This window comes from Acomys minous (assembly GCF_964271855.1).
Source record: "Acomys minous genome assembly, chromosome: 5".
Lineage (NCBI taxonomy): Eukaryota > Metazoa > Chordata > Mammalia > Rodentia > Muridae > Acomys > Acomys minous.
Window position 1 is genome coordinate 36,782,733 of NC_140494.1, and position 71,904 is coordinate 36,854,636.

The following is a 71,904-nucleotide window of genomic DNA, read 5'->3' on the forward strand; positions in this document are numbered from 1 at the left end:
ATCCTAGCAGAATTTGTCCCAACTAAGGGCAGTGGGGGAAGACTTTCTCTAGAGTAGGTAAGAGGAGAGAGCAATAAAGAGAACGGCGTTGTGTGTGGTCAGAAGCCTTTGCCTTCATTTTTTCCTATCTGGAACTGAGCTGCAGAAAGGGGAGAGCACACCAGCTAGTTATCTAACGCTAAACGGTCAGCCCTGAAGACATGCACACACGTAACGGCATACAGTCTGAGCTGGCGATACTTAACGTATTCAAGAATATGCATTCATATACATACATGTATGTAACAACAATTAATGAAAAAGAGTCCATGGACCTGAGAGAGAGTGAGGGGAGTACGTGGAAGGGTTTGGAGGCAGGAATGGGATGGGGGAGGGGAATTATGGAAGTGTAATCTCAAGAAAAGTTAAAGTCCTCTTAGGACAGCCACAAGGCAAAGACTCTTACTGGCATCCTGCGTCCCTTGGCCCCTGTTTGCTTGTAACGAGAAATCATTTGGACTCACACTTCCCTCCCCCAAGATACTTTGTAACTAGGTGGAAATGAAGTCCACACCAGATGCTGTGAAAACCAGGGTATTTAATTGCAGGGTTTTCTGGAAAAGGCAGTGGCTGGAGTCGCTATGGGAAATGTGCTAACTACCCTCTCCTGTTTCTTGGGAGGGAAACAAACGTTTTTTGATTGACCCTTTTGTTAAAGCAAGCTAGCTGATGCTCTAATGAGTAGGAGACAAATGACTGTAAAGCATAAATTCTGCTAGGTAGCTTTGTGTTGCTTCAAATCCCTGTTACTTTAACCATATTTTCTTCTAGATTCCTTATAGTTAATTAGGTCCAAGTCAGCCTGGTGTAGATATGGATCCTCCCAACCCCAAGGGTAGAATGGATTGCTAATGGTGTCCCGGGGCACAACAGACACAAAAATCTTCGCTGATAGTTCAGGTTGCAGCCTTTGCCTCTTCTGACCCCTCTTTCCCCCCTCCTTCCTTTGTGCCCACTACCTTGATAGAGGCTCAGAAGCCTGTGGAGTGTGATGCCACGTGACAGATTAAGATGAGCTGTCAGGTCTGGGGACCTAGCTCCCTCTCACATGGCCTGTGTTCACTGCAGGCACAACACAGACCTCTCCGACCTCACATGTCTGTGCTGAGGAGCGAAGGACTGGGATTTTAGCTCAACAACGCCAACAAGAGTGAGTATGTCTGCCCTGTTCTGAGCCAATGCAGAGTCATTATGTCACACTCCCTCGTATCTCCAGGGTCTTTGATCTAGCCAGAAGATGATAGAGTTTTCCCCTGTGGAAAACTAGCTCCAGGAAAGCAGCCTTCCCTCCCACCATCTCCACAGTGATGGCTTGCAGGAGGCTCGCAGATCTGTGGGTTCAAGAACCTCTCAGAACCAAAGCGAAGACCTTAAATCCTGGCTCCACTGGGACCACTTGGCTTCTCTGCATTTCAGTTCACCTGACAACAGCAAAGCATGGGTTGGTACAGTGCCTCTCCAGGAGCGCTGCTGTGGAACTAAGCGGGATCCGTATACAACATGCTTGGGGTGGCGCTAGGATACGGTGCATGCCAACTGAATGGAGATTTTACTGACGAAGTTGTGATGGAGGAATTGGCCCTGTAATATCACAGAACCATATATAGGAGCCTTTACGTCGATGTTCACGGTGACCTTAGTGTACACCCATGAGAGTAAATGTTATGGGGAAATTTAGGGCAGGTGTTTACTGGCATGACTACTGTTGCTGTCTCACTGGCCTTGAGATTGGAGTCCGTGAGGAAATAACCAACAGCATTGGGAGGCCGTCCTTGTATTATTTATTCATCTGCTCACTCCATGAGACAGTTTTACTGTGCAGCTCGGGCTGAGCAGGGACTCACGGTCCACCCACCTCAGCCTCTCAAGGTCTAGAATAAGTTGCAGGCACAGAATAAGTGCCCAAACCCTCATTCTGTCTCAGCTAGGGAGATGACTCCTCGGGCCACTGATTAAATGCCTGTTGACAGGTGCATATGGGAGGTCCAGCTCAGTTCTCAGATGCTCTGCCTATGTGGGTCCCCCTCACCCATGTTTTGGCTCTTGATTGTTCTGTGCTCTGGCTGTAGATTTCCTAGACAGCACTTTCTTAGCTGTCACTAGATAAGACCCATAGTTGTCCTTTAATATTTTTATGTTCAATTAGATGCGTTCCATTTAGCTAATCCAAAGTTATGAACTTTGTTTTTTTGTTTTTTGTTTTTTGTTTTATGTTTTTGTTTTGTTTTGTTTTGGTTTTTGGTTTTTTGAGACAGGGTTTCTCTGTGCAACAGCCCTGGCTCTCCTGTAACTCGCTCTGCAGTCCAGGCTGGCCTCAAACTCACGGGGATCCACCTGCCTCTGCCTCCCAAGTGCTGGGATTAAAGGCGTGCGCCACCACTGCCCGGCCTCAAAGTTATGAACTTTTAATTAATAGGATAGTGTGGTGGTTTGAATAAAAACGCGCCCCCATAGGCTCATAGGAAGTAGCACTATTAGGAGGTGTGACCTTGTTGGAGGAAGTGTGTCACTGAGGGAAGGCTTTGTCACCTCAGAAGCTCAAGCCAGGCCCAGTGGCTCACTCTCTTCCTGCTACCTACAGACTGTGATGTAGAACTCTCAGCTCCCTTCTCCAGCGCCATGTCTGCCTGAATGCTGCCATGCTTCCCCTCATGATGACAAGGCGCTAACCCTCTGAACTGTAAGCCAGGCCCGGTTAAACGCTTTCCTTCAGAAGAGTTGCTGTGGCCATGTGTCTCTTCACAGCAATAGAACCCTAACTAAGACAGATTGGTGGTTTTTGTTTTTTTTAAGTTTATGGGAGTTTTATTTTCTATTTTTAAATTCTTCTCCAATGTATTACATCCCCATTACATTTTCTCTTCCTTTCCCTCCCCGCAGTATCTCCTCTCCACCTCCTTTCTCCCCCAGGCCTACCCATCTCCTTCCCCCCTCATAAAAAAAAAAAAAAGCAGGCCTCCCAGGGACATCAACCTAACCCAGTGTAGCAAGCTACAGTAAGTCCAGGCACATACCGTCACAGCAAGGCTGGGTAAGGAACCCAGTAGGAAGAAAAGGGTCCCGTAAGCAGGTAAAAGAGTCAGGAACAGCCCCACCTCCTACTGTTCGACGTCCAAAACTATTCAAACACGGGCTGATTTTCTTTTTATTCACTTTATATCCTGGTCATAGCTCAATCCCTCCTCCTTATCTCCCAGCCCCGCCTTCCCTCCCCTCTCCCACATCCCCTCTTCTCTACTACTAAAAAAAAAAAAAAAAGAAAGAAAGAAAAGAAAAAAAAAGAAAGAAAGAAAAAAGAAAAAAATCTTCCTATCCATCTCAGGTTTAAACTTCTACGATGATTCATTTTCATTGGGAGTATGGATCATCCTTTCTGAATGTTTGACAATCAAGTCAACTGGCACCAACTGTAACAAAGTGTGTCTCCTCACACATTTGGGTGGAGCTCCGTGTCTTCATTCCCCCTGTGTGTTGGAGGTTGGTCTGATGTATTTTTATGCCAGTTACTGCTTGCCATCTCTGTGCCTCAAGACTGCTAGGCAACCTTGCCTAAAAAACCTTGTTCCTGTTTGACCAATAAAAAGCCAACACACCTGGGCAGGGCAAATGGGAAGGGCGTGGCTAAGGTTCCTGGGCTTTTGGGAGAGAGACTGGAGAGAGGAGGAAGACCAGAGGAGGAAGAGGAGAAGGAAGGAGGCCAGAGCCATGGATGAGGGGGAGTAACAAGCACATGGCTGACATGAATGATGATTTGGCCCAGATGACAATAATTAGCAAATATTTGGGATTATATTTGAGAGGTGGTTCGATAGAAATTATTAGAAGCAGATGTCGTGGGATTGGGGCAAGAAGGTAGTTTAGGGGATTAATAACTGCCCTGCCCCAGGTGAAACAAGACTATTTTAAAAATATATCTGGTGTCTGCGTAAAATTAGTTGCTAGCAGGTTAGAAAATACTGCCACAATGATAATTATAGGGATAATAACAAACATTGTTAGGCCATACTCATAAATTGACAGCAACACCAGTGAGATGGAACATGCTGGAATATACCAGGCTAGCAGTGAGGCAGTGATGAGCCCCACAGACCCCCTTTTGTCCACCTTAACCAGCATCCTGCAGCTTGCACTCGTGGGCTGGAAAGAACCAAGACATCGGACAACATCCACTGCTCTAACACCGTAACTATGGCTCAGAACACCCTTTCTGGTCCTTTCCTCTCAGTACATCATAGTGTGTCATCATAGCTACTGTGTTACCATAGGGACACAGCTCTTCCCTCTGCTGGCTCACTTTAAACTTCCATGTGGACTGTCAACTCTCCCACACTCTACATAACCTGCCTAACCACTGTGCCTCTGCTGCATGGTGGGTCCCCAAACAGACTGAGGGCGACTTTCTTAAGCTTCCCCACTTACAAATTGTTCCAGTCAAGGTAACTATTGCTGCGATGGAAACACCATGACTAAAAAGCAAGTTGGGGAGGAAAAGGGTTTAATTCAATTTAAACTTCCATCATCGAAGAAAGTCAGGACAGGAACTCAAGCAGGGCAGGAACCTGGAGGCAGGTGCTGATGCAGAGGCCATGGAGGGGTGCTGCTTACCAGCTTGCTCCTCATGGCTTGTTTATCCTGCTTTCTTATAGAACCCAGGACCACCAACCCAAAGATGGCACCACCCACGATGGGCTGGGCTCTCCTGCATTGATCACTAATTGAGAAAATGCCCTACAGCTGACTTGCATGGAGGCATTTCCTCAACTGACACTCCTTCCTCTCTGATGACTCTAACTTGTGTCAAGTTGACACACAAAACTAACCAATTCACAAACTTTGGCTGTTCTGTTTTAACTAACATTTTAAATAACATTTAGCTTTAGCCATTTTTAAAATACTTTATTTTATTTTTAATTATATGTGTCAGCTCGGGTATACACATGTCACTGACGTCAGTACAAAGGCCTGTGGATGCCAGAAGAGGCATCCACAGCTCTCAGATACTCTGGAGCTGGAGTTATAGGTGATTGTGAGCCACCTGACCTGAATTAAACTCAGGTCCTCTGGAAGAGCAGTACACACTCTTAACTGGTGAGCCATCTCTCCAGCCCCTGGCTTTGGAGTTTTAAAGAGTTGGTCATAGATTCCATAGGTGAGGTGGATGACATATGTGGGTCAGCCAGTCCTGATTGGGCCTCTTGTGCCAGCATCAGCATGAGTGGAGGGCATTTCACTTTCTAACACTGTATACAAACAGACAACTTACATAAATGCTGTATCCCTCTATCTCCTGTTGCTACAACAAAACTCCTGGCTCATCTGTAAAGAAAAGAGGTTGGTCTGGTACATCATTGTGCAAGCTGAAAACGCAAACAGCATGGCACCAGCTCTTTTAGATGTCCACCATGATGTGACACAGTCGATGGCCTTCCAGTGGGAGTGTTGACAGAGGGAGCCAAAGACAACAGATGACAATAGTAGTGTCCCACTAAGCCCATCTCTTAAAAGACCCATGGCTCCTAACTTAACAAGGGTTCTAACATGCAAACCCTTGGGGGAGGGGGGGACACACACCATATCCACATGAAGCAATCACCCAGCGATAAGCACACCCAAACAGATGCAAATCAACAGCTCTCTGGGATTTACAAAGGCAATTTTGTTGCCGGGGCAATAGGCCATCACTGCCCACTCTGGGCAGTTCTCTGGTTTAGAGATCATGGCAAACACATTCAACCATACTTTCTCATCTCCTCTGCTGGGGCTAAAACACAGCAAATCAGTCTCAGGCTAGCTGGTCAACAGGAGTCCCAGGTCCCTGGAGGCCTCGGAGTCTGGGAGTGGAAGATCCCTATGGTATGGGTCCCAGCTAGATAGCTAGATTGTCCCTCTTAGCATATGGCAGTATGGAGCCGGAAGCTGGGTCTCTTTGGGACTCATTTTCTTTGCCAGTAAATGTGTCTAATAAAACTTGGGAGGGCTTCCACAGAAGTAAATCATAAGGCATAGACTGTGTGATAATTAATATTGATTATCAGCTTGGTGTGAATTAAAATCACCATGGAAACCCACTTCTGGGCATGTTGATGAGGGCATTACCAGAAAGGTTTAGCTAAGCACGGAAAACTCACCCTGAATGTGGGTGGCACATGCCATCAACCTGGGCTCCTGACTGAATAGAGATGGGGGGGCAGCAGAAAGCAAGCCCAACACCAACATCCATCTCTGCTTCCTGGCTGTGGATGCTATGTGAACACCTGCCTCAGGCTCCCCCACCATGATTGACTGTGCCCTCAAAACTACTGCTTAAACAAACTTTTCCTTCTCTCTTAGTTAGGGTTACTATTGCTTCAGTGAAAACACCATAACCAAAAGCAAGTTGTAAATGGTGTTTGTTTTCTTTTTTCTTTTTTCTTTTCACAGTTCCATATAACAGTTCATCATTTAAAAAACAGTGAGGGCAGGAACTCATGCGGGGCAGGAACCTGGAGGCAGGAACTGATGCAGAGGCCATGGAAGGGTGCTGCTTACTGGCTTGCTCCTCATTGCTTGTTCAGCCTGCTTTCTTGCAGAAACTAGGACCACTAGCCCAGGGACAGCTCCACCCCATCAATCACTAAAAGCACGCCCTAAGGCTTGCCTACAGCCTTATCTTACTAGGACATTTTTTTTTCTTCCTCAGTTAAGGCTCCCTCCTCTCTGCTGACTGACTCTGCCTTGTGTCAACTTGACATAAGACTAGCCAGCACACAAAGTTGCCTTTACCAAGCATTTGGTCAGAGCAGTGAGAAAAGGCCGGCCACCTCTTCCAGCGCCACCTCTCCACCTTTTTAATGCAGCCGGCATGCTTAAAGGAACTCTCAGGAAACTGCAGGCAGATGTACCCTCTCATCCTTCCTTAGTGATGATGGTAATGATGATGATGATGGTGGTGGTGGTGGTGATGAAAACTAGAGACTGGTGTAGAATAAAGTCATTTTTAAAAAAAAATCAGGAGACCGGGACAAAGAGACCTCGTGTTAGCTTCCCTCAGATTTCAGTGTGGGGAGTTCTTAGTCCGAAGTACTGTGTGGTCCTACTGGAAGCCAAAGGACTACCAGGCCCTCTGGAGACCCACCCTGTCCCAGGTGCAATGCCAGATGGGCATGAACCTTCTGCTCCCCCACACCAGCTAGGCTGACGCCCCCATTACATTCTACGCCCAAATCTGAACACCGCCCCCCACAACCCAGTCAGGTCTATATCTTTACGATGACCTCACCAGTTATTTTCCACAGTGAAAACTCAAATTTTTGGCTTTAAAAAAAAAAAATGGTAGGAGCAGAAAGGCAAACGGCTGGCACGCACAAGACACGCCTGTCCAGAAGAACTCAGCGGTTCCCTCTCCTTGGCATCCACGCGCTAGCAGAGGCAGTAGATTCTGACGCCAGTCACGGTAGCTGTGGGATATTCGCTGTTCTTGAAGGATTGGTTTCGCCTACGCAATTGGGCCACAGGCAGCACACCGGAACCTTTACAGTTCGAACTAATCTGAAATAGCGTTTAGTTGGAATTTTCATCAGATTTTAAATGTGAATTTCCACACGCTAAAGGAAGAAAAGGCAGGGCGGGCTGGGACTGTGCAGGTGGTAAGCGAACCCTTCCCTTATTCGAACACTGTGAAGGTCCCTCACTGAGGGGAGCAGCCCTGGGGAACGAGAGGCGGGGTGTGCTGCCTCTAAGGTCCTTTCCCGCCCTCAGCTCCCGTCAGCGCTGGGGAAAGCGTCTGATGTGCTTCTCCGCAGCATTTTGGAAAACAGCCACCGCGCACAGTCTGGCCACGGAAAGCGGAGAATCTGCTACCAGTAGGCAGAAGGGGAGCGGGCCAGTGAGGGCTGAGTGGGTTGGCTAAAGGTTTGCTTTTATTTAAGTCGTGACTTTGAAAGGGCTGTTCTTTAGGTGTGCGGCAGACCTGCCCTCTCGTCCTGCTCTCCCGCCTGACTCTTCGATCTGTCCTTAAGAAAGTGTCCCTCTTGTCACCCTCCCACCCGCCTAGAAGAACTGTTGCGTAGAAACATTGAGCTCATCCCTCTGATTGTAAGGATTAATAAAGAGGCTTCTGCCCTTCCCCTCTACGTTGTTCTAAAGAGGTTAAACAAGATACGGGGCCAGGACCCTAGCTATAGCATTTAGGATTGGGGACCAAAGAATACAGTGATTCTGAGGCCCCTTTAGAGCGCTCAGGTCAACCTTTCCCCGGCTCCCCAGTTCACGCAGCTTGCTCGCAACCCGAGCCAACGTTGTGGGCGCGCACCGATGTCTCCCCCCAGCGGCCGTGAGCGTGTCGCCGCAGGAACCTGGCGGCGGGGGTGGCACGGTGCAGTCAAGCCCGCGGCTCCGCCCCGCGCTCCCCCCTCCTGGCCGGCAGTGCCGCCCCCTCCGCGCCGCGCTCGGCTCAGACGGAGCAGCCGCCTCTGCAATGTCAGCAGCCGCAGCGGCGGCGACGACGAGAGCGGCAGTGGCCCGGGCCCCGCGGTAGCCGCCAGCGCGGCACGGCCCGGCAGGCGCACAGCGCGACTCCGCGGCCACCTCGCTGCCTCCTGGGCACCGTGGGCGGCTGTGCGCGCCGCGGTGCGGTTTTCAGACTTGGGGCCAGCCGGTCTGCGGCCGCGCACAAAGGACCACGGACACCGGGCGTCCGGGGACTGCGCCCAGGGACCGGCCAGGGACAGCAGCTGCGCCTCGTCCCTACGCCTCCCCTCCGAGCCCTGCCGGAGCGGACCCGTCATATGACAGCGGCGACACAGCGACCAGCGAGCGCCAGTGCTGCCCGCTCCGCTGCGCCACGGCCACGGGCTCCTAAGGTGGCCCTCGCCGCGCCCCGCTGAGCGGTCGCCTGCCGCCGCCCCAAGCCCCACGCGTCCCAGCTACCCGGCTCCCGGATCAGGAGCCCCGGGGAGTCTCCCGCCAGAGCCGAGCCTAAGATGGCCACGCTGCTCCGTAAAATCGGGCTCATTCGCCTGCACAACCGGGACACGGAGGACCCCAAGCACCACCACAACCACCGCGGCGGAGGCGGCGGCCAGCAGAGTGCGTCGCTTCGAGGCAAAGGCGGCGGCAAGAGCGGCGGCCACAAGCAGCAGCAACAGCAGCAGCAGCACCCCGGGGGCGCGGGCGACGCCAGCCCCGGGCCCGGCAAGGGCAAGAGCAAGCGCGCGGCGGAGCTGGCCGCGCGCGACAAGCAGCCGCAGCCGGCCGCGGGGGCGGCGGGGGCGGCGGGCGCCGGGGGCCCCCGGGAGCGGGCGGCGGGCGCCAGGGCGGGGCCGGGCCCCGCGGTGGCCGCAGCGGCGGCGGGCGGCAGTCTGGTGCCCGCGGCTCGCCAGCAGCACTGCACACAGGTGCGCAGCCGGCGGCTGATGAAGGAGCTACAGGACATCGCGCGCCTCAGCGACCGCTTCATCTCGGTGGAGCTGGTGAACGAGAGCCTCTTCGACTGGAACGTGAAGCTGCACCAGGTGGACAAGGACTCGGTGCTGTGGCAGGACATGAAGGAGACCAACACGGAGTTCATCCTGCTCAACCTCACCTTCCCCGATAACTTCCCCTTCTCGCCCCCCTTCATGCGGGTGCTCAGCCCGCGACTGGAGAACGGCTACGTGCTGGACGGAGGCGCCATCTGCATGGAGCTGCTCACGCCGCGCGGCTGGTCCAGCGCATACACGGTGGAGGCCGTCATGCGCCAGTTCGCTGCCAGCCTGGTCAAGGGCCAGGTAAGGTGGCAGGGCCAGGACCCGGTGGTTTGGGTGGGTGGGTATTTGAGGCTAGGCCTGAGATGGGGGGCGATGTCTAATCTCTCTCAAGAGAGAGCTGGCCCAGCCCATTCCGAATAAGCCTACTGGGGATGCTTCATCCCACCCCCTCTGCTTCTTCTCCCTAAAGGATTTCTTCCTGTTTCTGCATCCCAGCCTTGTGTCCCCTGCCGGAACCGCTGGACTCTCCGCCTTGTCTATCCACTTTCTTTCTGCTTTCTGCTCCCAGTTCCTCCTCTCTTTCTCTACCTCCCTGTAAGTTAACCTTAACTCCCTCTTCCTCTTTCCCCTCTGTTGGTCCTTCGTCCCTCCCTCCCCATCTCCCCTTTCCTCTTTTCCACTCTTCTGTGTATCCCATGCCCTACCCGTCTTCTTTTCCTCTCCACTGTCTGTTCAGATTATCTCTGGTCAGTGCGAACTTTTTCTGAAGCCCAGGATCCACGTGCCCAGCCCAGACACACACACACACACACACACACACACACACACACACACACACACACACACACACACACACACGTCTTCTTCTTCTTCAAACATCTCAGGTGTGCTCTGTCCAGACCAGGCCAGCTTCCTGCTGCTAAGCCTTTCTCCCCAGTTCCCTCCTTCCTGTGGCAGCCACCATTGTAAAGGTGAAAGTTCTCCGGAAAAGGCTCTATCCAGGCAGAAGTGTGGGCTGAGTCCTTAGATCAGGCCAGACTCCATCCAGAGAAAGCTGTTCTGGGCTAGCCCCTCTCAGCCTGATACTTGCCACTTCCGGGAACATCTTTGGGATAAATGCTTTGTTTCCTTGTGTTCCCCCCACCATGGGGGGCGGGTGTGAGTTTCAAAGCTAAAGACTCCACCAAGCGCCTAAAGGAATGCTAAGCAATCACCTGAGCCTTCTCACCTATTGCACCACAAGGCCGCTTTACCAAGAAACAGCCCCAAAACTTACCGAAGATAAATGGATTTCCTGAGCTATGCCTCCCACCCAGCTGCAGGGAAGGGCAAGATGGTTTTGTTGTATGTTCTTGGCCACATTCAAATCCAAGATGGGCAGTTCCTAAATTGATTCTAACTTCCTTTTATCAAACCCCATTTATATCTGCCATGGGCATCTTCAGTATTTACAGAGAATTCTCGTTTTATTTAAAAGACCCCAATGACCTCCACCTGCTCTTTCTACAGCCAGCTCATCAGAAGCAATCTTTTCCTCCCGGGAGCCTGCCTTTCCCCCTCTCACTGCAGGGCACACCACACTAACGAAACACAGACTGTTGTGCCCATCTCTTTTGAGGCTGAACCCTGGGGTTATTTTTTTTTTTAAAGAGCCCTCAACTCCAGCACAAAGGTCACTGCATCCTGACCCATGAGGAGCAAGCAGGTTTTCCTGGTAGAGTAGCAGCGTGTCAGGGCTCTAGAGCAGGGGCTACCACACTGTAGGCTGACTGCTTTGACAGCCAGTTTCCTTCCTCCTACAGTGAAACCCTGGCTGGAATAAAATGTATGTGACTGGGTGCACGCCTCTGAGACAAGGGGCCTCGGTTTATTTTCCAGTGGGGTTTTTATGAATGCAACTGGGGGGGGATTGTCCTCCAAAATGCCCTGGTCATTTGCTTCTCAATCGGTTCTTCCCGGGGAAGATGATTTGGAGGGTTGGAGAAGAGGAACGTGATTTGCCCTGTAGACTCAAGTCTGTGGCACTGTGGACTTGGGAGATGTTTTAGCCTCTACCTTGCATTCTGAGATTCAGAGAAATCATGATTTTTGAATGAAGAAGTGAGATTTGAAAAGAGAAATGTCTTCATAAAATAGTTTTTCTTTTTCTTTTTCTTTTTCTTTTTTCTTTTTCTTTCTTTCTCTCTCTCTCTCTCTCTCTCTCTCTCTCTCTCTCTCTCTCTCTCTCTCTCTCAGTGCTCTGAATACCAGCAGCTCCCTTGGTGCCCTTCTACTTGCAGGTCTTGGTGTATGTTTTCTTTCTCTGTAACAAACTGAGAGTCACTGCAGACAAGAGGATTTCTCACTGAAAACAAAGTTAGCAGCACTTTCATCATTAATTTGATAAGCAAGTAGACCCTGTTCCTTCCCCCTAGCAGGTGGCTGTGTACTATCTGATGAGATGGGACATGTTTTGAATGATCGTCAAGATGTAGTACTTTTTAACATAGCAATTTGCTTTCTCTGTATTTCCTGTCCCCTGGTTTCAACATACAGGTCTCTACATGAAATATTCAAGTGCAATGAAAGAACTGATGAATAGTCATTAAAGTTTTAGGGACCTGGGTATGACAGAACGGCAGCATCTCTCGTAACCTGAGGACTGTGATGCCTTCATTCCCTTTGTAGATCCATGACCCAAGGGCTGGTCACTGCACATGTGGTGGTTACCAACTTATTTTCATACTTAGAGCTAGTGCGCTTTGGCCCCTCCAGATACCTAATTAGCTATTCAAAGCAAGCAAGCAGGGCTGCTACACACCCTGTAATTACCTTAAAGGGCCGTTATACTCTGGTGACAGGTCCTCTGTTTGTTTGCATTTTGTTTTAGGGTCCTTAAGCTGCAGTTAGAAAAGGCTTGTTTGTCCCTCTCATAGAGGAAAGCATTCACTTAGCCTCCTGAATTGAGAATCCCAGCATCTTCAGGAAAATCCCAACAGCTTTAAGAGTTTTGGCATGTAACCTCATGAAAATATCTGCTTAATAACGAGGCCTACTAAGTCAAAAGCTCAGGTTTGGCCTCTATGTAAAGGAGTCGGGCGGCTGGTGAAGTTTCTGTTGGACTGGATGTGTGCCCTCAGGTTTCCAAAGTGGTATATTCATGCTGCACTGTGGATTATTCTAAGTTAGATGAATACACTTGCCACGGATATGTTATACTCTGTATAAAGAAACATAAGCCTCTTATGTATTTATGACTAAATCAGAGGATTCCAAAGAGACATTTTTTTTTCAGCACCATGCTGACATGGAACTCAGGGCCATGCTCTTGCATCAGCCTCTTGAGTGTGGGGGTTACAGGTGTGATCCTTCACACTCAGCAAGAGAGGTTTTAGGTAACATTCACTTCACTACAGTTTGATGCACAATTTCTGGGCCTTTGAAATAAGCCAGTTGCAAATGTTAAGCGCTTGGAGAGTAGCGTTTGCCTTGTCTGTCATGCGCAGAGCCTCAAGAACACAATTTGGAGCTCCAGAGTGATGGTGTTCACATTAAAAAGCTTTCAGAGTTTTGTCTTGAAACTCAAGGCATCATAAACAGAGAAAGGTCACGTTCTGAGGTGCCTTAGAACAGAGCCTGCAAACCTAGGCCTACTGGCTCCAATAACGAAGAGGACAGCCTGGCCACAGATGCCTCCAGGCTCATCAGCGTCTCCAAGTGGGGTGTATTCGATGGTTGCCTGAGTGGCAAGCAGCCCTCCCACTGCTGCAGATAAAAAGACACTTGATCATGCCCTAACTCAGGGTTCTCTTCAGACACTTGCACACCTCCTGAGTGTCCCCATTTAATTAATTAGCTATGATCATCATCAGAGGCCCAGATGGCCCCTGAATGACAGTTCCTCTCCCTCCCCCTCTTCCCTCACAACTGAGTTTCCGCGATACAGACAGGAGTGACAGCAACAACTAACACTTTCCGTTTTCAGTGCCATAGTCTGGTCCAGCTGAGCACAGAGGACACCAAACCTTCCTGGGGCGTATGCTTTCCGCAGCTTCCATACAGGCGTGGGAACCTCTGCTCTGGAGTCAGGCTGACTTAACTCTCCACTTCGAGTTGTCATAACGTCTCATGAGAGGCCAGACTCCTGGGTCAAGGCTGTTGAGGAAAGGCAGAGTCTCATGCGGCTACCTGAGTACCTTGCAGCTCCTAGGTACCCATCCATCCATTGTCACCTGTCACTCAATGGAGAAGCAGCAGTAGCTAGCTTCCTGAAGAAGGTTCGCAGGCCCTCAGGACCAAACCATCCTTGAGTCTTGGTGTTTGGATAACAGTTGGTCAGCAACTGTGAGAGTGCCACATTTATAATATCTTATTGATGGGGGGTGGGACGGGGAGACCCGGCAAGGATCACTGCTTGTCTGAGTGTCATGCCAAATCAAGGGTGGTGCAGCCCAGCCAGGTCCAGTAAGGTGGCATAACCCAGGAGATGCATTAGAGCTTGCAGCCCGCAGCCAGGCCTGTGCAACCTTCTTAAAAATATAGTATGATACTTTATTAATTCTTTGAGAATTTTATACACGCACACCCTGTATTTTGACCATATTCACCCCTCACTGCTCTACCTAACTCCTCCCAGAGCCACTGTGCCCTCTCCCATCCCCAACCTCACGTCTAGTAACCTACTGTCCAGTTTGTGCCGCCATACACTCAGGGGTGTGGGCCCATCCGCTGGTGCCTGAGTAAACCTTGAAGAAAAACTGACTCTCCCTCCTGCAGAAGCTATAAGCTGCAATCACTTCTCAGCTAGGTGTGGGAGCTCATGAACCTCCCACCCCCACCCCCACCCCCACCCCACCCTCATCCGCTCCAAGCCTCGTTGCTGGACTCACTTGATCTGGTACAGGTATGGCAAAGGCAGCCTTAGCTGCTGTGAATATGGCAGTTCAAGAATCCTGTTGTGTCCAAAAGACATGGATTTGATCCTGTCCTCCATGATCACTGGTTCTTAGACACACACACCACACAACATACACATACACATATGCACACACACAATCACATAGACACAACACACACACACAGACACACATAACACATATTCATACACATACTCTCCGTCTGTGATTGTGATGGTCCTTGAGCCCTATGAGCATACAGATGTCCCGTTTATAGCTCGGTGGTCACTTATTCTCTGCACTTTGACTAGTTTGGAGTTTCCGTTCTATATGCCCTTTGCCCAGCCTTTTGATATTGTTATTATAATCTGCAATACTCACACTCAAGAATGGCACAAGTTGTGTGTGTGTGTGTGTGTGTGTGTGTGTGTGTGTGTGTGTGTGTGTTTAAAAGGTAAGTGTGCAATTCAGTTTTGGGTCATACTCATAACTTTCCCGGAGCGTGTGTAGCCTGTAGACTTGAGCGTGGACACATCACACTGGCATTACTGTAGTGTGTAAGTCCAGGTGCACACGCAGTTGGAAGTGTTACCTTCCTTAGACAACCTTTGCTTGGCCCTCCTTTCAGAGCAGTGTGGCAAGCATCAGCATTTGTTTATGGCTGCACAAACACACGCCAGGCTATCAGCCATCACGCTCCTCAAACCTATGGCTTCTAACCTGCTGTAGCACACATGGGATGTCCAAAGCTCTGTTAATTAGCTATCGCCTGGAGGTAGTGTGGCCTGGTGGGTCCCGTGACAGAGCCTCATTCTCTCACAGGTCTGAAAGCTACACATCAAAGATCACGAATGAGATACAGCCTGCTTCCCCCAAGGCCTCTGTGCTTGGCTTGTAGACAGCATCTTTTTTTTTTCTCCTTTATTAATTTATTCTTGTTACATCTCAATGGTTATCCCATCCCTTGTATCCTCCCATTCTTCCCTCCCTCCCATTTTCCCCTTATTCCCCTCCCCTATGACTGTTCCTGAGGGGGATTACCTCCCTCTGTATATGTTCATAGGGTATCAAGTCTCTTCTCGGTAACCTGCTGTGTAGACAGCATCTTCTCTCTTGGTTCTCACACCATTGTTCCCTCATGGGTACCTCTGTTCTGATCTCTTATAATGATATTAGTACTACCAGATTAGGGCCTATCCTGAGGACCCCACTTTAACCTGACAACCTCTTAAAGATCCTGTCTGCAGATAAGGTCCTGTTCCCGGGTTCTGAGGGTTGTGGGTTCCACGTTTAAGCTGGGATGAGGGAGACATACCCATAGCCGACCCACATGGGGATTTATTAGCTAGTTCAACATTAGTTCTGAAGAGATCGCTGCGTTAGCGGAGCTGGGCTGTGGAGGCACAGGATGGTGAATCTTGCCTGCAATGCCAAGCAGAGACATGCCGCTCAGTCCGAGGGAAGCCAGGGGAGCCTGCATCCTGAATGGTGTCAGCTAGGGTTAGGGTAGCAAGTATGTCTGACTCACCCCCAAGAGACAAGGGTTCTCAAGCCTCTGAGTCACTGTGTCACTTTGTCCTGTGCTGCATGGAAGGAACAGAGATAATCACCAACAACGATGACTCTGCAGCTCAAAGTATCGATATGCTTGACTATTTGGAGAAAAAAAAAATATCTACTTGTTCTCCTATGAAGTAGGGCAGGCCGGACGATGCAGACAGGACTTGGCATCCTAAAAATAGCCCAATACCAACACCAGTACTCTGTCGAGCGCTCCGCCTCCAGCACCTAGCACAGTTAATAATAGGAGCTACCGCCTCTCTTGCCTTTACGAGTCCGGAGAACTGGAGTGTGCTAGGTGGAGATGCTAGTAAGTGTTGGCTTTACCTTTCTGACTTAACTGAGGGGAGGGATTTTCTTTTTCACGTTGAAGAGACAGCTTGTAGTTACTGTTGTGTGATGGGGTACCAAGTTGAAATTCTGACAGGAACATGGCCCGAAGACTCCAGCATCTTCTTCCTTCTCCTCTTTTATCCCCAGGAGTGATTCTCCTGATCCCAAGTTTAGACGTAGAACAGGCACCCTGGTGCCCTACCTCGCTGGGGACAAATATGGAACCAACCAGCCATAGTGGCTTTCTTGTCTGGTGTTTGCACTTTTTTTTTTTTTTGCAATTGTTTAAGGATGTGCATATATATAGAACACCCACAGACCTGGCAATGGACAGTTGCCTGGATGTGCACCAGGAACCTGAATGTGAAGAGTCTCCCACTGCTCTAAATGGCGTTTTCAAAGACAGTGTCCAACTTAAGGTAGCCAAGCCTCAATGGGGGAGCTTACTTGTCCCTATGGTGTGTTTTATTGTTAAGAAGCTGAAAGGTGGATATTTCCAACAACCCATGAAGAACTCGCCATAATAGCAGCTGTACTTCCAGCATGGGGCCACGCTTTCCCACCTGGTGAACGGGCTTAGATGACCAGCTACTCCTACTGTTTAATTGATTAGCTATTTACTCCTTGTCCCCCACATCAGTAAGTCAGCGCCCACTTGCTGAGAGTCTACAATGCTTTGTAGCAACACCACTCTTGACTTTCCTGTGTATCTTGTCTCTACTCTGAGAGCTGCCCCTAGTTCTTTCCCTGGTTTGTTCATCCAGTGAGTCTCAGAAGAAATCCTATGAGCAGAGAGTACCAGTCGAGGGCACCAGTCTCGGGAAGCCAAGGAGGAAGCAAAATTGGGAAAATCCAAGAGGAAAGGCTGGAGGTGAGAGCGGATGTGGCTGTGACAGCGAGGAAGGAGCTTGTGAGGGGTGCCCTTCCCCAAGCAACAAAGACAGCTGTATTTAGGGCACTCACATATAGCAGAGATCGTCATGGCTCTTCCCCCAGGGTCCGATCTCCCTCCCCCACCGCTTGCATGGTGTGTTTAAAATACAGACCTCTTTTGTTTAGATTGAGCATTATGAACCTTCTAGAACACAGAGCCCCCCAGTACTGTCATCACAGTGGCAATCCTCACTTTTCCACTGTGCTCCCACCAGCCCTTCCGCCTGGAGTGCCTTGTGACTTTGTTGGCTAGACCAACCCTGCTCCATCCTTCATGGACATGCTAACATGCCCATGCTAACATGCCCATGCTAACATGCTGCAGGTCTTCCAGCCACAGCAATGGCCTCCTCCTGTGAACCCATCCATAGCCACTGCAAGACACGCCTTTTCTGTGTGTCCTGCTAGGTGCTATGTGTTGACAATTGTGTTTCCTTCTCTTCACAGTGTCCATCTGCCTGAGCAGATGCCCCACACCTTTCACTTCCTCTTTTCTGCAGTAGAACCTAAGGAGAATGTTCGTCCTGTGCTTCTGTTGTCAGTGGAGGGGGTATATGGGTAGGCAAAAGAAACTTTCAACATTGGCAATCCTGGACATTTGTTGCTTGGAGGGTCTGATCCCTGAGAGCCGATGGCCTATTGCTCCAAGCTTTAGAAGCCAGAGTCAAATTAGAGGCTCTCTCTGGACTTTACCTCCCAGTTCCCTGGTATTGACAGCTCCGTGAAGCTGAGCCTCTAGCAGCAGTGAGCAGTGGCAGCAGACATTGGCAAACAGCAGCAGGGGATGCTTTCTGGTGCTTCCGCCCAATGTCGGCCTCAGGTGCTGGGTCCTCAGTGTTAGGATGACAAGTGTGACAGCTCCAAGGTCTAGAGTGTCAGGATGCTCAGCCCTTGACAGTGACTAGTATTGCACTTTCCAGACCTAGGGTGCCTGAGACCTTTAGCCCTTTGGCATCTTCCAGAAGCCCAGTCCTGCAGAGTCTCATCTTCAGCCCTATGTCATTTCTGCCCCCTGCCCCAGAAAATCACTCCAGTGCATCAGCTGTTCCCTCATGACTACAGCTGCTGTAGCCAGCACTGCTACCACCTTCCTTTCTTCATGTTATCAGCTCATCCCATTGAGCTAATGATGATAAAGATCCAATGTAGGCAAGAGAAGGCTGTTGAGAAATGCCTTTTAGGTCCAGATGTTGATTGTCCAGATGTTACAGCACCAGAGGACAGCACAGGAGGCTTCTTCTTGTTGACTTCAAGAGTGAGGAAGCAGCCTTTGTTGATAGCCAGAAAGGGAATTTAGTAAGGGTACCTGACAACGATTATAGTTCTGGATGCAAATGAAAGATCACATTTGCACCAGTCACTGTGGTCCCACATGAAAACCAGTGACTGTTTGTACCAGCCACTGGCCTCCTCCTGGGCCACCAGGGGAAGTGCTCCACCACCTCTAACCTAAGCAAAAGTGGACCGCAGGGTCCTCTAGAGCTCCCCACAGCTTGTGATAGCACGAGAGGTCTCGTGCAAGCTGCTCTGAAATAGTATCCGGCAGCAAGCAGCTGTGGTTGCCGTGTCGCTTCCTCACGGCATCATGGAACGTTCAAAGCAGCCAGTGCTGGCATGAGGACAGTCCAGCTGGCTGCTTGGCTGATAATCTCTGGCTTCAGGCATCTGCATCTGGGACATAAGATAAGTGTCTTAACAGCTCTCGGGAAGTTAAAATGCCCCAGCAATTTTAGTTTACTTAAAGGGGAAAAAATAAAAATAAACATTAGGAGGAGTGCTTACAGTAAAGACTTCTCGTTAACATTAACAGTGTTTTGAGAGTCTAACAGTGCCTCATGCCTACACAGTTACTCCAGGGAGAGTGGGGTCCCTCTAATTGGTCCCACTGCCAGCTGCTTTCGGGATGCTTCCATGGACCGTTTCATTAGATCCTGGCAGGTGGTTGTTTCTATTCTTACTAAGCGGATTTCAGGTGAGGACTCATGTGCCGGAGGCAAAAGAGGAGAAAGGGACAGGGCTCAGCCACCATCAAATGTTTGGGGGCCAGAGCCATCCGTTCTAGCACCTACCCAGTTGGCAGCAAGAGCCACATAACCAAGGACCAGACAAAACTGGTTTGATCACCATGGGCAACTGTGGACGGTATAGTGGACTTGGCACGCAGGATGCCCGTGTTGCTTCCGCTCTCAGTCCTGAATCATAAGAGAGGAGCAGTGTGTCCATCAAGTTGGAGCCACGGTCTAAGGCTTAAGCAAAGCCCAACTTCCATAGAGCTTGTTGTGTCTATTGTGAGAACGGTAAGCATGCTTTAATTCTTTGAAACTGTAAAAGAAAGATAATTATCACCATTTTATTTCTTCTCTATATAAAAGAGAAAGGCATTTTAAAGACTCTGAAAATAACTCAAGAATGGAGTGCTTTTTAAAGATAATTACCACATTGGCAAAATCAGTAAGATTGGAGAAATTACTACTTTAAATATAATTTCTGTAAAATAAATACCAATTCCCCGTCACAATATTTGGCAAGCATTTCCTCTCACCACCAGAAAAAATTGTTACGTTTTTGATGAGGGAGATAAGGAAATGCTGTCCCTATATTGATAAGATCACACTTCACACTAAAATGTGCTTAGCCCTTTTAGGAATAACAGAAAATCTCTGGATAAATGCTATTAAGGGTACTTTCTACTTTTAATCTTGAAAACCAGACCTCTCCGATATTCAGAATATAGAGTTACAACTTTTCCTTTATCGTGGCCAGTGGTAACTAACAGCTTTTTGGAGGGTGGCCTTTGGACCTGCTGGGAGCACAGGGTGTCAGAACCCTGCTTCTACCCTTATGGTGTCTAGTGTGACTTCTGAGAGTAAGGGCGATGGGATATGACTTCCCAGGAGAAGTCAACTGGGAAGTGGATGCAACTGTGTCAAATACATGCTGATTGCCCCAAGCATCGCTTGTCTGGGATCCTGGGAAGTTAGTGGCACACCAGATTAACGTGCCTTCCTTGGCAAGGGGGAGAAGAGATTTTACAGGAAAGCCTACCAAGAATGAAGTTGCTACAAGTGTTAATTGTAGGTGACTAATAGACATTATAAGCCTATGAAACATAGCTTTTAAAGAACCATCAGAATATCTCTTTGTAATACTATATTCTGTTTCCCCTTCCTTGGAAGATACACAGATAGTATATGAATCATAATTTGCCTGGTTGGTTGGTTTTGGTAGGGTGAGGGGGTGCCTGCATTGCGGGGAGAGTCAGAAAACAACCTTGAGTGTCATCCTTCATGGACCATTAACAAGAACAAAAAGTAAACATGAATAAAATACAGTCTTTTGTCACCAGCCTAGATCTCACCAAATAGTTACCAAATAGGCTAGGCTGGCTGGCTGGCAAATGAGCCCTAGGGAACTCGCCATCTCTTGCTCCCCAGTGCTGGGCTTTAGAGCCCCAACTCAGGTCTCAGGATTGTAAAATCCAGCACAGTGCCACCAATCGACCTCCTCAGCCTCTTGTGATGTGAAGCCATCTCTACAGCTCATGCCTGCAGGGGTCTGAGGGCTGGTCCTGTAGTAAGTGCCTGCCAGCCTCTTCCCATCTCCTCTCCTGTCCTCTCTTTCCTTTCCCTGGAGGTTAGCCCAGAAGAGGGAGATGCCAAAGAGGAAGTTTCTAGCCCACAGTAGCAAGGCGTGTTCCCCAGGGACAGCACCTGCATTCCAAGCGCATGCAGGCAAGCAGGACACCAAGGGCTTCTGAACCTAGCCCTGTGCTCCATGCCCTTTGACCGCCTTTCTGGTGAGTGCTATATATAAAGCATGGCAATCTGAGAGAACTCAGATCAGAAAATTTTTCTGACTATATCAACCCATAAAATTACATTAAGCTTTAAGGACATTATCTTAATTCATAAATAAATCTAACCTGATTTTTTTAAAAAGCGAGCTTGAAGTCTACTGAATTGAATTAGGGTGATGATTTTATTAGTAATTTTGTTTGAAAGGGATCCTGGCATCGGCCATTTCATTAACAGTAGGGATGGAGGGGTCCTGGTTATTCCTGAGAATCAGGCAAGGAAAACTAGAGATCCCAGGGGACCTGTCCCCAGAGCACACTGGCCATGCCAGGTCACCTCCACAGAATAATGCCTGTAGAAGCACAAGACAAAATACATGAGAAAGCTGTCATGGTTGAGATCAGCTAGCAGTTTTTAATATGAGGAGCTGTGTCATGAGGTTAAATGGCACTCTCCTAACCCACTCTCAGGACTGAGAGGCGCAGCTAGCAGACCCCTCACCCAGCAGTCATGCGCCTCTGTGACAGTCGGAACTGTGGACAATTCTAATGTGACTTTTTTTTTTCTTTCTTTCTTTCTTTCTTTCTTTCTTTCTTTCTTTCTTTTTTTTGTTGTTGTTGTTTTGTTTTTTGAGACAGGGTTTCTCTGTGCATCCCTGGCTATCCTGGACACATCTTGTAGACCAGGTCGGCCTCGAACTCACGGTGATCCACCTGCCTCTGCCTCCCGAGTGCTGGGATTAAAGGCGTGCGCCACCACACCCAGCTAATGTGACTTCTTTTTTTAACGTGGAATTCCTTTTTTTGTTTGTTCTATTGTTTGCATTGGGGTCTCGCCCTTACTCCAAGCTAGCCTGGAACTCATTGTGTGACACAGGCTGGCATGAAACCCATGACAATCCCCCTGCCTCAGCCTGCCAAGTGCCGAGGGTTTCTGTCGATGACAAAGTTGTGGTACTGTTGTTGTGGTTTAATTCAAATGAGTTAGTGAAGGTCGTCGCCATCCCTGCGAGCACGGCCGGGGGGGGGGGGGGGCGGGTATTAAGCTTCAGAGGACATGTGCACTGGGATGGTGGCAATCTCGGGGACATTCTTACAACTTATTCTATGGCTCATAGCCAGAACCACTGGGAGAGAGATTTAAGAGCCACGCCTGTCTTGCTCCTACCGAGAGTTACTTTTGGGTGTGGTTAAGATTAAACCCCTGGATCCGGTGGCAGACACGGGTGCACCAATCACGTTTTTTCCTCCCGACCACACTTTCCCACTGGGCTTAAGCTGCTTCCCCTAAAGATGAAAACCCCGCTCGCCCCACTGCACAGGGAACCATAGGCTTAATGGATGTTCCTTCTAGGATGGACTAGAACTTGCTGAAATTGTCACAATAAAACTGTAGCCACTGGTCCAGCCACGCATCTGCACGCAACACTCACTAAGCAAAGTTGTTGGTAGTGGCTCCTGGTCCCACTTAGCCCCAACTTAAGCTGAGCGCCCACCGCCTTTTTTTTTTTTTTGTTCTCTAACCGCCACAGCCTCTCAGGATGGGCCCTTGTCAGGGGCTTTGTGGGCTTCACCTCATAAAGCATGATACACTGACGTCTGACAGAGACCTATGACATCTGACAGCTGAGGCTGGCTGGTCTCCACTGCCCAGCTGTCTCCTGTTGCACTCACTGCACTAAACTTTGCTTTCTATTGGAAGTTGGGAGTTTTGAACCTTTATGACTCTATTTGACTCTGGCCTCCTAAGAAGCTCCATTCTGTGCCTGGAAGATGGCCTGGTGGCTGAGAGCGCTTGCTGAACAAGCAGGAGGTCCTGAGTTCAAATCCAAGCACTCATGTAAAAATCCAGTATGGCTGCTCGTGATGTAATGCCAGTGCCTTGGTGGCATCAGAGTGGGGGAGTGTGCAGAGATAGAAAGGTCACTGGGGTTAGGTGCCCCGCAGACTAGCTCTAGGAAAGGATTTCATCTTTCCATGGTAGTCGGGTCTACAGGGATAACTGAGCCAAAAACGGGGCCTGGGTGTGTTGCCGTAACTACCATCGTAGGCATGATGTAGTTTTGAGCATCATGGTCAGCGAGTAGAAGCAGCATCCCAGACTGCTTCCTCCTGTTTAATTTTTGTTTTTCCTTTGTGTTTAGCACTTCTTTCACTGAATCTAATCTCGCTTGGGAGCTTTTCAGACGTCCTTTCCTACTTGACTCTCGAGAGTGTCCCATGTCCACCTTTGCTCCAGAACACACACAAGTCTTAGCGTCGTGCCACCCAACACCATCTCATGTCCCTGGAAATCAGCCAGAGCCCTCCCTGGCACTAGGGAGCCACACTTGGATGGAAGGGCAGACCCAGCAGGATTTGCAGTTGCTTGTAGTCAGTGATAATGTTCTGGTCCCAGACGGGAGCAGTGGCTTAATGGACAGAAGCAAGGGTGACTTTGGGTTGACCTTCTTGGGCCTGTTGATGACCCCATGCCATCTCTGTGAGCTGAAGAAATGCAGAGCGTTCGGAACTGTTTCATTAGTGTAGTGGTATGAACGAGAATGACCCCCCCCCCCCCGCGACCCAGGTTCATATAGTTGACTGTTTGGTCCTTACTTTGCAGAACTATTTGGGGAAGGATTAAAAGCTATGGTCTTGTTGGAAAAGGTATGTCACTGAGTGTGGGCTTGGAACGTTCAAAAGCCCAGGTCACTCTGGTCAGCTCGTGTGGTTTATTTCCATTGGCCTGCCTGCCTACCGTCCCCCCTCCTCTCTCTGCCCCCTTCCCATCTCCTTCTCCCCCTCCCTCCCTCCCTCCATCCCTCCCTCCCTCCATCCATCCCTCCCTTCCTTCCTCCCTCCCTCTGTCTGCCTCCAACTTGGAGATAAGATGTAGGCTGTCAGCTACTGCCCCAGCCCTGTGCCTGTCTGCTGCCATGCTCCCTGCCATGATAGCTGTGAAGCCGCCCCCCCCCCACTTTGAACCTGTAAACAAGCCTCCAAACTAAACGCTTTCTTTTGCAAGTTGCCTTGTTCGTGGTGTCTCTTCGCAGAAATAGAACAGTAGCTAACACAATCAGTACCCAGCTGCAAAACACTCCTACCTCCTAGTGCCCTCTAACCAGAGTGTGGGAGGAATTGCATAAAGGACATCTAGCAGGCTTCCCTCAGATGTCAGCAAAGGAGTAGGGGCTTGACCCACCAGTGCCGGCGTCTATGGCTGAGGTACCGGAGACCAAGTCTCTAATTTGTGTTCAGCTTTAGAATAAACAGAGTGTGTGGGAGTCTCTGAAAGGTGGAAAACTGGAAGGGATTCTAATATGAGAAAAAAAAAAAAAGAGGCCATCAGTTGTGAAAAGCAAGACAGGTTCACTGTTTTTATGGGCTCCTAAGGGTGTGACATGACTTGAGCCATGATAGACCAGGCTCTCAGAGGGCACCCTAGCGCCCTGGCTCACTTTTATTTCCTGTGTAGCACAAATCATAGGGGCTTCATCATATATGTAGGACTTGCCAAGGGTCTGTGACTGACAGACTTCTATTTAGAAAAACAGCTACCCAGCATGCAGACAGAGCAAGTGAGCCCATCGGGGGATTCAGAAAGCAGAAGACCACCCAGCCTCACTCAGCTGCAGCCAGGCCAGGCCAAGCTGCTCTCCAGTTATGGGACAGTGGCTCTCAATCTGATGGGAAGGCCCATATTTCACCATCAAGACTCCCAGCAAAGCTGAGGGAAATGTTAGAGTCGATGCTGTGGGGAGATGGCTGAATTTTCCAGCTGTGAAATACATTGTGAAAGACTATTTGGTAACCATTGCGTCTCAGTAAAGATAACACATTGGCATGAACTGGTCCTGTAAGTCAAGCCCAATGAAATGGTGCGAAGGAGGGCCGTAGGCCATCTTGTCCCCCAGAAGCATATGCCTGAGTGTGGTGCAATGTTTGCCTTTTTAACTTTGCCTGTGCATGTTTTCCTTTCTACATAATTGTAGTTAAAATTGGTACAATCTTAATTGTGTACCCAATCTTAATTTTCTTCACCTCCCTCCAGTTTCCTTTATTTTTCTGTCTCCTGCTGTTCTTTTAAATGAGAAAGCCATAACGTTCAGGGATGGATAATGTCATAGAAAAGCAGTGCAGAATATTCAAAAAGGTTTTACTTTGAAATTGGATGAGTAAATCCTTTATACTTTTTCAAACCACATTTTAAATGTGGCATATATGTAGGGGAAGATTATGAGTTTGGAGAACAGAAATTACTAGAAGAAAATGAGCCACAGGAGTAGCTATAGAGGCGCATAATGTGTGTTCAGGACAGACTTGGGGAGCAGGGCATATGACACGTGGCACCCTCCATTTCTCCTCATTGGCTCACAGTGTGGTGCTGCAGATCTGTGGGGGGGATTTTATACCAGAGTTTCATTCTAGAATATTCTTAGGACTTTTAAAAGCAAATGCCTTGACTCACACACTAAGCAAAGTTAGAAAAGGAGGCAAGGTGACCTCCAAGGCTTGCAAGTCAAGGTCGCCGTTTTCATTGCACTAAGACACTTCTCTTAGTGCAAGCCCAAGACCTCAGTGACTTGTGCTAAGCTGAGACGGGTCTTAGCACTATCTCCCTGTTCTGGGAAGATTCTTTTCCTTGTGCAATATTGAGTTTTGCATATGAGCAACAAATTCCACCTTGGACAAAATTCCAAATACAGTGTGATGAGATGCAGCTTCTAGGCCAGGGAGAACTGAGAAGGAACTTGTCTTGCTTTCTTCAGGCTACCACACGCACACCTCCCGGGTATTTCTCCACCTGTCTGCTTAGGGTTCCAAGGCCTCATCAGAAGTGGTTGCTTCAGTGGTGTGATGGAGGGTGCTCGCTCACTCCTGGCTGCGTTCCCTAGCTAGAGAAGGCCTTGGACGGGAGGACATGGAGGTCAGCAAGAGGACAGGATAGCTGTTGCTTTTGCGTTGTCCCTTCGGGATCTCAGAGCTGCTGAGCGCTGGCAGCAGGTGGTTTGACTCCAGAAGCCATGACAGGAGAGGCTGCCGTAGCCCTGGGGCCTTCACTGGCTGCACCCAAAGCATCCCAGGGAAGCCCAGTGCAAAGCTACAACACACTAATGACCTTTTGAGAATGGATCCATTCTGATTCAAGGGGCAGATCTTTTTACCTTCCAGCTGTTTTAAGCCCTCCCAGATGGGCATTCAGAGCGTTGAAGGAACAATGGTCCTACTGCCCAGAGAGAAGCTGCAGCTTGGAGGGATAAAGAGCAGGACCTGTAAAAAATTAATTAATTAATTAATTAATTAATTAATTAATTAAAATAATAAAATTAAAAAATAATGAAAATAAAATAAAATAAAAAGAGTAAGACCTGTGAGGCCATGTAACAAGAATCAGGACACTTCTTTCTTTCTTTTGTTTTTGGTTTTTTTTTTTTTCAGATTTCTTTATTTGTTTATATAAGCACTCTATTTGCATGTATGACTGTATGCCAGAAGAGAACATCAGACAAAAGAGGGCATCAGATCACAGTATAGGTGGTTGTGAGCCACCATGGGGTTGCTGGGAATTGAACTCAGGACCTCTGGCTGAACAGTCTGTGCTCTTAACCTCTGAGCCACCTCTCCAGCCCCCAGGACACTTCTTAAATGTAACTGCCAATGCTCCTTTCGTAGGCTCTCCAAGTTTCAGAGCTGAGGACAATGTCTGTCCATGATGAACTGGTGTCTCCATGAGAGAAGATAACTTTAGTTTCATAGCAGGAAGTCAGGAGGGGAGGTAAAGTTGGGGGTCACCGGGTCATTTGTGCCAGGTGTCCGGGCTTCTCAAGTTTGGTTAGTGCCTTCTGGTCCCTAGGGATCTCTGCACCATGTTAAGACAGACTCCCTGACAGCAGGCAGCTTTTTTGCTTGCCTACTTACCCTGAGGATGCTTCTGGAGACCAAAATGTGGGCAACACACAGAGCTGGCTTGGTGTTAAGGAGGCACATCTCACAGTCTTAGCGGACTTTCCTGTTTCCACTTCCAAACATCTGAGCAACAGTCTTCCTGCCATCTTCATTAGGGTCCAGGGGTTTGTGATGGGAAACATTTTGCTTGGTACCAAGCAAAGCTTGGTACTAAGCAGTCATCATCATCTTCCAGCATCCTAAAAGCCCCCTGCTGCATCCCAGTCATGCACCGGGGCTGCCTCACTGTCCTACTCTCCATGAAGCCTGTCCGCTTCTTTCCTTCCAGGCTCCCTCTGAGTGAGTGATTCCCTTCCGTCCCCCAGACCCCTCTCTTGCAGTTTCCTTGACTAGCCAAGCCATGTATGAATGGTGGTACCCACAAGCCATTGCAAGGTGCGTCTGCGAAAGTTGCCCAGCCATCTATGGTTTGGGTTCCATTCTTATTCCTCAAATGAAGAGAAATTCATGAAAATATGCCTTAGAAGAAAGGCTGGCAGGATCATGGGACTCCTTGGACAAGCCCAGGCCTGCAGCTAGAGGACACACAGTAGATGTCACTGAAGGAAAGCAGAGCAGGTGCCCTTGGGGTACAGCAAGATTATGATTCATTAGGGCAAGCTGGTGGGGTGGGGGTGGTGCTGGGTGGCTGGTAATTGCAGTGTCAGAAGAGTGGACATTTTTAGCAACAAAGCCACACTCCATGCAAGGACATTCTCTGGTTGACACCAAGGACAGAACAGTTTCACTCCTGGCACCATGAGCATTCCATGCGATTTGAAGTTCCTGCTTTTCTCTTAGCATCACATTTGCCTGTGGTGATGTTTCAGCCAATGTGAACTGGCTCTGTGAGGTTCTGTTTGTGACCGGTAGGTAGCCTTTGAAGTGTTGGTTTGCTCTTTGCCTGGAAATCGGCAGACAGACACTGGAGGAGTGAGAGAACGGCTCACCGCCCTGCACACCTGCCAGGCAGCATGTTCAGTGTGGTATTTATTTTATGGAGAAATTCAGTATGAAATTTAGTAATGTTTGGAGATCTCTGTACCTATCTTTTGTTTGTTCTTTGAATTATATGATTTTACTATAAATAAAATTATATTAAAAATATATAATATATATAAATATATAAAAATATAAACATAAAATATTATATAATTATAGTCATATAATCATATAGTTATAGTCACAGCCGAGAACAATTAGCAAACACTGAACAATGGAGAGCAGCGCCCCAGACCACTGCGACGTGTGTCAGGGAGAACAGCTTTGCCTGTTGGGCTGCAGTTTGTGTCTGTTCTTACTTTACTCAAAACTAAAGGCAAGTAGATTATCCCCAACCATCACCAGCAGTCTGCCGCCAAGGCCCAAGAACAGGCTGGGATCCCTCTTCCTTCCTTCTGGCTTCCAGCAGACACTGCTAGAGTTCACGCCTCCAGCCACCCCAGACTTCCTCTGCGTCCTTTTGACAACCTCTGCCTTGTGCATCCTGGTAACTTTGAACACTGCAAGAATGATGCAGGCTTCGTCTCATCCACTTGAGTCCATGGAGGTAGCAAAGCTACCAGAGGCCTGGCTACATCTCCTAGGTCCAGCTGCTCAGCTGCCCAGATGGCCCTAGGTGTGTTTCCTCGCTGGGTTGCCAAGGCCGGCCAGTCCCAGACATTTAGAAGATTCTCCAAAAACCTCAGGAGTCATAACCTGTCACAATAGCTAAGGTTTGGTCCTCCATGTGTGCATCCATACATATGTATAATATGTATGAGTAAATATAGGTGTATGTGTATATGTGTGAGTATCTAAGATGTATATAAAGTTTAAATGAATATTTAAAATACATAAATTTGATTTCAAATAGAATGCATGTAGATATTTACATCTTAACTTCAGGGTGATATCCCCAGTGCTTGCAATATAACAATTAAAATGATCTTTAGGTTTTCTTCACCTAAATGTACCTAACCTTAAAAGGCAACTACATCGCAAACAGCATGAATAGGTTTTTGTCTGTTGCTGCTAACTTTGGTCGTTTTTTCCTTGTGGTGGTAACTGTTTACTAGAGAGATAGACGGCTCTCCAATTCCCTCTTTCAATGCTGCTCTGTGATAAAGCTTAAGTGGGCCCCTGTCTCAGTGTATAACAAGGAAGGCCGTGGTGGCACACACCTTTAATCCTCACATTTGGGAGGCAGACGCAGGCACATTCCCGTGAGTTCCAGGCCAGCCAGGGCTACATAGCATGATACTGCATTTGAAGGGGAAAAAAAATAGTGCAGATTGAGGAAGCAGGTGGTAGGGGCTGTGTGGCTGTTCCCGTGCGGTGGGTGGACAGTAGTGAGCACGGGGTTTCTCCAAAGACTCAGAATTACCCAGGTAACATCTTATCAGTGACCTCTCAGAAGGCCTGTCCCTCCCAGGGACCTTCTCCAAGAAGCTGCCTCTGTCCCCCTTCATTGACACACAACTGTCCAGGCACCAACAAGCCAACTCTAGTCTGCAACGTACAGCGGTCAGTATTGCTCTATAGTTCTTTCTGTGGCTTTCAGGGGTTTGTTTCTTCCTGAAAGGGCCAGGACGACCTTGGGCAGGATAAGCGTGTGAGATTATGGCCGCATGGTGGCTATCTAACTAGAAACATCCTAGATTATTGCACGAAAAGTATACAGCAACACAGCATCAAAGGAGAAAACGGACTTTCTGAGATCCCACTTGTCAGAAGTTGTGGGCTTTCTCAGCATTCTCATGTGCTCACACAGGAACACAGGGCCACGCCTGCACAGTGGTCCAAAGCTCACACATCTGTCTGCGCATACCCACCATCCTTCTTTCTGATTGGTTACCTCATTGAGGACTGCTATCCTCCTCCTCCTCCTCCTCCACCACCACCACCATCACCACCACCACCACCACCACCACCACCACCACCCCGTTCCCATCCCACTGAAAGAAACAAGGTGCCCTACATGTCATGTTTCCTCATGGGTTTTGAATACTGTAAAGGAAGCCTCAGGAGTGAGGTGCTGGGTCAAAGGGTGGGGTCACACTGCACACCAACTGGGTACATATTAGCAAACAGCCATGAGCAGTTGGCGTGAGCACCACTTTAGGAACAAGAGGCTCTTCGCCCCACAAGCATGGCCCTCCTGCTCTCCTTGGTAAGTGTGGCTTGTTTCTTAGCATCTTTTCTTACACTATTGAGACTTGGTGTCTGTGCATTAAGTTTCCTGGTGGCACGGCTTTTGTTAGCAGTTTCTTAGAATTTCTTCATTTCCCCTGTTCCTGCATTTTCTCCAACCATCTCCTCTAGTGTTTTAAGGGAAAACAAACTCTAGTTGGAAGTAGTTGCATCCTCCATCTCTCTTTGGAGGTGGATGAGCCTTCCCTCTCAGAGCTCATCAAATGCACTCTGTCTGCACCGATGGCCTTCGGCCTCCCTCCACTTGGAGTGGCCTGTACCACGTGGGCTAAGATCAGCTTCACTTTCCTGCGCACACAACGAATGGCTTTCTTGTCCAAGTTTTTGTGGCTCACGAAAACATTTCAGTTATTGCCAAGAAATTTACCCCTAGCAGAAAACTCTGGTCCCCACAGGTAAACAGAGCCAAGTGTGATGCAGGACTGGCTCCTGGGTCAAATTCCCACCTCAACCTGAAGCTCATGGACATCAGGTGCACAGCATGTGGGCGGAGAGATCGCCACAGCCTCTCACCAGCTGTACCCACAAGGCACTCACCCCTTGGCGTCCGTCCCACTTGAGGCACACACACACAAGCAGCCAGTTGTAGAGGAGACAGACCTATACGAATCACACAGCTGTTTGGGGGTGGGGGGAGTGGCCACCAATCTTCCCTATCGTATCGCATTCCTCAAAAATAGCCTGGCCCTTACTACGCCTGCGTACTCTACTCTGCTATCTACAAATAGCAAAGTAAGTGTAATAGAGTGTCTCAGTGACATGGAAACCCTCAATGACCCAAGCAGCAAGTGAAACGCAGCCAGAGGGAAACTGACTGGGTCACTTCAAATACGAAGACTGAATAGTTTCGGGCTGCATAAACCTTCAAATCACAAAGCAAGCCAAAGGCAGTACCACAGAAACAGGCCTGAGGGCAATTCATTTCTTTTGCCGGGGTACAACACCCACCTGATGCCCCATCGTGAGGAAAAGGGCAGTTTGGGTGGCTCACTCCTTAACTCCTTCTGACGTCTCCTAGTGCTTGCCACATGGTAGCTCCTCCTCGGCGTCACCAGCAAACAGCCACAGTATATTTCCCACTTTCAGCCAAGTCGGTAGATTTTTCCACTGTGGCACTCCAGTGTTCAGACATTGCTTGCCTTGACAAGAGTATTCACAGGGAAGCTGTGATCAGAACTTGAGTGTGGTTGAAGGTCAGGCTGTGGGCTTGAAATGGCATGCGTGTGCGACCTAATAGTACATGAGGTGAGATAGCAATAACTTCTGGGTTTCTGTCGACTCCCTGGGCAGCACAAATCCTGGGCTCTCAGGATGTTAGTAGTGACAACATGTCTGGTATGGTGAGAGCTGGCTGTTCTGTAGCTCAGTGAGGCTGGCAGGCCCTGGCCCATGAGAGAGATGGTGAATAATTCCAGGAGTCCAGCAGGGGCTGACATTTCTGGTGAATGTTCAAGCATTCAAGGGTATAGCCCTAATTCTAAAACTAAACAAGGGTTTGGGGTGCTGGCTGCCCTTCTATCACAGAGAACATATCTGCCCCCACTCCACCCCATTCTTCAGTTGTTCACTTGTACAAGTACAACTGCACGTAAAATTAGCCCAGCTACCATATGGGACACATTGAGAAAGGTAATGTGTGCACCATCCTTCTAACTGTGGGCTACACTTCCAGCAATGGGGCAGGGGGATGGTTGAACAACAGCCATCATGCACTGCTCTACCCTGAGCACCGCTGGATGCTTGTGCAGGCCTTGCAGTGCAGAACTCAATACATGAGCTGTGAGTGCAGGGTCAGGGTCAGGGTCAGGGTCAGGGTCAGGGTCAGGGTCAGGGCGTTTACTGCAACACGGAGTGAAAAGTTGAGTGTGACCATGAACTCTTAACTCAGCATTGCACAGTCTACAGCTGGATTGTGACCTCGTGCCCCATAAGCCCTGCCTCAGTTTCCTCCTCACCAGAAGAAAGGATGGAATTCTCACCTGGATGAGGACTGGAAAGTTCATACACGTCCCCAGAGCAGGAACTGGCACAAGGTTCACCTGTGCCAGAGTACACAGTGGGCATCGTTCAAAGGTTTTCAGGCATGGAATTCTTTCATCTTTGTATGTAATTCTTACTCAGAAAGCAAAGCTATATTGCCACATACTTATACAGATTAAGCAACTGTCAGAATATACTCCCAGAAATGCCTTGGAAGTACTAACAGCCATCCTAGTTACTTATGGAGAAAATCTTTTCTAATTTTATTAGGTCAGACAAAAATCAGCTCCTCAATTTTCTAAGCTTTTCAAAAGAGACTAGACACTGGAATTTAGAATCAGCTTCCTCGTTTGATTAAAGTCTTGTGTCTATTTTATGGTAATAGAACACTATGTTTTAGACTGAGGTCCTCAACTTGTTTTCGCAACACTCACTAAGATGTCTCATGCTGTATCTTGACCCTGTTTCATCTGGCAGCATAAAAAAAAAAGTGTGTTTTAGTTCTCACTCACTCTGGAGCCAGCCCCAGTTGTGCATATTACCTGTGATGATTTGCAAGCGTTCAGAAATATACGGCACGGCCCTCACGTCATATGGAGCATTTCTTCTCCTCCAGCTGGTTGCAGCACACTGTGCGGTTGGTGTTTTCTGTGTCCTTGGGGCTCTGCATTGCACAAGACATCATGCTAGCAGACAGTGGGGAGTAGGAAGGCAGCGGGGGGTGGGGGGTGGGGGAGGGCGGGTAGAAGTGAAGGAACAACTGGAGGAGGCTGGAGTCGGGTGGGGAGAGAGCATCACACTCAGACCGTAATGTCCTGGTCATTGCTGAGTTAGGACTTGGAATCCCCCAGCTTCACAAGAGGCGCGTCCTCTGAAGGTGTGGGAGTGCAGGCAGAATAATCTAGAACTGCTGAGGTTCCAGGAGGAGGTGCACAGGCCTCTGGGGAGTTAGCTTCTGCTGGTGGGGGCTGCATTTCACAGCCAGGCCAGCCATGGAGCAGGCTTTTGGAAATGGAGTAGATCCCATGAAGTGTATTGAGATGACTGTGTTAAGGGTGTCACACGCACTGCAGCGACTCAAAACTAGCACTCTAGAGCCTCTGAAATCAGGGTGGTAAGCAATCTGCTGAGTCATCTGGGATGCCAGGATTCTGAGACTGTGGGTTCCCCCCCCCCCCTCACAGCCCTAGCAGGGAGGGGAGGAGACTTCCTTCTTGCTGAGTGGATGTTTGCTTCTGCACCTACAGCCTGCCACCTCATTAGTGCCTCATTAGCAGACACCTCACAAAACAATCCAAAGGGTGTTGTGGGGCAAATGTATCCAGTGGTTACAGCTTCTTATAGGGAGTTTGGCCATTAAAAGTTTTTCCTGGGCCCTAAAGGTCCAATTTTGCACAGAGGGAGGCATCACATTTTAAGGCGATGTTCAGGGCCTGCCCACTGGGTCACAGAGTGACTGAATTCTTGCTGCCTCAGACAGATAGAGCACCGCTCTGCTTGCTCATTAGGGAAATGGGCTGTTGACCAGAATAGTCTAGGGATGTGGTTCAAGGCCAAGGGCAGAGGCTGAGGACAAGTGTGCTCCTGAGGTCAGCCAGTTTTTGATAAAGGGCTGCAGGAAACAGAAGGACCCGTGAACACACAGCATGTTTGTGGCAAGGTTCTTTGTTCCTTTATGGCATAGTGTTGCCTTTAATGCACCTGCTAATGGCATTGTTTCCTCAGCAGCAAAACAGAGTTGGGCTTTTTAAGAGTCACTAATAGGGACTGGAGAGATGGCTCAGTGGTTAAAAGCACTGTCTCCTTTTCCAGAAGGTCCTGAGTTCAATTCCCAGCAACCACATGGTGGCTCATAACCACCTATAATGAGATCTGGTGTCCTCTTCTGGCATGCAGGTGTACACACAAACAAAGCACTCATCTATATAAGATAAATAAATCTTTTTTAAAAAGGGGTCACTAATAGTTTGACACCCCCTGCCATCAATAGATAAACCTGTGGCACACCCCCAACTCCAAGAATTACAAATTGTCACCTCATGTCTATGCCTGTAGAACAGTGGCCAGATTGACACTGAAGTTCTTGACCGTTTAGGCTCTTCTGGGACACCACGGGACATCAAGAGGGATCCACCTCACATTCCCACAGCCACACAGCCACCACATCGCTCATGAGAGGCGATAATCTCAGCCCTTCCCCTCAGCACAAGTTCAGAGTTTACCTGATACTCTATGAAGCAGGCTCACCTGGGGCACTGTGCTCTGTCCCTGGAGACTATGCCACAGAACCTGGTGGACTTGTGTCCAGCAAGTGTGTGAATATGTGTAGAGATCAAAATTCAGCTTCCTGTCTTCATGAACATATTTGGTAAAATAGAGGAAGTAGACATCCACATAGTCGTGTTTCTGTGTTTTTATACCAAGAACTATTCTAAAGAGTAATATATAGTTTATGTAGTATGTGCCTAAATCATAACATTCTCTCACTTGAATTTTCCAGAAAACATATGTCAAGTCGCTTTTATTTGTTTAATGCCATAGCTCTTTCCCCAACAGCAAATGCCAGTTGCTGTGATATGCAATGTGAACTTTCTCTATCATTACAAGTCCTGTCGCTTAAGGAACAAACCACAGCCGTGAAATGGCACAGCAAGCGCAAAGGCAGACGGCCTGTGCCTCAAGGTTAGAAACCGTCTGTAGAGTGAGCTCCAGGGCTGATTCTCTGGCTGCCTGCGAAATCCTGCCCTCCTTCTTTTAAAGCAGTTCTCCAGAACAAATAATTTCCCTTCAAATCGTGGCATTCTGCTAGCAGGGGCAGGTACCAGAGCGTGGCTGCCCTCTCTTCTGGCATTCCAATCCCCTGGCGCGCTCTGATGTCACATTGTCTAGTACCGTCTTGGTCCCCCTCATTTGGGAAGAGTGTCTCTTCAAAGGCGTTGCCTGTTATGTGTACTAAGGTAACCAAATAATGGGATCTGTGAGAAAAAAAATGTTCCGATTGCTTGATTGTGGAGAGTGGCCAGATCAACGCAGGTGACAGGGAAGAGTTTGTGGTCATTGGAGGAGAATGGGACTTCGGAGGTGAGCTTTCTGTAGGGAAAGCGCAGAAGGCAGGAAGTGGGCAGGGTGCGTAACTTCTATCACGTCTTGTCTCCCTGGAAGCCATCTGCTCTGCTGCATGCATCGCTCAGGAGTGTGTCCTTTCTGGGGACAAAGAAAGTGTAGCCTCTTTCACAGTGTGGCTAGCCAATGGGACCATCCATTTTTATGTCAGGCATTATGGGGCAGCCCCTAGTGAGACAAGGACTGCATGAGCAGATGGGGACAGTCATGGCACCGCGGGCTTGCAGCAAGTGGGTGGCCACAGACTGTGGAGTGAGTAACAACAGGACAGAAATGAGAATGGGGGAGTGCAAACTGCTGCAGCGCTGAGGGATGCAAGCTTGGTTCTATTTTCTAAATGTGTCCCAAGGAGAGGGAAAATGGTGGGACCGAGGGGAAATCTACAGGTAGGGAAGAAAGTGGGCCAAGATCTGAACCAAGAGGTCAAATTGGCTGGGGAAATACCACTGTTCCTTAAAAGTCACTGGCAGAGTAAACATCAGACCAAGCCCTCTTCAACTAGGGGGCCAGTATTGCTGAGAGCATTCGCACACACTCTCATGGCGCTAAGACCTTGTCAGATGTTTAAGTAAATGCATGAATACCAGTGGAGCATAGTGTGCAGGTCTCCCTGTGACAGTGAGGTGGGCATATAAGGAAGGATATTTCCAGAACTGCCCATTATAGAATCTAGAAGTATTAAAAAAAGAAAATACCGGAGTGTCCGTGTCCCAGCTTGGCCCATGTAAAGTAGTATCTAAAAATAAAATAAAATAAAACGAACAAGGGCCGGGAATGTGGGTCAGTTGGTACAGTGCTTGCCTGTCAGGCCCTGGGTCTGATCTCCAGAGTGCATAAGCCAGGTGTGATGGCGCATACCTGTGGTCCCAGCACTTGGGAGGAGGAAGCAGGAAGATCAGTCAGGGTCATTCTTTACTTTGTATTGAGGTTGGGGCTAGCCTGGGATACATGGAGCTCAATCAATCAATCCATGCCCAGGAATATAGGTCAGTTGTAGAGTGTGTGCCCATCATGTCTGAAGCCCTGGGTTCAATTCCTAGCTCAGCACAAAAATAAAGATTCAAAACAGTGTTGTTTCCTCCTCATCTTGGAATAAGACTACCCTAGTACCACATCAACTGTCAGCATGCTGCCGCCTAGAATCACCTGATGTCTCAGCAGAGCACCAAACTGGCTTGAGGCTTGATTGTGAATTGATGCTTTGGGGGGAAGGGTCCAGCCTATTGTGACATCATCACTCCCCAGCAAGCGGTGCTGGGCTGTATAAAAGAGCTCTCTCAGCATGAACTGGGAGCAAGCCAGCAAGCACTTCCTCATGATTCCTGCTTCAAGTTCCTGCTGGCATTCCTGCCCTCACTTCTTCAGTGATGGAGTGTGACAGAAGCGTGAGCCAAGTAAACTGTTTCCTTCTCTCAAGTTGCTTGTAGAGAGTGTTTGATCACAGGGACACAAAGGAAGCTAGAGCAAGTGACGTAAACAGATCCAGTCTTGGGGAAGATGGAGAAGGCCAGAAATGGCAATAGGGTGGAGTTGAGGCCTTGACAAACTCGAGGTAATTATGAGGAAGAGACTTGGAGGCCCAGACTAAAAAAATAAGATTGCCAATGGCAGGAGAGAGCTCCCTGGGAAGGGAGCACCTTGGGTCACCAAGAAGCCATGGCAGGAAGTATGCAGGGAGTGAGAGCCACTTCCTTGCTTCTCTGTCCTATGGGTCACCATTCTTTCTGTGCTGCTGAGAGCTGAGCTGGCCTTGAGCTTCAGAGAACGATTCACAGCCAGAGATTTTTTGTTGTTGTTGTTAGAGCCTGTTGTGAGTGCCCTGAGCTTTGAGCTTTAAGAACCTCACTAATCTTTCTGTGTCTCAGTTACTTCATGTGTGTAGAAGGTTTGAGGGCCACTGAGCCCACCTGTATCATGAGGACCGTCCTAGCCTGACAACAGTGCCTGGCGCACGGGAGGCCGTGTCTACCTTCCCTGAAGTCTTGCTGTCTCTCTGCCATGTTAAATTGCTCTGATAGACCCCCCCCCCCGGAACGTGACTGCTCAAACAGCAGTGTGCTAGTGATTCTCAAAAACAGCAATTTTAAAATGATCATCCGATACCACACACATTTTTAGCAAAAATGTTGCTTTTTCTGTGCTCGATTCCTTCAACAAAATACCATCTGTTTCAATGCAGACTCAACAATTGCTAGAACTTTCTTGAGGCTGGGGAGGGAAGTGATGTTCTGTGTTTGTGAGAATCTGTGAAGTGTGCCTTTGGCATTGCCAGTGGCTGGGGAATATCTATGGCATCGTTAAGCAAAGTGCCTTTCACTTTAAAAGGTAACTCGATTAACACCATCAGAATGTGCGCAAAACCAATGGTGGTTTCACAAAATCAAGAGTATACCCGAGTCCATAAATTGTGTTAAGAACTGGGAAAATATTTGAGATTGGGTTAGAAGATCTGTGATCACATAAGATTTCTCTTCAAGGTTCTAGTAAGGAAATGTTTCCTGTTGAGTGGAGGGGCTTTGCATCAGGATATTGTTCCCTTGTGGCTGGAGAGATGGCTCAGCAGTTAAGAGCACTGGCTGTTCTTCCAGAGGACCCAGGTTCAATTCCCAGGGCCCACGTGGCAGCTCATAAATGTCTGTAGCTCCAGTTCTGGAGGATCATGTCTTTGTGGTGCCCTCACACAAACGTGAATACAGGCAAGACACCAATGCACATAGAGACAAAAAAAATTACTCTATTACCTTGCACCAAAGAAAGGCAGATTTTTTCAAAAATGGTCCATGATCCTCCCATCAGGGGGATTTTTAATCTGCCTATTGCATTCATTCATTCGTTCATTCATTCATTCATTCATTCATTATTCCCTGTACTAAGTCAGTTGTCTGGCTTGCCTTCACTTGCCTTGCCAACTTGCATCTTGCCTTCCCAGTGTCTCTTGCAGTCACAGGACACTCTTCAAATGACAGTTACTTTAACAGGCCTTGGGAACTCTAGGCTGCCCCCTTATGGGTCATGTATAACCTTCACTTTCTGTTAAAGAAACATTTTCCCCAAACGCAACAACTATTAAAACAATAAAAGCAAGAGAGTCCTCAATTTTTGAAGCTTCGTAGCTCAAGAAGTCATCCGCAATGGTTAAACATTTCTTGCCTCTATGGTCAGATACCTGGCACAAGAAGCCACTACAGGGAATAAGGATTTGTTCCAGCTCCTGGCTTGTAGTCCACCATGGCAGGAAAGGCGTGGGAAGTGGCTCCTTGGAGGAAGCAGAGACGGACCTTGGTCCAGAATGCGGGCCAAGTTATTTCCTTCGGGGTTTGACCCCAGCAAGCTACTTCCAACTAAACCTGTTTCCCATTCCACCAGGTGGGGACAGGTACTCAAATGCATGAGCTACAGAAGACAATTCATATTCAAAGAACCCTTCACACATCCAAGGCACCTTAGAAGCTGGCCCGGTGGGTGATTTGGGGCCGTCTGACCTGTGTGTCCTCACTTGCTCTTCCCATGGACCACAGCAGATGCTCATTATATTGATACAGATGTTCAACCCTACAGGGGTTGTTGTCACACATGGCATAGGGAGGATACTGGGACAGGGGAGAGTGGTGGCTTCTTCCACTACAGAGGGAAGGACGACTCGTTCCCTCCTCACACCTGACCTGTGTACCCTCTTCACAGTAATTGTTTGTATTTTTTTATTGTTGTTGAGAGCTCCAACACAGTCAGCCATCTCTCCCCCTTCAGCCTGAAGTTCTGATGTACCTCCCAGACCCAACCAGCACCAATTTAGCACCTAGACCTGGAAATCTGTTTTCTCCTTTAGCCGTCCTGGTCTCCTGTCCTTGCTGAGTCTTCCCCCAACCCCCTGCTCACATGTGCCTCGTTGGACTGACACAGTGTTGCCTCTGCCAGGGCTTCACCCTTCTCTGCCCTGTGACAGTAGCTGATCTGGCTAAAACCCCAAACCCACTGAACCACTCCCCCAGGGCTGTCTAACCTTGTGCCCTTCCTGGCCTGATGCGGTACACCCACTGGGATCACATGCTGCTTGGCTTGGAGAGCAGTCACTCTATTCCTCTGAAAACATGTAAGTGATTATTCTTACCCAGAATGCTTGGGACATGAACTGTCTGGAGCATCCTGCCAGAGGAGGTTAAGTGAATCTGTTATGGGCTGTCTATGTCATGAAAGGAATCCTGAGCCACAATGGGCAGGAACTGTTTGACAAAGTCCCATCTGAGAAGACAGGAACCTGAATCCCAGGTGCTGGTACCCACAACTGAGCGGGTGGGCCGAGTGGTATCAGTGGTCACTGGAACACCTCGGATCCCCAAAAGTGGCTCACCATGCTCAGTAAATCTTCCTGTAGCCTTTCCAAGAAGCGCTTCTCCACCCTGAGGCACCCTGGGCCTCTGCAGGGCCTGACCATGATAGTCTTTCCCAGGTCTTGCCAAGGGCTCACAGGATATCTGGCCTCTGTCTCTGTAGCCTCAGCTCTTCTGTAGCCTTTGGCAAGTCGCAGAATAGAGTATCTGGTTCCACACAAGTCCTGAGGATCGTGTAAAGTCGTTGTGGTGGCCTGTGTGAAAACAGGCGAACAGCAGCTGATCGCCAGTAACTATGGATCTGTGACCATCCCCTACAGCGGCATGAGGGAAGTTAGCACCCTGGGCTTTTCACTTCAGACAACCCCCGCCTGGCATTCCAAAGCAGATCATCTGCTCCGAGGGCATCCTCCTGCCAGCTAAGGCTCCTCAGCCTCTTTCCTCCTGGCCCCCCAGTGTTGATTGCAAGTAGAAAGAGTGACTAGGCCTAGCCACAGAACTACCAGGCCTCCAGGCTGCTCCATGGGGCTGCGGGTTCCCTCTGTTCAGGGAGAAGCTGCCCTCGAGGTCACTGCTGGGCTCTAGTCAGTAGTTACATTCCTGTAGGGAACTTTCTCCTGCACCCACAGTTTGAATGCCACCACTGTGGTATTACACTTGCACACACACTAACACAGGCTCACATATGACAAGCTGTGTGTGCGTGCATTTACCCAAATGTAGATACTCATATGAATGACATACATGCACTTACACATGCATGCATACATACTCAGGTCATGCTGAAGGCTGTGTGTGCTTCAAGTCCTTCCATCTGACGCCTCACCTTACCCCACCCAGCAAGGTCTCCTTCCTATGGATTTAGTGTCCTTTGCTGTGACTTGGTTTCTTTGAAGACACCTTTTCTGTGTTTTGTCTTGCCTGCCCCTTTTTGGAAACTTACAAATGCATTTTGCTTGGGATTTGCTTTGAATTTCCAACCTTAAGAGAAAGTCTACCCCAGGTGGGCCTCCTTTCAAGTTTCCAGGCACCCGGTGGTGTCTGCTTTCTTGAAGCCAGGAGCCTGTGAGCTTTATGTGTCTCCCCAGGGAGCAGTGTGACAGAAAAGAAGGCTGGGCAAGTGCTACCTGGGTATGGAACCTGTGCTGCAGTACAAGGTTTGTAGCTCCTTTAAACTAACAATCGTGCTTGCAAAGGTTCTGAAAGTAAATCTCAACCCTAATTGGGGCTCTGAAAAATGTTCCGGAGCCCGGAAACTCCACAGGAGGACTCTGGAGACAATAATGTAGACTCACACCCCACAGGCAAAGGGGACACAAACACCAAAAAGGGTTATTTATAAGTAAAAACCTGTGGAAGTAAGCAATACAGAACTGACGTGTTAATGCCAAACAGTTACAATGGACAAAGGGCTGAGAAATGTGATAATGTGGTGCTCCCAGGCTGCTTAAAGGCAGTTTTATAACAAACAAACAAAGAAAACAACAACAAACCTAAATAATAATATTCACTTTAAATGGTAGAATTTGTGTGACTTTTTAAATGGAGACAAACCAATGAGGACCTCACGATAACTTGCCAGTAAGACCCCGTTTGCTGCTTTGCATACTCAGTCCTTTTGGAAGCTGGGCATTTTCTAATATAGCCACGATGCCTGTTTTACAGACAATGAAAGTGAGAACATGTAAGTTGCCCAACATCATATATGGAGGGAGTACTGCAATCGGTTGGGTTCTGCAGCTCCTCCCCCACTCTGTGCATGCGTGCATGCGTAAGCATACACACATGTGTGCACCACAGAAGATTCCATGTCTAAGCCCATAGAGCATCTGGCCATGGCTCTCAGAATACAGCGATCTACTTCGAGCCTTTACTTGGGGCTACATTTCAGAGCTAACGCCAGCACCATCCAGATCGTTGGGGGACACAAGCACCTTCAAACCTCTTCTCCAAGCTCCTGCCTTCCCTGCCCCTTTCCTAAGGTAGGCTGGAAGGTGTTCAGGACCTGATGCAGCCCAGCAGCCAGCACTGTTCCCACTGCAGGGACACAGCCATGTGCCATCTGCTGAGTAGTAGGGATGGGTCCAGGCCCCTCTGCTTGACCCTACAGCATGCATCAGTTGGGAGTGACTGTCCTCTGGACAAGTACACTGTCACAATGAACACCCTAGTGTGCTTAACCTACTCTGTACAGAGTAACCTACAGCAGCCTTACCTCCCTCAACCATCACCAACGCCAACAAGGCCACAGCACACTTACGCCCACATCATGTCTACATGATGGCTCCAAAGCTCTCAAAGGCAGCATCATTTTTTATTTTTCTTTTTTTTTTTTAACCCAATGCCAAACACACTAAATGAATGAGGCCACAGGGCAAATGATAGTGACGTGACAGGAGAAAGTCACTGTGCTGGTGGGGACACTAGAGACCATGCAATGTCAGAGAGGACCAGTCTTTGGATTCACCTATTAGCCTATTGGCTACATGGAGATGTCTCTATGTTTAGTCATGTGGCTGCCCTGCCCCCAAAGCCAGAGCTCTCAGTAGGTAAAGCATTTGCTAAGGCACTGAACTAGACTCCCAGAATCCTGGTAGAAAAACGCGGTGGTGGATGCTTACAACCCCACTACTGGGGAGGCAAAGAGAGGAGGGTGCCTGGGGCTCACCAGCCAGGCAGCTTAGCCTAACCAGTGAGTTCTAGATAAAGTGAGAGGTCATGTGTCAAAGCATGAGGTGGATCATGCCTGAAGAGTGATTCCTGAGTTTGACCTCTGGCCTCCACACAGGCACATGTATGTATGTGCATTCACATTCACACAAGCATACACACCACATCTGTAATTTTACACACACACACCACATCTGTATTTCTACACACACACACCACATCTGTATTTCTACACACACCCCACATCTGTATTTCTACACACACACACCACATCTGTATTTTTACACACACACACCACATCTGTATTTTTACACACACACACCACATCTGTATTTTTACACATACCACTTCTGTATTTTTATATACACACACACCACATCTGTATTTTTACACACACACACACCACATCTGTGTTTTTACACACACACACCACATCTGTATTTTTACACCCATACACATATACACTACATCTGTAATTTTTAAAGCCTGCGGCAAAACCAGACCAAACAATAACACACACACACACACACACACACACACACACACACACACACACGGTTTGGTTCCGCAGGTACCAGCCCAGCTCCTGTATTCTTGTTAACACTCTTTGTCAGTGTTGGTCTGAGCCCTTAAAGGTTGGGGAGGCAAATACTATGTTCCCATGGTACCACATCAACAGCCTGTAGCTCCAGAGAAAGAGAGGGCATCAATGTTGTCACAGACACCAAGCTCTGGTAGTGAAGCAGAAAGAGTGTCACACCTAGGTCTTTCCTCATGAAATACAAGTAAAGACAGTTGAGAAGAAGTGAGAGGTATTTAAAGGAAATATCAGAGGCTGGACGGACATTGGTTATTATATGGAGACAGACAGGGAAGACAGGGGCTCCGAGAATAATACAGTAGTCAGCCCTCTGCTGTGTCACTTTCGCCACCATCACTCAGCCTTTCCGCCTCAGTTTCTTGTCTCGGTGCGTCTGTAACATGTGCTTAGTTAGTTTTCTTGTTGCTGCTACAAAGGTTCTGGCAAAAGTAATTTAAGGAAAAGGTGGGTTTGTTTGAGCTCACAGACCCAGGTACTGTGGTCTGTGACCGCAGGGAAGTGGCGCCTGTGGGAGTGGGAGGAGCAGAATTACAGCCTGTCCTCTGTTAGGGAGCAGAGACAAATTCTGGGTGCTCTAACTCAGCCTGGGACCCCATTCGTGGAATGTTGCCAGCCCGATTTAGTCTGAGTCTTAGCACTCAGCTAATGGAATCTGGAAGTTTCCACGCATGCTCAGCAGTGGCCACAGGACAAGTGGGAGCGGGGTCCCCTCTCCCTGTCTCGAGGCGTTGCCAGACGCACCGGGGAAAACAACAACTTAGCCCCTTGACAGAACTGGAAAAGGAAGTGCTCGTTCCAGAAGTCTAATGTTGATCTGTGTAATACTGAAGTGGTCAATCCAGAGAGGGCAGGCAGTGTGTGCTCACTGCAAGGATCCACGCCTGTGAATTGCTGAGAGCTAAGAGCCTCTCGCTGTCTAGCTTAGTGGGGAGAAGGCGCTGAGCTACTGGCTCCTGGCAGCCTCTCCCCTGCTATCAAATGGACTTCGCACTGGACTCTATGTTCATGATCCTGCCCCCCAGGGGGGGGAGGAAAAAAACAACAACGGGCCGCTTGTTCCTCGGGGGTTTGTTGGTTGTATCTTGTAACACTTGGGACTTTCACAAAGAATAGACCCAAGTTTGTTCATGACAAAAGCCACAGAACATTCCAAAATTACTGCAAGCCTGTTTGTCTGGGTTCTTTAATTCAGAATCCTCAGTCAGACTATCAGTCGTGAGTACCGTGAGAAGGAATCAAAGAGATGGTTAAAATAGTCACATCGGCCAAAGCTACCTGCTCCCACTGGATGTATAAACTCAACTTCCGCTACGTCCGATGACAAAGCTTTGGACTATGACCTCGGCCAGGGCTGTGTGAGTTTTAAATCTTGATGGCCCCTTGCCTTCGAGTATAATCACCCTTCATAAAAGTATGAAACCCTATAAATAAGTATGGGGCTCACCCTGGCAAGGCTTGGGGGCATTACCACAGCCGTCAGGCAGCTGCTTCCTCCCCTCAAATGCTCTTTCTCTCTTTGCTCCGACTAGAAAGAAGCCTTTATAAAGGGTGTCAAGTGTCCTGGGTAGTAGAGAGCCAAGCAAGCCAGAGGGCCATGAGATGTGCAGAGCCTTCCTCCCTGGGTTTCTGCCTTGTGACTGAGAAGACTCCCATTGGACAGGAAGTGCAAGCTCTGAATCCATTGGCCGTAGACTCAGAACCCAGTCCAGCGCTTCCCACATGGCTTATCATGTGGGGGTGCTGCGAGCTGGCAGCCTCTGGTCCCGTAGCCTGGGCATTGCATATGTGGAACAGGGCTGTGGTGTGGCATAGAGGACTGACTCCAGTTCAAGGCCCAGCACAGGCACGCTGTGGTTATCAGTGTAGTCTCCCGGAAACTCAGTTACCGTGGTCAGTTACCGCGAAACCACGGAAGCAGTGAGCAACTAGATGCAGGTGCCGGCTAGCTGATGGAAGGCAGCCACGACTTTGGGGTTCTTTGGGCCCCATCTGTGCATGGCTGCTCAAAGAGAGAAGTTAACCCCAGGAACGCATGAGCTTGGTCAGGTGAGCTGTCCCTTAAGAAGCTGAAAGACTAAGAGCCACAGCAGGCTACCCAGTAAGGACCCAACGCCACCCCAAATTCCAGTAGCTCTTACATATATGTTCATATCTATTGTGACGCCTCTTTTCTCATGGCCTAGCAGGCATGTCCACCTCTCAGCCTTCCCCCTGCGTGTGGCTGAGGATAGCTGTTGCATTTAGCCCAATGTGAAAGCATAAACTTACTGAAAATGTTCAGAGGGTTGTTTGGGTTTTGGTTTGATTTGGTTTGCCTTTTTTTGTTTGTTTGTTTTTTACATTCTTTTTGTCACTCGGTTGTGTGGTTTTCAAGAGTGAACTTTGTAGATGCGAACATCTTGTCCCAGTATCAGTGGTGGGACACACCTCGCTTCTTCTCAGAGTTGACTCAGCCACCTTAAGATGGCGCAGGTCCTCTTGTCCCCTGTAGGATCCAGGTTTCATCCTTCAGAACACACAGTCTATTTGAAGGGGTAGTTCTGACCACTGACCCCACCACCACCTGCCTCTCAAGGTATATAATGCGAGGAATGACAGGAATTCAGTAATTGCTCCTAAATAAATCCTACATTTGTGTTTTAAACCTTAGTTTTTACTAAGGTACCAGCCAAGGACAATACAGGCCGTAAAACTTTAAACCCCTACCCAGATCTAGCCAATGGACAGAACATTCTCCACAGTAGAGTGGAGAGTGGGATATGACTTTCTCACGTGCTCTGGTGCCTCACCTTTGACCATGTCCCCTGGAGGGGGAGACCTGGTGGCACTCAGAGGAAGGACAGCAGGCTACCAAGAAGAGACTTGATACCCTATGAGCATATACAGGGGGAGGAAATCCCCCTCAGGAACAGTCATAGGGGAGGGGAATAAGGGGAAAATGGGAGAGAGGGAAGAATGGGAGGATACAAGGGATGGGATAACCACTGAGATGTAACAAGAATAAATTAATTAAAAAAAGGGACAAAAAGAATAAAAAATAAAATAAACCTTAGTTTTTCATTGCATTGTAAATACATACTACACACACACACACACACACACACACACACACACACACACACACACCACACACACTTCTCTCTATGACTAGCAAAGAAAACCCGGGAATTACACTTGAAGCATCCCCGTGACAAAGCTGTTTGCTTCTGTCTGGACTGATGCTCTTCTCCTAAAAGGACCCTTCAACTGTATCTCAGAAATACAGGAACACTGCCTCCCAGCCTCACAAATCGAGCCAGTTCAGACAAAGCAAAGGCTGCCCTGCACCCCAAAAGGTTTCCAGCCCTTGGCTCCCCGATGGGCTGCCTACCAAAGCCGTAACACCCACATCTGTTCCAGGAGTGCCCACCCTTGCTTGTGCCAACGCATCCTGGTTCAGATGTCAGAAATGCCTTACCACCTTATGTGCCTTTGGCAACCCTATCAGGAGACAGATCGTCTGCTGAGCCTCTAACCTTGAGTCTCTCTCCATCTCAACACAGGGACGGATCTGCAGAAAAGCCGGCAAGTCAAAAAAGTCCTTCAGCCGAAAGGAAGCCGAAGCAACCTTTAAGAGTCTGGTGAAAACACATGAGAAGTACGGCTGGGTCACCCCGCCCGTGTCTGATGGCTGATGCCTGCACGAACCCCAGATGCTTGAGCCGCCCGTCCACACTCCACCCTGCCATCTCCTCCCACCGCTGCGCATCTTCTACCCTTTTCTACTCCAGCCAGAACTGTGCCCTGAATGCAAAGGACACACCTAAGTTATTTATGAACTGACGTGTTTACGGAGAGAAAGAGCAAACTGCTCAGGATTGTGTTTCCATAATAAATGACCGTCTCTAAGTCACTTTAGAACAAATGTCCGAGAGATGATGGCGTTTCCCAAGCCCGCCCCCCTCTTCCCACCTGTTGCATTGCCCTTAGCTTCTTTCCATGACAGCAGCTCTGAGCAGCCAGTGGGAATTCAGTGCCCTGCCCACTCCATGTCCACGTACAAGGCGCTGTTCCCAAGCCAGGAGCACTGCACACCACTGGGCCCTCCAGCCCCTGTTCGCTGTTCTCTGTATCTGTCTCTCTTCCTGGCAGGTCAGCCTAACTTGGAGACGTCTCTTTCTTTTCTGTGGCCTGTGGTCTGCTGTGATGACATTTAGATCCTCATTCATGCTATGACCTTTGGCTCATGAAACCCCAAATCCAACATTGCCAGGTTCTAGTGCTGACTGAAAACTACAACTGCCCACTTGATGAAAATGTGCTCCCATGCTTATCCTGTGCTGCGCTGCTGTTCACAGATAAGTCAGTGCCATTTGGTGAGATGCAGGGGGTGCTGCGGCCATCAGGGGGGGTTCAGGACATGAGGTGCCCCTCCCTGGGGCTCAGAGCAGCACATGGCCAGAGGGAACAATTCTATTCAGACATTAGGAAGTGCTCCACCAGTGCATCCGTGTCCATCTCCTCTCAGCCACCAAAAGACAGTTTCCCATTTGCTGAGGTCACTGGACTCATTTTTGTCTTCCGTGCTAGTGACAGGAGACACCAGAACTGCCAAAGGACACCAAGTGACACAAGGAGGACTTGCATGACCCGGTCTGTTACTTCACCCACTAGTCACTTGTGTGTCCCTGAGGTTGAGGCAAGAGCACCCTCGCTGTGGTGTGAATTTCCTGTTATTTAATCTCCCCACACCTTCATTTTGCTCTTTTGTTAGAACTTTCTAAGAAACCTCCATGAGATGAGGAGATGATGTTTATGATAACATGCAGAAAGAGGTCAAATGTTCATTCCAAGTGGAAAATCTTATTGGACACATTTTAAATAAAACCATGCATACCTGACACCCAGCCTTGTGAATCAGTCATGGTGGTCTGGTGGTCTGGCTTTCCACTGGATCTCTCTCTCTCTCTCTCTCTCTCTCTCTCTCTCTCTCTCTCTCTCTCTCTCTCTCTCTCTCTCTCTCTCTCTCTCTCTCTCTCTCTCTCTCTCTCCTCTCTCTTTCTCTCCTCTCTCTCTCTCTCTCTGCACCTCTCTCTCTATTTCTTCTGCCTGCCTACCTTTATTTCTTTCCTTTCTAATGAATATAGATGTTCTGCATACGTGTGTGTCTGTGTAGTACATGCATGCCTGGTGCCTTCAGAAACCAATAGAGGACATCGAATCCCCTGAAACCAGACTCACAGAAGGTTATGAGCCACTGTGTGGGTGCTGAGAATGGAACCCAGGTCCCCTGGAAAAGAATTCAGTGCTGTTAACCACAGAACCAACTCTCCAGCCCCAGTGGAAGTGAATTCATCTGCATTTAAAGTGTTACTGTTTCAGACACCAACAGTCACCGAAACACACATGCCAGAAGCATCGTTTTACAGTCAGGAGACAGATCTTGGGAGGCCATACTCTTGCAAACACCTGTTTCCTAAAATGGTTCCGGGAGGCACGGCTGCGTGGGTTGGGCCATGCTCAAATGGTGTCACTTTGGTTTTCCAACTAGGAAGGGCAGAGCCAGCATCTTCACGGGTTCCATGCAAGTCCTTGGGCAGTTATGGCTTCTCATTGTTCAAAGATTAAACAACTCATCTCAAAGGACAGGGATTGGCTCTTCCTAGTGTGTCTGGAGGACAACCAGATATATCCAGTATGGTTACTTGGCTTCTTACCTCTTCTTTTGAGGCAGGATCTCATGTGTTCTTAGCTGGCTTCAGTCCCATCACATACAGTGAGGAGATTAGCCTTGAACTCCTCATCTTTCCTGCCTCCACTGCCGAGTGCTAAAAGTGTAGACGTGCATCATTTTGCCCAGTGTATTCTGAACTGAGACTTGGGCACAACTTCATGGTTCCTAGGCCAGCACTCTACCAGCTCAGCTACATGCCCAGCCTTCTTACCACTTTCTTGCCCTCTCCCCACTCCCCCGAGACACACAAAACAGCTGCTGGGCTAAAATGACAAGATACTAAAAGGGATTTGCTTGCTCGTGGTGTCTAGAATTCAGATGGCAGTAAGCGTATGGAATTCTCCATCCTGAATACTGACTGGCCTTTGTACCTGTGGCTGTCAGCTATCAGGGCGGCCCTGCAGCTGGGGACCTTAAGGACTCCAGACACAAATGGTTCCTCAGGTATCTAGGGAGCCAATCTCCTGTTCCGACCAACGCTTTCAGGAGAAAAGATGTCCATGCGAAGCTGTGTCCATTGGCTGAATGAGGAGCTTTGTCTGATCAGCCCATGGTGGGCTACACCAGAGGACGCCCAGGAGACATGATGTCACCACATTGGCCCCTGTGATTGCCAGCCACCAAGTGGGAAGGTGTTACACTCTATTTTACTCTGTTTTATTTTGTTCTGTTTTTTTTTTTTCAAGACAGGGTTTCTCTGTGTATCTTTGGCTGTCCTGGACATGTTTTGTAGACCAGGCTGACCTCAAACTCACAGTTATCCTCCTGCCTCTGCTTCCCCAAGTGCTGGGGTTACAGGCATATGCCACCATGCCCAGCTATTTCATTCTCTCTAGCACCTAGAGTTTATTTTGTATGGCATTTGTCTTGTTTTATATACATTTATGCAGTAAACCAATTATTTGCTTTAAGAAGTGTGATTTTTTCAGCTAGGGAGATGGTTTACTCGTCTGCCTGCCTTGCAAGCTGGAAGACCTCATCCAGATCCTCAGAGCCCATGTAAAAAAGCCGTGCACAGTAGTGTGCACCTATAGCTACACCCTAGGGGGGGTAGTGGGGGTGAAACAGGCAGGTCCACAAAGCTCATTGGCCAGCATCATTGAGCCGTAGGTCTACTGAGAGACCCTGTCACAAAACAATAAGGTGTACGTCAATCAAGGACAGACACCAAACACTAGCCTCTGGATTCCACACACATGTGTAATGTTGCACACACACCAAAAGGAGCTTTGCATTAAAAACTGAAAAGACTGAAATGGATAAATTTTCAGATTTTAAAACCAGTAGGAGATCATTTAAAGCAAAAATATGGCTATGAGCCAGGCGTGGTGGTCCACGCCTTTAATCCCACCACTTGGGAGGCAGAGGCAGGTGGATTGCTGTGAGTTTGAGGCCAGCCTGGTCTACAAAGTGAGTCCAGGACAGCCAAGGCTACACGGAGAAACTCTGTCTCGAGAAACAAACAAACAAACAAAAAATATTGTTATGACTCTGCCAACCGAAGCCACCTTCCACATGGTCTGTGCCATGAAAGGCCAGTGTAGATGCACCCTGCCCACGGCATGCTGACCACAACCATCGTGTCCTGATGGGGCCTCACTGTGCCCCTCAGAAGATCATGCCTGTTATGGATCCTAGTGCAAGAAGGAAGTTCACTCTGGGCCCAGCCTGTTCCTGGAATCTTATTTCCACAAATCTAAGATCTCCCTTCAGGCTAAAAGAAAGGGACTGGACAGTGGGCAAAGATACTCATATCCCGCCATCTCCCCTTACCAGCTAGAAGTCAAATTAAGCCACAGGTCACAAAGCCACAAGAACAAAACACACAAACCAGGGAGATTCCTCAGTATAGAACAGTTCCCCCCAGCAGAGCATCCTGGATACCTACCACAGCTGCAGAGGAGTGCCGGGACCTCATGTGGTCCTCCAGGTAACTTTAGAGAAGATAGAGAATCACTGATATCTTAGAAAGCCCCGAGTGAACCCTCTGTCACTATACCCACCATCACCCCGGCTACACACATGATACTCCTGAAAGAGTCACAGTCACAAACATTGATTATTTTATGATCCAAGATTTAGCTCCCAACTTTCCAGTTTCCATGGTAACATCATTATTAAAACTGGACCTCATTGCTTCTGAAGAAACAGGCCTATTAACCAGTGGAAAAAGACCTTAGGTTGCAAGAGAAAATGGACATGCAATTCTGATGGGTCCATTCACCTGCCTAAACCTGGGTTTTCATTGGATACAATCTCTTAACTAGATCTGTGTCCCACGGACACAAAGTTTGGAAGGAAAGCACTTCTGAGACCAAGGGCTGGCGTGTAAGCTTGACAGATTCATTTCCCTACACTGGTAAGTTGTAGTACAGTAACATGTGTAAACAGACCATGAGTAGCAAGTACAGCAATTAAACTGTAACTATCCTGTAATCACATATCCTTCCTTTTTTTATACCCAATCCTGTGCATTAGATCAGCCAACCTTTGCGCCTTTCCATGGCATCAGTGTTCTCTTCTCACACATAGGAGACCTGGGAGTTTGAGAGGCAGCAGTGAGGGTCACTCCTAGGAACAGGTGGAGCGAGCACAAATCGCATCACTCAAGTTCTAGCTATCTGTCCAGACACTTCCTCAACAGGCCACTTTGACTGAGTGACTGAGGCTGAGTGAAGGAGAGAAGAAGGCTGCGCCCCTCCCCTTCAAGACTGTGGTCCATGCTCTCACTGCCCCCGTGGTGGGTACCGATGCTTCCCTCCTCCCTCTTCTCATCTTCAGAGACTGTGCTCGTAGGCCTCATCTCAGAGGAAGGGCACAGCCTAACCCAACTGCCCAGCATGGCAAGGAAAGCTGCCCTGTGTGTAGAAATTACACGCCAGCCTTTCAGCACAGCCTTTCTGACACCATGAAGAATTTTAGTGAACTTAGCTCTGTGAAGAACTAGAGCTCATGTCCCAACTGTATGAGTACAGCCATTGCATCTCCCTGATGCGCACTACAGAGAAGGGATCAAGGCCAGAGAATCAGTGGCTTGGCCAAAATCAACTGGGTCAAAGCTCAGGCCACCCCGCTGTGGCTTTCGGCCACTCTGGTACTTCTCATGATACCACAGACAGTCCACCTGGGCACACACTTTTCTCCTAACATTAAATCAATACACTCACCAGTCCTCCATGGTGTCTGGGAAATACCCAAGACAATCTACTTCTCTCTAAAGCAGTAGGGTGCGTAGATAGTTTCCACTACTATAGTTTTAGGAAGCTGCAGTGAGGGGCTTATAAACACAGTCCTTTACTTACTTGCTTGCTTACTTACTTACTTACTAACTTACTTATTTTTATTATATTCTGCCTTGCTTACTAATTTTTACAGCCTTTTGTTCTCACAGTATTAAGTATCATTAACCCCTAGGATCCTGATGACTCACAGTATGTGGCCAATGAACTAAACAAGCGAAAAGATGTTGACACTTGAGAAAGCAATGAGTGAGGTAAGCTTGCTTCTTGAGCAAACATGGAAGTTTAAGTGTGCTGATCAAACAGATGAAATCACAGCCTTCAAAGAGAAGGTCAGATCCAAGAAGAAACAAGACAAAAGCAGAATGGACTGAGGGGTGGTGCTGGCTAGTTTTATGTCAACTTGACACAAGCTAAAGTCATCTGACAGGAGGGAACCTCAGTCTTCAAAATATCTCAAATAAGATCAAGCTGTATGCAAGCCTGTAAGAGATTTTCTTAATTAGTGATTGAAAAGGGAGGCTCAGGTCTATTGTTGGTGGGGTCATCCATGGGTTCTATAAGAAAGTGGGCTGAGTAAGCCATGAGGAGCAAGGCAGTAAACAGCACCCCTCCATGGCCTCTGCATCAGCTCCTGCCTCCGGGTTCCTGCCCTGCTTGAGTTCCTGTCCTGACTTCCATTGATGATGAACAGCGATGTGGAAGTGTAAGCCAAATAAGCCCTCTCCTCCCCAACTTGCTCTTTGGTCATGGTGTTTTGCTGCTGCAATAGTAACCCTAACTAAGGACAGAATAATGTCAGGCACAGTGTTGTCCTCTTGGGTCTCTGAGGAACGTACAATTAGAGGGAGACCCCTTTGCCACATCCCCTGCAAAGGTGGGATGGCCTCCTTGGCAGACCTGCAGCCTTTCTGTGCCTCCAGCTCTCGGGGCAATGGTTGGCTGAGATCAGAGCTGCCATACCCTTGCTGCTTGGTTTGAGACTATGTGACTTTACTTTGTAAACAGTGTTGCCATTGTAACAGTGGTAAGATGGGCTGCTGGATAAATGTCCAGGGTTCCTGTAAGCTTTCTAAGCAGCCCTATAATTCACTCTGACATTTTAGTTGATTATTGTTTTCCAACATATTCTGTAGTCCTCAGAAAAACGAAATGCATGCAATCGTGAACCACAGAGGAAGGAAGTGTTTGTCACTGGGAAGTGTCTTTGCAGAGAGCATCTGCTGCGGCCCTGGTGGTCTCCGCCTGGCGAGAGTTGGGGTTTCCCTGAGCTAGGTGGGGGTGCTTTTTGTCTGTTAATGCCCTTGAGGGTTTCTGTGCTTTGACTTCCTTGTGGCTTGCTAAACAGAAGCTCTGAGGCATGCATGTATGGGTCGGCACCCTACAAATCGATGAAGCGTAACTGAACCAAATCTAATCACGGTGTTGGATGGAAGGATTTTCCTGACACTGCACTCCAATTGTAAAGATGTGGAGACGTTTCTGCTGAAGAGCTTGGTACAGTTTCCCTACGTAATTGAACTACTGTGCTTAGCACAAGACGTAGCCCACAACAGCACCGAATTACACAGACATTGCTTCGGGAGACTTAAGGGAGCAAGTAATTCTGAAAGTGGCAATTTAAAAATACCTTAAGCATAATTTATTTAAAGGCACTTCAGCTCCTGTTTTACATTGGCATGTAAGTCAAGTAAGTTTTTATTTTAATTTCTTAAATGGAGGGGTTTCTCCATCCTTGACAATATTCATGTTAGCTTTTTTTTTTTTCTTCCTCTAACAATGAGCACTTTTAAGCTCTGAAAGCATGGCTTTCGGATCAGCTGCGCATGCGCTACAGAGTCACACAGCCTGCCTTTGCCTTTCTCCTCTCTGCACAGATGCTGGGAACGGACGCCCCGATGCTCAGATTCATGCTTTCCAAACTGAAAAATTGGCGTGAGCGTCTTCTCTTTAGGACTGTTGTGACAAAATCGGCACTCTGTGGGACGTGGCATGCTCACTGCCTGGGGTGTAAGTCCAATGACTTTGCAATGAAATAGACTTGGTGCAGGCAAGGAAGTGCCCATGGTGGCTGTTAGAACCAGGCTGTGCTTTCCTTTTTGGTGCCTCTAAGGCATGAGAAACACAGATCAGCAAGTGCTGGCAGTGCTCCCCAAGTGGGTGGAGGGGTGGGCAGAGGATGAGTGTGAAATATCACACACATCAGAGTCCAGTCTGCCGTGGTTCTATCTGATAGTTAGCAGGTGGTAGCCGGCATCCTGTGTCCAGAGACATCATTTTCTTGAGGCAAGAGTGTGGAATCTGGACCCTGACATCAGTGTCAGGTGTGTTCAGTGTCATCTTGGTGCAGGAAGTGATATAATATTGATGTTCTAGACCTTTCCTTGACTGCCGCCGATGTGTTTATAAAAGAAGCCTGTTCCCATATCAGAGTGCGTGCCACGTCTTGTTAATAACAAAAAGGAGGAGGAGGAAGAAGAAGACATATCTACACTCAAACTGCTCACCAAATGGAGTTAAGGTGTGGCTCTTTCTTTGCTCAGGGGAAGAGGTTATGTGTGTGACATGAACCCATGGCCTGAGCAGAGGCCTCAAGGTGGCAACCTGGACAGTTCTGAAACTGTGTCTGATACTGAGTCAATCCTCAGTCTGTAGCTGCCTGACTGTGGCAGAGGCTGGACTTGAACTTGATGCAGCCCTCCTGCCGTGGACTCCTGGGTAAAGAATAACTTTAACACCTGTTTCTGCTTACTTACAAAAGGCTTTTTGAGTGATTACTTCCTATAATTTTGAGTGTCAAGTATTTATTTGAGTGCCCCAGTATTTATTCTCAGCAGCATGTGTGAGGTTTTTTTTTTCTTTTCCTGTGTTTGCTCCTATCTCAGAACCATCTTTTCTCACCTCTACAGACAGCACAGTGAGGGAGCTATGGTCACAGTACCACGCAGTCTTATAGACAGGAAGAGACACTAAGTGTAATTGATTTTTCTAATCTGATTTTACTTAAACACAATCAATTACTTTCTCTTGTCACTAAAACATTACATTGTGCCAATCCAAAAGCCTCTATGTCTGACTCTAACTTTAGGGGACACGTCAAGCTAAAACTTTCCCGAGTTAGACTACTCCTTTTCAAATGGCATCAGCAATTTGCCACTAGTAGTTCTTACTTTGACCAAATTCTATGTGTTACATGGTGCCTCTTCCCTCAGTGATGGGGGAAGGGAAGGAGAGAAGAGGAGCAGAAAAAAGAGAAAAGAAAGGGGAGGGGAGGGGAGAGGAGATGAGGGAAAGGCAGGGAAGGGAGGGGAGGGGAAGGGGGGAAAGGAGGGGAGGAGAGATGAGGGAAAAGAGGGGAGGGGAGAAGAAAGGGAAAGCATCTCTTCTGTTCCAGAGGAATCCCCTCTGAATCTTACTACAGTACTTCAGAAGTGTCACTCACACCAGGATCTTGTCAGATAATGTCACTTCCTGAAGCAGCCCACATGCTAAGTGCCAGATGATATCGAGGGACCACCCACCTTACCGGGAAGGAATATTAGTAATGGGAAATATGGATTATTGTAAAGTCCCCTGGTCATAGTGAGCACTGTGCCTTTGGCAGTGTGCTAGTTTTCTGAAGACACCCTAACAAACACCACTGGATGAATTCAAAACACAAAAACTGGCTCAATGTGGCTCAGTAGTACAAACTTTGCCTAGCACAGACAAGACCTGAGTCCAATCCACAACATACTCCTCTCCCCTCTTTAAAAAAAAAAAGAAGAAAGAAAATGTAGGGGCTGGAGAGGTGTCTTGTAGGTAAAGCATCTGCTGCAATAGTACAAAGACAACAGTTCAGATCCCCAGCTCCCACATAAGAAGCCGACTGTGACAGTGCACCTGAAACTCCAGCAATGGCGTAGAAGGACGAGGAGGATGCTGAGGGCTTGCTGGCCAGACAGTCCAACCAAAAGGGTGACCTCTAGGCTTAAGGAAAGACCCTGTCTCAGAAACTAAGTAGGGAACTAACAGAAGTTGACACCCAATGTTGAGAGGGACTGCCCAGATCAGGCTAGTATGTGGGGAACTAACTATCTTGGTCATTAATTGATGTCAAAGAGTCGGCCCACTGTGGGCAGCAAAATTCTCTAAGCAGAGACCTGAACAGTGTAAGAGAAGAGAAAGCTGGCTAAGAGCAAGCAAGGATGCATTTGTTCCCTTTCTGGGTCTCGTTTGTCCTCAGCTGTGGGTGTGATGTGACTAGCTGCCTTGACCTCCCCGCAACAACAGACTACAACTAGAACTGAAGATAAACACACACACACACACACACACACACACACACACACACATACACACACACATACACACACACATACATACACACACACATACACATACACACACATACACACACACATACACACACACATATACACACACATACACACACACATACACACACACATACACACACATATACACACACACACACACACATATACACACACACACACACACACCTGTGTAGCCTCTTCTCACAGCAGCAGAAGTGGATCTACAACACTTGACTTGTGTCTTCGCCGCTTGCACACCTGCCTTGTCCTCATACAGCTTCTGCTCCGCCCTTCCTCAGTCCCGGCACACTCTAGTCACTGCTGTTGGCATGGAAATTTGTTCCCGCATCCACATCTGGCTTCATCTGTAGAGAAATGCCCTCCCCTGCTCTGAGATGTGCAGAATACCCTCTCACCAGAGCACTGTCCATTCTCAGGGTTCCACCAGCCTCTCACCTGCACTCCCAGGAGCCAACCTGGTTCTACCCTCCAAAGCAGGCCTGTGTTGGGAGAGGCGGGGTGCCGGAGGCAACCTTTGCAACAGTTCATGGCCAGTCCTCAGACCTGGAAATGACAGGCATTGTCAGCGGGTCAGCAACAGGACTACCATACTGACTATTTGTCTTTGTCTGGGGCAGCCCACACCCAGCATTTCACTAGAAAACTAGCTGACTCTTTGGGGAGTTAGTTCCCAGCTGCTAAAGAGCATCTTTCTCTGATAATTGGTTTTCCCCCATCTTGTTTGCTCTAAGCAATTAAATATTTGCCAAGTCACCGGCTGATGGCCCCAAGCCTGCCACTCTGTGCTGAAGATGCTCCTGGGCCGTGACTCAATCTGCCTATTGTGTTCCCAGTCTCCTCCTGGCTTCCAACGTCGTCTTGTTGCACTTAATAGCATCAAGAGAAAGGGACAGAAAATAAAACCAGTTTGGGCGTACAAAGATCAGTGTTCTCCATAAAGGAAATGATCAAGGGACCATGTGTCCAAACCCTGAGGGGGTGGTGCAGTGTTTGGGGGTACCACGCCTTCCTGTTGTCCCACCTTGACTCTGGATCAAATACACTGACACTCAGAAAATCCAGGAAGCAAAGACCTCCATCTTCCCAGGTTGGTGTTCTGAACCGTAGGAGCTCAAAGTTCACTCAGCACAAATTATCACTGTAGCACGTGCAGAGTTTGCCTGAGGCTAAGAAGCCCTAGATTCGTCTCATCTACCTGGTGGAATCCAGTAGGCACGCTCCCTGCTGCGTCCAGTCTACCTGCTCTAATCCAGCAGGTGCACAGACCTGCTGCGTCCTGTCTTTCACATGCTTTGTAGATTCAGTAAGGCTTTGCTGAAGGGTTAGGTGCAAAGTCAATGGGACAGCTTAACCTGAGGGAAGCAGGAAACAGCCACCAAGGGAGAAAATCTGAGAAGCCAGACACCGCCCCCTTGTGGCCATCAGCCTCTGGCTGCCTAAGCATGCTTGGGGCTGCTGAAGGACGGCACTGCCAATTGTCTCCTAAGACAGAGGATTCCCAGAAGGAGGACACCTGCTTGGGGACCCAGGAGAGGCGACACTTGGTTTGTCACTGGGATTCAAGGCTTCACTGCTAAACAAGAGTTCTGGAGTCTTCCAACCCTGGGTCCAAAGAGAGACCCAGAATTTTGAACCACAGCAGAACCCGGGCCACCCAAGCAAGACCTGGGTAAAAACATCCACCTAGGTAGGACCCACCCTATAATTTATTTTCTTTTTCATTTATGTCTTTCCCAAGCTCCCTTTCTTTCTAGTCTTTGTGAGCAGTGGGCTGAAATAAGGGACGCATCAATAAAAGATGTTTGGTCCTACCTTGGGGTCACTCAGCCTGCATCTACATTTTACGTGGGACCCAGCAGGGACCTTGGAAATAAAGAATCCCTGTCAGGGAGTGGGCTGTGTGGGCCCAAAAATGAGAGCGTTCACACTAAATGGGCCCAAATTACCCATTTGAGCTTCCTAACATCTTATTTGTGTGGGTTCTTTTTTTCTTCCCACTTCAGTAGGGGGCAAAGCAGTATATTTTCTGTAATTTTTTTTTCTCAAAAAGAAAAGGGTGAAGGGGACAAAGAAAAAGCAGAAATGAAAGGGAGAGAGGTGGTCAAGCGACTGTGGTGGGGAGGCTTAAAATAGCCAAGAAGCTGGTGCTTCCGGAGAATAAAGAGCTGGCGGGGGGGGGGGGGGGTGTGACCTGCTTTCCCCAGGGCTGGTCTTGGTGCAAGGATAAAGGAAGGAAGGAAGCAACCTCAGGATGGGCTAAAATGGCTGCAAGTGTGAGGTGTGTAGGAGTTCACATCAAGTAGCTTGGAGCCGGTCTGGGGACTGCCAGCTGGGGAACCTACTAGAGATTCTAGGAAGTGGTGTCACCCGCAGGCAATCAAGGTCCAGACTACCCAATGGTGGGGAGTGATCTGAAGAGATACCTTACGAACTCCACTTGGAACCAATAGCAATGTACAGATCAGATCTGTACACTGTGGCTGTCACACGTGGAGGTCCAAAGACATATCTGCCTGGCGTTCCTGAGGATGACCTAGTAGACGCCATCCCACCTCACTTGCAAAGGGAAACATCATGGGTTGGATGAAATCTAGACCATTGAGATGGAGCCTTTTGCGGGATGTTCAACTGTCACCTCAGGGTCATTAGAAGAGGGTGAGAGTCAGAGTTGGGGAGGGTGTGGAGACAAGAGAGCTGGAACCAGTCCTTGCCATCAGCATACAGGAGGGACCCAGCAGGGAATCGGTGGGCTACTGGAGCCTGAGGGGAAGGCTCTGTCCTCCCCTAGACTACAGAGCTCTGGCCTCTAGCCCTATATGATGAAAAATGCTGGCTTTTCTATACTGCCATATTCATGGTCTCTGTGCTGCCACAGAAAACCAACATATCTGCCTCCTGAGTGGGTGAAATAACATGTTTAACTTCCCTAGGTTCCTGAGCTCGCCTGTTGAAGGGCCTTAGACAGCCACAAATGTCCAGCTGCTCTCAGGTCCGCGATGTGCCTGGGCTCCTCATGCGTTGCTGTCATCCAGCAGTGCAGTCAGCAAACAGGTGAAGGTTTTCAAAACCCTATTAAACAGGAAAGGCCATTTCAAAGGCCCACACCTGGCTATGGGAAATTGGAAAAGGAAGAGGAAGCTGTCGGGCTGTTGCTGAAGCGTTGTGGGTGCAGGAGCCCACTGTTCTACTCCTGAGGGACACAGCCACGGAAAGGGCATGCAGAAGGCATCTGTGTTTCATCTGATGACTGAAAGCAGATTCCTTCTCACCCAGTGCCTTCTCCTCGAGGTCTGGATTATGCCACTCTCTGCATCCAGGCTATTTTTACCCCTGCTTTTGTTGTTGTTGTTGTTGGTGGTGGTGGTGTTTTGTCCAAAATACTAGGAAGATTAGACAGTGCTGCCCGTACTGAGAGTGGGTCTTCTGCACTCTTCCTGCTGATGGTGGCACTACAGCGTCTGAGTCCCAGATTGCAAGATTGGGAAGGACATATGTCTACTGTATAAGCCACAGTCTGGTTGGCACATTGTCATGGTAGCCAGGGTGACTAGATGCAGTGAGAATTTTAGTTTCTTTTAAAACACAGAAATGTTATGTTAATGTTTTTGTTTTAATCCCAGGTATGGGATCTGAGGCTGATTTTGATTGTCCATAGCAGCTGATTATAATTTACCTCATGCTGTATCAGGGGTGTGATTTTTTTTCCAGCTGAAGATAGTTTACATTTGGAATCCTGGGGACTCTTGAAAGGGTATAAATGCTAGAGCCCTGACAGAGCCTGGGGCAGCTGCTGCTCTGCCTGTTGCTTTTTGCCACCCTCCCCTTCCTGCTAGGTAGAAGAGAAAGAAGGTTAGTAGGGACAAGGGATATAAACCTTTTTAGACTCAGTTGCTTGGGGCAACTCCACTCTATGTTGTCCACATTGCAGCAGTCTAGCAAAGCAACAGCAAACACAGCAGCAGGAACCAGCAGTGGAAGCAATAGCAGGAACTATCAGCAGCCTCTTTAAAGTTTTCTCTGGAGCCTTTCTTTCTAGGAGCATCTTGAAGCAAAGCTGATCGAAGTGAAACACTGCAAAGCCAAGTGATAGAAAGTGATGCAAAGCGCTCTCTCTCTCTCTCTCTCTCTCTCTCTCTCTCTCTCTCTCTCTCTCTCTCTCTCTCTCTCTCTCTCCCTCTCTCTCTGATCTTATTTATACCCTCTCATAGTCCTCAACAGGACTGCCAAAAAACCACTCCCCGCCCCAAACTAGCCAGTTCCCAGCTGTCAAAGATCATGTACCCTCTCACCAGTCTGTTTCCAGCTGGCAAACATCACATGCCCTCTCATGAGGCTGTTATCAGCTGTGGGCAAACTAAAGGCAGTTTCACCTCCCACACTTGGGATCAGAAAAAAAAACACACCCACACAATGTGACCAAATCTTCCCCTACAGTTACTGATTGCTGTTTGCTCCTGCTTCTGTTGCTGGTTGCAGTTTGTTGTCCTTTGTTGGACTGCCGGTTGGTTGCAGGTTGGAGATACCCTGCCTGTGAAGATCAACCTGGCCCCCAAGGAACCGGACACCCCGAATCAACAGGATCTAGTCTAACAATATCAAGCCCCCCCCTCTCCCCTTCTAGCCTTCTTTCTCTCCTACCTAGTGCTGGTTGGTTAGAAGGGATAGAGATGGTGTAGGGAGATACGAAAAAGAATCCAATAAAGTATCCAAAAAAAAAAATGTCCAGCTACAACAAAGTCTTCCAAAGTACTCTCTACCCTTTGCAAATATACTGGGCACTTGTCCTCGTGCCCTGCTTGTACAGCTACTGTCACAGGAAAGGGACCTGTGCTGCAATCCCCTTCTGGGCATATCCTAAAGGAGGAAGTGCTGGCTGTGGCAGTGAACAGCTGCTCATACCTGCATGAGCGAGAGGCTGGCTGAGTCCTTTCTGGGACTCTAGCCAGTTCTAGTCTATGTGGGCCACCTGGAGGCCAGCCCTGGAGGCAGGGGAACCAATAAGCAGGCCCAAATCAGTCAGCTTCTTAGAGAATAGAGGGTCAAGACGCATATGATGTTGGAACCACCGAAGGCCAGTTACTCACTGCTCAGCAAGAACCCCTCTGTCCTTCTATGTGGCGGGGAGAGGGGCATCAACTTACGCCAAGGGCTGGTACTCAACTCCAAAGTGTTCAAGTTGAACTGTATAAACTTTCTTGTCATGCACGTACTGGCAGCAGATGCCTGCCCACCACGGAGTATAGTATCTGCCTCTGTGCTGGATCCACTTGTCCTACGGTTTGGTCCCAGTGAGTCGGTGTGCACTGTTTACCCTACAGCAAACTGGCCTTGGTGAGAAGAATGCTAACCGACAGCTGAGCTCCATTTTGTACCCTTGGTTTTGTTTCCTCACGGGGCTGTAATCCCACGTAGAGCAGGGCTTCCTGGAAGTCTTTGCTCATGGAAAGGCTGTGTCTGCTGACTCAGTTGGCAGCCCTTGAGAGTGAGGTGAAAAGCAAAAGAAAAAAGATTAGACCCCTTAGCCTCTTTCCTGGTGCTCAGCCTCTGCAACCACCAAGCCCCCACCCCCACCCACCCCCACCCCCGCGCTTTCCCCTCCCCCCACTCCCAGCAGAAGGCAGCAACTGCAGCAGGCACAAGCTCCTCCCTCCCCAGGTCAGACCAACAGGTGCATCACCTTTATGAAGGCATCATTGGGAATCTGGCACTTCCCCTTTCTTGTTCAGTACCCTTCTCAACTCCTGAGATCCAAGAGGGGTTGGTTCCAAGGCTTCTGCCTTCCCCAGGAGACTGGGGCCCATTTATCAGCATCCAACCATCTGTATCCATGGCTTCCACTCCTGGGTCTCCATTTTGGGTTGTGCTGACCATTTGTAGACATCCTAAGAAAACAGGCGAGATGCTCTGGGAAGGCAGAAGAGGCCAGCAAACGCGGCATAGAGTGGTCCCCAGAATGTTCTCTTTCATTGCTTGCCTATTTGTGGCGTGCTTTGCAGTTAGGCTAATCCAGACTGTTAGCAGGTCAGCAATCCTAAGCGGTCATAAACCTCCCTGCCTTGCCTAATCTACATCAGGGTTTTATATATCACTTCTGCCTTTATTGTCACCTAGAACATTAAGAATCGATATTGGATGTGGCCCACAGCAAGGCTGGGGCAGACAGCATCTGCTCAGCCTCAAAGGATCTAATCTCCTATTCCTAGGGGGTTGGCTCTGCTGTTTTCCCGTCTTCCTTGGCACCATGAGGATCCAATACACCCATTAATCACTACCTCAATGTAAAAAGGTGGGAGAGAAAGCAGCTCAGATCTGAAGCAAGCTCAGCTTTTCCAGAAAGAAAGATCCCCACATGACTGACAGCACCTTGTCTCCATAGGAACAGTTGCAAAGTAGGAAACACTACGGGGGGGGGGGGTCCCAGTCTGCTCCTTCCAATGTCCTCTTTATGGGTTGGGTTTTCCATCAACACTTTCTTCCACTGGAAAGTGTATGGTGAGAGAAGAGCCCTCTGGGGCCTCAGCATAGCCATTTCAGCAGCATCCAGCATTTGCCAAAGGCTCGACAGGCCTGACAGCTTCACAGTAATTTTTTTGTTGCTTTCTAAGCACAAGTGTTTCTAAAGAAATCCATGCTGCTGGTGACCTCTGATGTGTAGCTGAGAGTGGGGAGTGAAAGACCAAGCTACCATCCCAAGGCAGACAGGCTGGGCGCTCTGTTCCTTTTCTGCTCTTCAATGCACTACCCCTTTCAAAGCTTGAACCTACCCAGATACAGAGAGAAGCACCCATGGGACCTTGGGAGAAGGCACTGGGTGGGAAAGAACCTGCTCCCAATCAAAGGAATCCCAATCTTCAAAGGAAGCACAGATGCCCCTCCCTTTCCTTGGCTGTGCTCTCAACCTGGGCCTCCTGCTATGGCCCCTCTGGAACAGAACAGTGGGCTCTCGCACCCACAATGCATCAGGAACAGCCCAGCAGCTTTATCTTCCCTTTTTCATCTCCCATACCCAGGCCCGTGCTTTTGAAATGGCTTTTCTCAAACAGCTTGGAGCTGTTAACTCTCAAGTACACATTCTTCCCTTTGGAAGTGAATAATTCTGTATTTGTTTTTTAATGTTCAGATAATGTGCTCGCACAGACAGTTTTAGAACACTTCACTGCTTCCAGAAGCAAACCTCATGCCTTCAGCCATGTCCCTCAATCTGTGGATAACACCCCCCCACCACCACATGTGCCTGGTATTCTGGAATCTACTTTCATTTCTACAGAGAGCCCTGCTTGTGGATTCATTCCCTGTAAGTGAATCATAACATCGGCCCCTTGTGAATGGTTTTTCCAGGGAGCATCACAACTCCTGCTCACCTCTGCTGGAGCATGCATGAATGCATCATTCCTTTCCATGGCCGAGACCATTTCCTGCGCGGGACATTCTACTTTGCTTTCTACGTCTTCTTTCAGTTGATGGACATCTGGGGGGAGTCCCCACCTTCTGGTGATAGTGAAGGATGCCTCCGCAAACGTTCATGGACAGTTTTGAGTAGGCAGAGTTTTCATTCCTCCGGAGCCAGTGTCTAGGCGTGGCATAATTGATTGAGAGGATAAGCCTGTATTATATAGCTGTCTGGGTAGTTATAATTCTAATTCATGGGCATCTTGCTATATTCCCACCAGCAGGGAGGATCTGGTTTGTCCATCACATGGCTTTTCCTGTTGCCAACATGGAGGTTCAGGTCATGTAGCGCCATGCACTGGTGATGCTCTGCTCCCTGCGGGCTGCCATCACTTCACAACAGTCCATACCACCTCCTGCCTTTCTGTCATCAGAGAGTTTGTCACCCCCCCCTTGCCCGGCCCTTGCAGGAACTCTGACAGGCAGAATGATGGCTTACCAATCATGAGCCACCATGACCCAAATAGGACTCAGCAACAGCCCGACGCCTACCCTTCTTTAAGTCCTTCTTTCCCAGCATGCACCTGCACCTCCACGAGGTACAGCACCTGAGGAGCTCCTGTTGTGTATCACGGTTCCCACATCCCTGCTCCCCAGAGTAAGCACTGGGCTTCTCTGATGCTGCCCCAGTGATGAAGAACACACACACACAAGTGTGTTCTTCTGGTCACTCTGCCTCCTCTGTGCTAGGCCCCTAAAGTGCCCCAGGGGACAGATCCCATCTACGACTCTTAAAGGTAATTCCGTTCTATGTCCCCATTCTCACCGTCCCTCATCCATGAGACCTCATGAAACCCCCGCCAATGACCCTTGCCCTACTGAATTTTTAATTGAGTACCTGCTAATAGCGACCCCCCCCCCGCAATGTCTCGTGACCTCTTCTAGACTATGGCAAGTGCCATGAAGCTAAATACTGTGCCCTGCTGTGGGATGTAGCACATTTGTCAGAGTGCCTGCCTACCATGCAGGCGGTGGCAGCTTCAGTCCCCAGAGCCCTGCATAAGCCGGACATGAGTGTTCACACCTGTAGCCCAGCACTGAAAGGTAGAAGAGGCAATATGATCAGAAGCTCATCACATCCTCTACACAACAAGTTCCAGGCCAGCTTGGGATGCACGAGACCACGTCTCAGAAGCAAATGGCTGCCTCTTATGAAAGCTTCTCTCCTCCCATGGTACAGAAACTAAGCACAGATCACGTACAGGTCAGGACACACTCGGGCACTAAGGACGACTCCATCTCAGCCCCAGAAACTCATAGAGCAGGTCTGAGACTGACGCCAAAGCCTTGATGGGTCTTCACTGTCTCACATCATGGGATACCGAGGTCGGATTGGACATAGGCTTGCGTGGTTATAGCACTCATGGCCCAGTCTCCTGCGGGCCTCTTGGGAGACAACGCTGTTCTCAGCCCTAGCCTGGCTTTCACCTACTTCTGAGAAGTTTAACTAACTCCTTGATTTCAGGCGGCTCACCACTTGATGAGTCACCTTTGCGTGGATTGTGCTCTGCCTGGCCTTGCAGAGTGGTCACCTCTTCAGAGGGTCCCTGAACTCACTGGTTACCACCCACCAGCCTGGTAGGCCCTCCTCCTCCAGGCCCTTACTTAAGCCTTTGTCTGTTTATTCTTTTAATCCCTTCCCCTCCCTCCAGGACTTATCCCCTGTCTCCACTTGTCTGGCATCTTCCTCCTCCTTTGTAGAATCAGTGAAGGCATTAAAAAGTTTTTTATGCATCCTAGCCTTCATTTCGGTCCCAGCAACATCATCCAATTATACACTGTGAATTCTGCACCCTTCTGTGGCTCTGGAGCCACGGTGGCAACAGATGCGCTGCAGTCTGGTCTAACGCAAGCCAGCCTGACTGCCACCTCCCCTACCTGACACGCTGACCTTGCTCTGTCATGCTGTACCTGTTGTCCCAAGCCACCACAGGCTTGGACCTTACTTGCCCTCTCTGCTGGCAGCTCCTATTCAGAAACTCAATCAGCCCTGCCATACAACCTGTCACAAGCACCTGGGCTCCAGTGCCCGTCCAGGTCCTTACTTATATGCTTTGCTGGGTTTTCCATCCAGAAAATAAAGACACTCCCCTAAACAGTCAGATCTTATCCAGCAAGGAGAAAGACCAATTTATTACACAAATATTCCTCAGCCAGCTGCTCTCTACAAAGCCCTGTGCTGGGCACAGGGTGAGAAGATGAAACCGGAGCCTATCCAGAACCCTCACGCCCAGCACGCTGCCTGGCCTTCAGCAGGAGCCCGTGACAGCTCTGATGAGGGAGGGCAGGACTCAACATCACTTACCCAGAAGCCACATCTCTGTCATCAGGATGAGCTGTAGGAAATCCTGACCCAGTGAACAGCGTAGAGAACTTCAGGAAGCGGGGTCGAATGGGCTTGGCAGCCGCAACATCCTACAGAGACAAGGCAGGCCCAGAGATGGACAGATCCTTGGCTCAGCAGTGGAGTGGGGGCTCAGAGATGAATGAGGAGGAGGAGGAGGAGATAGGGAGCCATATGCTCACTGGTCCTGTCCTAAGATTAACAGTGATGCCAGGCACAGACACCAAGGATTCCTTACTTGGCAAGAATGGCTGTTTGTCATGATGATGATGATGGTGATGATGGTGGGGCGGGTGGTAATACAATATGATGATAATTAAGATGAGGGTGGTGGTGGTGGTGGTCTGTGTGCGCATCTTTATGTGTACTCTGTGGGGATACAGACATGCATTGTGTATGTGTGTGTGTGTGTGTGTGTGTGTGTGCGCACACTCGCGGTGCTTGTACATGCATATGTACATGACCACGTGCTGCACTGGGTGAGAGGGGAGGTTTTCAGTTTCTGTTGATGGCCATCAGTTGTAGAGGCGCTGGGTCTGGAAGGAGCAGCGCCCACCTGTCAACTGTAAGCAGTCCAGGACCATCAGAGACAGGACAGAAAGGAGGCCAGCGTCACAGTGCTCTCTGCTCTGCTGTGGACTCTGCGCCTGACTAGACTCTCACCAAGCAGCCTCTTTCTCCACCCACAGTGAAAAGGGCTCGATTTCTGAGCGTTGGCTCTAGTTTTAGAACCCCATCTCCCATGAGCAGCCGCCATTAGCACACTGACCGGCCTTTGCTGAAGCGATCACACAGCCACAGACAGGCAAGGTAGGGATCCTCATGAATGGGCTGCAGAGCTCACAGATAGCACCCACACACCTCAGGGAGGCATGGCAGAGTCTTTTTAAAAATTTTTAAAGATTTGTTTTATTTTATTTAAATGAGGAGTTTGCCAGCATGCATATATGCACTCCTATGTACACCATGTGCATGCCTGAACAGTTGTGAGCCACCTTGTAGGTGCTGGAAACTGAACTTGGCTCCTTTGTAGGACCCACTGAGCCATCTCTCCAGCTCCCTGGGTGGGACTTCTCATGAATGGTCACTATAAAAATCTAGGTTGGCCTTGAACTCTCAGTCTTCCTGCCATGGCCTCCTAAATGCTGAGTTTACAAGCATGTGCCACCCCCTCATGTGGATTCCTGCTTTTCCTCCATGTAATTGCACTGTTTATTCCCACATTGTCGATTCACAGGCATGCCCTTGTTAGCTACTTGTCTCAAGATGGAGACCAAATCCTTGGCAAAGGCAGCTTACAGAAGGGTTTGTTCTGGCTTGCCGATGGAAGGTGCTGTCCGTCGATACAGTAGTGTGATGGTGGGAGCTTCAGGCAGCCAGCCACACCGATGCTGCCGCCAGGAAGCGCTGGTGCTCAGCTCACTTTCCCCTCGTTCTTTTCAGCTCAGGACCACAGCCCACGGGATAGTGTTGTCCACATTCGGGTGGGTCTTCTCACGTCAGTAACCCAGTCTATAACTTCTGTAATGTTCCGAACGAGAAATATCCACCACAGTCTCTGGCATCTGGATGTTTGGTCCCCAGCCGATGGTGCTGATTGGGGAGGCTTGGGAAGCGTGGCCTTGCTGGAGGAAGCATGTCACTGGGGGCAGGCTCTGAGATGTCAAAATCTATGCTCCATTCCAGTTTGCTTTCTCTTCCTGCTTCCTGGACTGAAGATGTAAGCTTTTAGCTGTCCCCGCAGCCGTGCCACATCCCCCTCTGTGATGGCGACGGACTCTCATCCCTCTGCAACTGCAACCCTGGAGAAGTGTTTCCTTCTGTACATTGCCGTGGTCCTGCTGTGATGCTGCAAGAGTAGAAAAGTAACTGAGGTCAACACAAGCCCAAATAAGCCCTGTCTTCGGTAAGTTGACTTGGCCGTGGTGTTTTATGACAGCAACAGGGAAGTGATACAGATCCCCTCCCCCTAACGAATATGTGTCCCAGGTGACCCTACGTCTTGTGAGGCTTACAGTTCTAACGAACCATCACATGGCTTTAATAGGAATATGCTGGAATTGCTTTTATATGGTAAGTTTGTTTCAGAGTGTTAGAATCACCAAATGGGGTCTTTCAGGCTAAAAAAGAAATCTGTAAGTATTTTTCAATTTTGTAGTCAATAAAGTGGTAGAAAGTTTACCTTTTCCATGGCAATGTACCAGCACACCTCATCCTGCAAGGGGTAGGCGTGCCATCTCATATTCCGTTATCTTTCTCATTACTACCCATCTCCTTACTATTGCCGAATTAGCACGTCTTTTTAGACTGTTCATGCCCAATTGGGTTTCATCTTTTAATAATCTTTACCCATTTAAAATATTACATGAGTTTTATTTTTTTAGTTTTTGCACTGTAGACATTTGCCTTCTGTCATCTGCCTTACAAAACGTTTTGTGAGGGAGCTGCCATCTGAACTCTATTGGCGGCTTTTTCCATTGTATGTAGGTACTCAAATTGCTATAACTGATGTATTAAATTCAAACGACTGTTAGATTTCTGTATAAGACTGTGTTTATTAGTATGTCTCTATTCCATCTAGAATTTACTATTGTCTTTTGAGTAAGATGCTTGACCTTGTCTTCTGTCAGCCATCGGCCCCACCAGCTCAGTGCATCCTGGTGTCAGTGGTCCAGGCTTTGTCTCTGTCTGTCTCGCTCTTCACTGGAGTCTCTGCTGTGATGAGAAGTTTTATTTGGTAACTTGACACCATCAAGAATCATCTGGAAAGAGTCTCCATGGAAGATTGTCCGTAGCTGTTCGGCCTATGAGTATGTCTGTGGAGATTGTCTTGATCACATTAACTAAGCTGGAAGGCCTGACCATCCAGGTAGCACTAGTCCTTGGGTTCATATCCCAGACTGTGTAAGAACAGAGAAACTGAGCTGAGCAAAGCAGCCATGCACTGATCCTCTCTCTGCTCTCAGCTGCCCCTGTTTTAAGTTCCCGCCACCCTGATGTCCCTGCTGTGCTGGTGTATAACTTGGAATTGTGAGCGAAGATAAACCCGTCTTCTCTAAATTGCTTTTCAACACAGCAACGTATCATAGCAACAGAAATGAAGATAGGACAATTCTTTTCCCTCCTTTCCGCTCTTGACATTGGGTTTAAGCCCCCACTATGTTCACAGTCATCTTGAGACTCTAAACGCCCTGCCATTTACAAAGATCCATTTTCTAATGAAGTCACATTTACAGGTCCTGTAACACACACATACACACAGAGAGAGGGGAGGAAGGGAGGGAGGGAGGGAGAGAGAAAGAGAGAGAGAGAGAGAGAGAGAGAGAGAGAGAGAGAGAGAGAGAGAGAGATTTATAGACTAAAAGAACAAGATTCCTGTGGTAGAATAAGAAGTTCCAGTGCTGAGCTGAGACTCCTATGTGGCAATGCTGCAGTGGCCTGTCGTGTTCTGAAGAGTTGGAAGTTTGAATAGTAACTCTGAGAAAGGACCACAAATTCACAACCCTATTTGGGCCAACATCCCACTGAGGTGAGAGAGAGGCCGTGCCAGGTTACCAGGTGCTCTTCATGGAAATCACTGAAGAAGGAGACTCTCGGGTGTTGACAGCACCTGGGCTGAGCTGGCGATGTTTGTTTGTGCAAAGTCTGTGTGAGGATGCATCATATCCTTGCTCACCGAGAACCCGTGAAAAAATAACTGTAGGGGAATTTCTATAAATCCTACGACTTCACTGCAAGAGTTATGATTGGGAGAAGAGAAGGGAGGAAGCACATGTGCTCCAAATCTCACCGTGGGATGAGGAAAAAAACAATTTAAAAGTTACAGTAAAAGGACAGGGACAGGCCAGGCACACAAGGAGGCAGAGGCAGGCGGATCTCTGTGCGTTCAAGGCTGATCTGGTCTACAAAGTGAGTCCAGGACAGCCAAGGCTACACAGAGAAACCCTGTCAAGGGAGAGAGAGAGAGACAGAGACAGAGACAGAGAGAGACAGAGATCAAAACAGCAATATGAGTGAAAATTAAAATGAAAAATAATTAAACCTTAAGGGACTGAAAGAAAAATCAATACAGAGATGACATTAATGAGGCAGAGGACAAGAATAATTCCCAAAGCTGAGTCAGACATATGTCTGGAGGAGAGGCAAGGGGTGTGGGCGGAGAAGAGAGCTGGGGTAAAGAGTGACTAGAAAAACTATCTCCAAAGACTAGAAAACTGAAAGTCCAGACACCATTGATTGGACTGCTGCTGCAAGAGGACCCAGGACCTCTTGGATTCAAAACTGAGTTTATAAAATCTTTGAATGCTAAAAAGGTTCCCTTGTTTTGTCTGGGACATGTAGAAAACATGCATATTTCCTCAATTTATTTTAAAATCTTAATACTTGTATTTTAATGCAATAGTATCAGGACATCTATAATCTCCTTATGTATCAATGTAGCTAACATCTATCAGTCATCTATATTTATTATCTATCTTTATATCCATCTATCATCTACCTATTTGTCATCTATCCAACTTATCTATCATCTTTCTACTTATTACCAATATGTCATCTTTCTAATTTCAAACAGGAGTGTCTGAGCACCTAGATGTCTGTCAAAATGTGTAATTTTGTATTAATACATTATGGAGGAAAATTTTAATAATAAAGCAAAAGACATTCAACACATCTAGCATGCCTACATGCCATTCTTACTGTTATCTTTTAGGCAATCTTTTAGGCAAGATACTGCTATCTTTTAGGGATAGAATGGGAAAAAAACTCTCCTTAACCACAGATTCTTAGTGAAAGTCACTGTCATTTTTAAATGGCAAAACATCACCGGTATTTTAATTAAAACCAGAAATTATGTGCAGAACTGATTGCTTTTGTGATTTTTGTTTAACATAGTCTGGGTGATTCTAAAGCACAGTAAAGACTAATCAGCACCAACCAACCCTGAGAAAAAGTGATATAATCACAACTTATTTGCTAAAGTTATTAAGCATTAGAAAGCCCAAGAGGCTTTAGAATTAATATGAAAACACTTACATACAAAATAAAATGCAATTATCAACAGCATTCCTCTGCATCTACAACATGTTCCTAGAAATGAAAACAATAAGAGCCAGAAATAGTGAAGAAAATTATAAAATCTTATTAAAAGACATAAAGCAAGATAAGGCATTCTGTAGTTTCTGATGGGAAAGCTTCCTATCGCCGTCACAAAGTTAGTCATTTTAATACAGTTGCGATTAGTGTCACAACAGGAGTTTGCTTGGATTGGTCCTGAAAGGTAGGAAGAAGAAGACCTGAGAAGAGCTGAGGGATTGAAGAGCCGAGGCAAAGCATTGTGGGGCGATAATACATCCTGCTGTGAAGACACCTGGACACAAGGGTGCGCTGTGAACCACGTATCAGCTGAAGAGTGGCACCTGGGAAGCCCACAGTAGCCCCCTGTCTACTTGAGACGTTAGTATTTGGCAACAGTGGTAAACTGTAGCTCCAGGGGCTGCCTGATTGCTCCTGTGATGGCTGAACACACACGGAGCCCCTCAGAATTCTGACTCCCTCTGGCTCTGAACTAGTCTCTAGGGCAATGGACGGAAGGTGACAGTCTCTGAATGGAGAACTCTTCGCAGGTGAGGAAGTCAGGAATGAGCCCATAACTCGGCCAGCTCCATGAGCCGGCAGCCCAAGAGCGCAGCCTCCTCCGTCACTTAATATGGGCTCTTGATCTTGGTGACCTGGTTGTCTGGACACTCAAGCCCTGGCCGAGAGAAATGTTTTGGGAACGTTTTCCCAAGCGAGATCGTGGCTTTCTCAGTGGAATGGAGAGCAATGGTCTTTCTCCAGCCTGGCCTATAATGTCTTAGTGCACCTGAAATTAGGATTTCCCAGACAAAGGTCCTTCCTTCTGCTAAGTACCCAGAGCCTAGAGAACTTTGGAACTGTACCTTAGTTCACACAGTCCTTAGTGGCCACAGATGGGGGAAGCAAGCTTTAGTGGGTTTCCATCACGCTCTGTGATGGTGCC

The 71,904-nt window shown here is 48.4% G+C and overlaps 1 protein-coding gene across 1 annotated transcript; it reads left to right on the forward strand.

The window, feature by feature from the left end:
• Positions 1 to 8,537: 8,537 nt before the first annotated feature.
• UBE2QL1 (ubiquitin conjugating enzyme E2 QL1) lies at positions 8,538 to 47,680 on the forward strand. The gene is made up of 2 exons (XM_084783517.1): positions 8,538 to 9,785; positions 46,343 to 47,680. The coding sequence occupies exons 1-2, from the start codon at positions 9,000 to 9,002 to the stop codon at positions 46,472 to 46,474; spliced, it is 918 nt and encodes a 305-aa protein (XP_084639643.1). The 5' UTR covers positions 8,538 to 8,999; the 3' UTR covers positions 46,475 to 47,680.
• The last annotated feature ends 24,224 nt before the right edge of the window (positions 47,681 to 71,904 follow it).

Bases quoted from the DNA above. Each gene is read 5' to 3' on its own strand.
- UBE2QL1 (XM_084783517.1), top strand. From the start codon at position 9,000: ATGGCCACGCTGCTCCGTAAAATCGGGCTCATTCGCCTGCACAACCGG. The intron at 9,786-46,342 runs GTAAGGTGGCAG...ATCTCAACACAG, and splicing joins CCAGCCTGGTCAAGGGCCAG to GGACGGATCTGCAGAAAAGC.